At 53.3% G+C, this 70,078-nt stretch overlaps 2 protein-coding genes across 2 annotated transcripts; both read right to left on the bottom strand.

The window, feature by feature from the left end:
- Window positions 1–35,482: 35,482 nt before the first annotated feature.
- On the bottom strand, window positions 35,483–36,412 carry LOC148595473 (olfactory receptor 14J1-like). The gene has a single exon (XM_088520627.1). The coding sequence runs from the start codon at window positions 36,410–36,412 to the stop codon at window positions 35,483–35,485; it is 930 nt and encodes a 309-aa protein (XP_088376753.1).
- Window positions 36,413–58,307: 21,895 nt separating this feature from the next.
- LOC148595472 (uncharacterized) lies at window positions 58,308–62,145 on the bottom strand. Its single transcript, XM_088520626.1, has 5 exons — window positions 61,450–62,145; window positions 60,508–60,789; window positions 59,651–60,343; window positions 59,021–59,090; window positions 58,308–58,330 (listed from the first exon to the last, which is right to left on the bottom strand). The coding sequence occupies exons 1-5, from the start codon at window positions 62,143–62,145 to the stop codon at window positions 58,308–58,310; spliced, it is 1,764 nt and encodes a 587-aa protein (XP_088376752.1).
- Between the last annotated feature and the right edge of the window lie 7,933 nt (window positions 62,146–70,078).

Genomic DNA, 70,078 nt, shown 5'->3' with positions numbered 1-70,078 from the left:
GGTGGCAGGTGAAGTTGTCTGAGGTGTGAAACACAGGAATAACACCAGAGGAGAAACTGCCACTTGTGCGCTTTGAGATGTGATCGTGACACATGCAGTGGTGCAGTGTGACAAACAGAGGAGTAGTAAAGGGGAGCAAGCTAACCATCAGGAGGCATGAAAGCAGTGCGAGATGCAGTGTCATAAATGCAGCATTCCAGTGTGAGCCCCTTTTTGCATCTATCAGGCGGTGCTCAGAGAGTCTCTGATGTGTGAAGGTTGCTTGCCAAGGGCCAGAGGTCCAAGCAGTGTAACTGGAGGGACTTGATTTCTCCAGTTCATGGAGCTCTGTCAGATGTGGACACTGAACAGTGCAAGAGAGTTCCCTCAGAGCCCATGGTTTTGTGGGTGTCCGGTTTGCTGAAGTGAGCGCTACTCAGATCTTCCTCCAGCAAAGGAAAGTCTTCCTTTCTCCATTTCTCCATGGTCTCCAGGCCCTAGGATTCCTGAGGGTCACTCTTAGCACTAAAGCCTGAGGCAAAAGTGGCCTTTTCTGTGTCCTCTCTCACAAGGACTCTTGGCCCATTTAGCAGCAGGCCCGTATTTTCCCTAGTCAGCCTTTTGTTCCTGCTGTATTGTTGTATTGTATTTTAAATAATTATTTATTATTTTTTTTGTCAGGAAGGTAAGAGTAAACATTGAGAAAGAAATAAATGAAGAGCACATGTTTCATGCCAAGTACATGGGAATGACAAGTGACTGCACACAGAACAGTTTTTGGCACTGACATTGTACCCATTGAGGAAGTTTCCTCAGTGCCTCCTTGAGCTCCTTGTTCCTCATGCTGTAGACAAGGGGGTTCGTTGCTGCAGGCACCACTGAATGGCCAGTACAGAGAGATCCAGAGCTGGGAAGGATATGGAGGGGGGAGAGGGAGGAATAAAGTGACTAAGGGTGTCATTTCACTGCTCCTGTGACCGGGGTAGGAGTCAGACCCAACCAAATGGGTATCACAACCTCTAATCCCTCTGGGGGACTGCAGATGACTGCACAGTCCAGGGCACCTGGACTGCAGAGAATTTCCAAGGGCGCTCATTGTGTCCATTGTGCCTATACATCCTGCCCCTGGTATTTGATAGATGGTGACGCAGAGGGCTCTCCGTTCTCCCTTCTTCCTGACAGTTGAGTCCTCACTGCCTCTCCTGAGACTGCAGAGTCCTCTTTTGCCTGCGAATACCCAGTGCTTTACCTCTAAGAAACTCCATCTTTGAGGACCTCTCCCTTTATGAGGCTCTACTCAGAGGCCATCCCAGGCATATGCTGTCCCAGGAGGATCTCTGTGCTCTCCTGACACCTCCAGTTTCCCCTCCATGAGAACAGCCATCTGACACTGTGCCTTAATATGCAGGAGAGCTGTGCATGTGTAAATCCATGACCATTCAGCCTCTCCACTATCCTTGGACTCTGATAGATGAATTCCCAAACCAGCCCTTGGTCTCTGAAAGATCATTACATGATTCTGAGTTCTGTGTTGCTGAACCCATGGAGAATCCTGTGCAGCAGGCCCTTGAGGGGTGCAAGTCCTTGGGCCTATTCTTGACACCAGCTTTAGGGCAAAAGCCCAGCTTTCACACACTGTACTGATAGAAATAACTTTATTACAGAGATACTGTTAGGGAGCCAGTCCTTGTCCAGCATTCAACACAATTGAGGGTACCAGGTGAGACAGAGCAGACACCGTAAAAAGGGGAATGAATACAAGTAGTTGTATAGTAACACGATAACAATTATTATCACTACTAAAAGTCATAATAAAAATAACATGAAGAAAAAATGCTCAATCTAGTTACGGGATACAGAAAGAGTCATTTGTGCAGAGATGTGGAAAAATTACCACTGCTTAAAAAGGTCCATGAAATCACTTTCCTAATGGCATCCTTGAGCTCCTTGTTCCTCATGCTGTAGATGAGAGGGTTCACTGTTGGAGGCACCACCGAGTACAAAACAGCCAGCACCAGATCCAGAAATGGGGAGGAGATGGAGGGGGGCTTCAGGTAGGCAAATATTGCTGTGCTGAGAAACAGGGAGACCACGGCCAGGTGTGGGAGGCACATGGAAAAGGCTTTGTGCCGGCCCTGCTCAGAGGGGATCCTCAGCACAGCAGCCAAGATCTGCACGTAGGACACCACAATGAAAATGAAACACCCAAAGACTAAACAGGTACTAACAACTAGAAACCCAACTTCCCTGAGGTAGGAATCTGAGCAGGAGAGCTTGAGGATCTGGGGGATCTCACAAAAGAACTGCTCCACCACATTGCCTTGGCAGCGGGGTAGGGAAAATGTGTTCCCAGTGTGCAGGAGAGCATAGAGAAAATTAGATGCCCACGCACCTGCTGCCATTTTGACACAAGCTCTGCTGTCCATGAGGACACCATAGTGCAGGGGTCTGCAGATGGCAACGTAGCGGTCATAGGCCATGACTGTGAGGAGAGAATACTCTGCTGACATGAAAAATGTAAAAGTTAAGACCTGTGCAGCACATCCCCAGTAGGAAATGGCCCTGGTGTCCCAGAAGGAATTGGCCGTGGATTTGGGGACAGTGGTGGAGATGCAGCCAAGGTCGAGGAGGGAGAGGTTGAGGAGGAAGAAGTACATGGGGGTGTGGAGGCGGTGGTCGCAGGTTACGGCTGTGATGATGAGGCCATTGGCCAGGAGGGCAGCCAGGTAGATGGCCAGGAAGAGCGAGAAGTGCAAGGGCTGCAGCTCCTGTGTGTCTGAGAATGGCAGGAGGAGGAACTCGTTGAGGGAGCTGCTGTTGGACATTTGTTCCTTTGCAGCATAGGGGCAATATCTGAGGAAGAAAAGACATGGACAATTTATAGAAAACTTCTCTGAGCAAAACTTTCTCATATCCTTGCCCAAACACACACTCATTGCCTCCCCCCCCCGCCCCGCCCCCATTTTACAGGATCATCCTTGAGCTCTATGGCTTCAGCTCTTGGCCTTGATGCTAGGGGAGCAGCACTGGCCTCTCCATCTTCCTTGGTCCCAATTGCCCTGTGCTCTCACCTTGGAGGTATAGAACGCTTGCACTCATGTTACCCCTCAATTAAATGACCCCATGGAGAGCAGAGGATTCCTTTACATCACGTCCACCAGCACTCTTTTGGAGGGGATGTCAGTCAGGTTTCCGCCCTCCCCTTGGAGCCAGCAACACCTTGGGCTCCTGCCAGCTGCCCACATCCACCTCCCTGCAGCGATTCTGTGACCTCAGATTCCAGGAGGCTTCTCCCTGGGGCACCCAGACAGCACCTGCTGTAACGGGGGAGCTGAGCTCTTCCGGAGGGCAGCTTGCAGCCCAGACAGGCACCCAGGGAGATGGCAGGACGTCCTGAGGATGGGGTGTCCTGATGAGAGAGGTGGCTGATTCTAAGCTCCTCCAACCGCACTGCCCTGAGCCCCACAGCTTAGAGGGCACTCGGGCACCTCACAGTCCAGGACCCATCTGCATGGCAGGACCCACAGGGCCAGTGTCTGACCTGCATCAGAAACCCCCTGCCCAGAGAGTCCAAGGGAAGGAGAAGGGCAGCGTGGGCAGGTGGGATCGTGGAGTAACACCATGATAGCTGTGCCGAGGGAGGCAGGGCCTGGCAGGGACAGAGGGGCACTCAGATGTGTCTCCTCTCCTGGACATCTGGCTGCTCTGGGACAAGTCCTGCCCTGGCCCCCATGGCCTGGAGTGCAGAGGGCTGTGCTGGTGGGAAGGGGCGCTGCAGGAGGCACTTTCCTCTCACCATGATTCCATTGCCTGGAGCCATCCCTGCAGGAGCTGCTTCTCCCCACATCTCTGCCCTGTCCATATTCATAGACCCCATGGCACCCGCTGGGTGCTCAGCTCTGCCCTGTAGACACCTGCCAGGGGCAGGACCCTGCCCAGGGCACCTCTGTGTTTGCAGGTGCAAAAGAGCAGGTGAGACAAACCTTTCTGAGGCCGGGGAGGGGATGTTGGCTGTGTCTGCAGGCAGAGGGGTGGGCGAAGGCAGCCGTGATCCCTCTGGATGTGTGGCTGGGAGTCCCTGCTCTAAAGCACGACCAGCTCCAAACAGGAGAAGCTGGGAGAGCCACCCTGACAAATTCAATCAGCTGCTGAAGGCGCCAGGTTCAGAAGGTCCCTCCAGGAACCGCAGCAGTGTAGCCCTGCAGCCAGAGACTTACCGTGTCAAGGGCTGGGGAGGTTTCTGCCTGCAGTGAGCTCAGCTGCCCTCCCATTCCCAACTGTCTTTCACTTATGAGCGACTCATCCCAGCCTGGTGCCTGCGGGCAGTGCCCTGAGTCTTGGTGCTCCTTTATGAGGAGCTGCTCCTGGGCAGAGCTGTCTCTCTGCAGCGCCTGCCAGGTTGCCATGGGCTCCCGCAGTCCCAGGAGCCAGGCCCAGCTCAGGAGCAGGGACCCAGCTGCAGAGGGGACATTTTCTGTCCCCTGTGCAGCCTCCAGGCATTTCTGGGGCTCCAGGGCTGACAGTTCCTGCAAGGCAGCAAGGTCATCCCTGGCAAGGGTCCACTGATGTAAAGAGAGAGAGTCCATGGAACGAATCCAGCATGCAGCTGGCCTCATCAGAGGATGGTTGTCTAGGAGAGTGGACATGTCCTGCTGTTGAAGCCTCTGCTTCCATCCCATAGGAACTCAGAACACTTGCACAGGGGCAAGAAGGGAGTTAACACCCTCATGCTTCAGGAGGTGGTTTAGAGCAGTTCAGCAGTACAGCTAATGCCCATTGAGAAGGTCCAGGAGCACAGGAGGATTCAGTTTGCTCTTGTGCACTCCACAAACTCAGAGGAGGATTCCCTTTGTCCAGCTGCTGGGGTGCACAAAACGGCTGCCTGTATGGGAGCTGGTTTTCTGAGCTCCCACTGCAGTCACTGGGAGAAGTGAATCAGCTGTGCACACGCACTCGCCCCTTTGGACTTTTTCCAAGGGGGAGGCAGTCCACGTTGGACAGAGCTGCTCCAAGACAGGTGCAAATGTCCACTTGTTCTGACAGAGCAATGAGGAGATCCATGTCCATTGCAAAGAGCTTGCATGATTCTGTGCAGACACTTGATTTCATGCAAGGAAAACAGGTCTACTCGGCCGTGTCCGATGCCTGAGGTGTCCAGCAAAATCGCCACATTCGTAGCATATTTAAGAGGGAACCAACAGGAAAATCGGGTCTTTCTAATTAGTTGGCAACCACCTAGGACACCTGGGTTTCATACATGCTCCCCCAAAGTTGAGTGCCACCACTGCCTTCAGGAAAAGTCCCCCTTGGAGACAGATAACAGCTCCCCTCCTCTGGTTAGCCATGCTACTACTAATGCAGCCCCACAGGCATCTGGCATTATTCACATGACCATGCACCACTGCCTCCTATGGCATCCCTCATAGCACCAAGGCCCTTCCCCTCAGCCCTGTCCTCAGTTCCTCAAGTTTCTATCTGTCCTGACAGACAAGGTTATATTCTTCCCCACACTGTGGTACTGCCAGGAGCTTTACTTGGTAGTGGGTGGCAGTATGAATAGCCAAAACAACCAAAAAAATCCCCAGTTTAGAGAATTTCAGACTGGACATAAGGATGAAGAAATGACACCTGAAGGCTGGTGCTGTGATGGAACAGGACACCCAGGAGGAGCCAAGGATCATCCCATGGCTTTGGGAAGGAACAGCCAGTGGGGATGCAGAGACAACAGTGAAGGGAAGGAGATCCCGTGTGAGAGCAAAGTGGGGAAGCAGGGTGGGTGTCTACAGGCTGCATGGACACAGCTGCTGGCATGAGACAGCATAGGACAGGCTCTGCTGGAGACAGACAAAGGCACTGCCAAGGCCCAAAGACACCAGAACAGGTCAGCATCTTCTTGGCTATGGCTGTTGTCTCTGCCACCAAGGCCTGTCAGGAGACACTGGGCCTCAGTGTCCCTCTTGCTGACACCTTGAAAGGTGTCATATCATTGTCCTGCACTGAGCACTGCACACCCCCACCCACACACTGTCCCCAAGAGGACCTGGAAAACATGTGGGAGAAAGGATCTCCTTTCCCAGAAGCTCAGTGGCCGAGCTGGGACATTTTGCCTGATAAAACACCTCAAGGGTTAATGTGGCATCAGAGCCACCCGCACGTTTCCTCTGCCTATCTGCTATCAGTGATGACAATTTTCCACTCTAATCAGCCCCTGGAGACACTTTACTGCTAACAACTATCAGTGGGACCCATTAAAACTCAACAAAATGTTGGGGGTTGATCTTGACTTTGAATTCTCCTCTCAGTAGCTGAGGTTCATGGATTCAGCATGAAATATACCATGGGACTCATTAAAATGCAAAAAGCTCTCACAAACCATGTCCCTCCCTGCAATTTTTGTCTAGGCTTGTATGACTCATTGGAGAGGTTTGGGGACTGTAGCTGAAAGGTGGAGACATTAATAATATACAAGTATTTCTTATTTTACAGGTTTTTATTGTTACTATTAACATCCAGCTTTCAGAGTAATCAACAGCAATATTCTGGAATTGGAATCAATCCAGAATGACTCCCAGTGAAGTCTGGACATCTAGGAGAACCACTGTCCCAGACCTCAAGCACTGTATGGACACTCTTCTTTCCCTCCCCAACCTGCCATTTCTCACATCAGCCACCTGGGACTTCCATCACTCTTGTTAGAAGCTTCTCTGTTCTGCTGAAATGAGCAACTGAAAGTTAGAGCTCATGTGCTGCAACTCCCAACTGCTTTCCTTAGAGAGTTCCGTAGAGAACCAGCTGCAAATAAACACAGGATTTTTCTTAACTGCAAAGAAACAGAAATAAAGCATGAAATAATTTCATAAATAATAATTGTGCTCTTTGAGTGTAGGTTAAGTCTCACATGTGAACAATGAGGTTCCCTTGCCACAAGGGACAGCCTTCCTGAAAGACAGAGCAACCTTTAAACTCCTGAAGTGCAAACCAGCAGATGGGTCCCGGAGTGAACAAAGAGTAACACGGGGAGTCACAATACTGCGGTTCTACAATGGCCAACTCGTGGCCTGTAAAGATGGTGTTAGAAATTGTCAATTTAATCAGGACATGTGCAAATGGGAGAGCCACACAGCTCCTGGGTGCCCTGGGTCATGATGTGGGCCATGCTGCTTTTGGAGATCCCAGACCTGCCTCAGCTTCTCTACAAAAGCAGGGAAAAGGCCCTGATGCAAGACCCTAGAGAAGAGGGATTTTCCTGGCTGCTCAGAGCAACCCAAAGAAGGACTTGGGGATGTCAAAGGAAACTCAATCCCCCAACACCAAAAGCACTGGACCCTCCTGGACCCTTAAGATGGGAGCAGGAGGGGGCAGGGGAAACAGCCACGTCCCAGACTTCCTCCATCAGGCCTTCAGCTCTGCAGCTTCTCATGGCTTCAGGGGAGCTCCCTAAACCAATACTTCCCACGACCCTAGTGCATCGAGCAGACTGAGCAGACACAGAGGAGACAGGAGAGAGAATGGGGAAAGACCCCAGGGCGCAGAGTGCACCTTCCTGTGCCAAAGTCAGGATGCTAGAGGCTGAATAGGCAACCCAAAGAAAGGAGGAAAGGCGTGCTTTGCTTTTCAGTGTCTGGAATGCCACATATCTGAAAGCTTCAAGAGGGATGCAGTCTCCCTTCTGCAAGATTTACTCCAGGACTGTGCAAACACTATGGAAAGAGGAATGTTGGTTGTTGGAAGCTTCAGCAGTAGGGGAGTGGGGAGATGGTCATCTCACCAACTTGTGAACAAGTCAAAATTCAGCTCCTGAGGTACAGCAGTGCCTTACAGGCTCCATACAGGAGCCTGGGCAGCAGTGATGCAGTGTGTGGGCCTGTCCTGAGACACCCAGGGTCAAAAGTGTGGGAGATGCAGGGTGCCAGGACTCTACAGATCCCAAAGAGAGAGAGGTGCCAGGAACTATACCCAGGGGAGAAACACTACTTGGAGGTGTAACGGAAAACCCCAAAGCATAAGTAAGGTGCAAAACAGAAATGGCTTTCCTCAGGGTCAGATGAAAGAAAGCTGGGCATAATTCATAGGATTTGAAGAAACTTCCTCAGATTTTCTACCTGGCCTGACACGTGGTTTTGGAATGTAGTTGGAACCAATGTCCCGTCTCAAGCCCTCTGGAGGGAAGACGTGTTAAGAATGTGTTTGCTCTTTTCTGACATATCATCTCTATCTTATCACAGATCAAGAAACCTTCCTGAGGACTTTCAAAAGCAAAGAGCCTGTAGAGCCTTTCTCAGAAGAGTAGATTCCTTGAGGTTGCAGCAGGGGACCCTGCTGAAGGCAGGTCCCAGCAGGCAGGTCCTTAGGGCCTTTTCCAGTGAACTTTGGGTTATCTCTGAGGAAGGAGATCTGAGAATCTCTTTGGATCCTGTGCCAGAGTTTGGTCATGCTCATAGACAAAAAGATTGGTTCTTAGTATCTAAGAAGCATTTCCCATTGTTCATTTCTTTTTCTCTCACTGTTGCCTAACATGCCATTTGTGTGACCCTCCAAGAAAATCCAACTGCTCTGTGCCCTCCACAAGGGAGTTGTGCACAGCATGAAGATCCCCCTTGGACTTCTCTGGTCTACGCTGAACAAACCTTGCTCTCCCAGCATCTCCTTTTCTGCCCCACACTCCAGCCGCTGACCATCTTCTTGTCCCTGTGCTGGACTCCCTCTCACTTGTTAGTGCCTGTGCACTGGAGAACTGGAGAGACCAAATGGGATCTGGTAAGCAGACATGGTCCCCACTGTGCCAAAAACAGAGGTAGAATGTGTCAGTGGCCCTCCTGGTTGTGTTCTCCCAAATACAAATCCAGGATCGTGGGCAAAATATGGCACAAGGACCCGGAGAGGTTCTCAGATATCCTCCTATCCTCAGAGATAATGTAAATATCACTGGAAAAGGCCTAAAGACAACACCTCTATTGGGAAGTGTCTTCAGCAGGGTGTTGGATCCCTACCTCCAGATGGCTCCCTAAAAGCAGGCTCAAGGAATCTGCTATTCTGAGACTCTTTCCAAAGGGACCTGTGGATTTCAAGCTGCTGCCTCCACCACTGACCAAGAACAGGTATCACAGAGCCATCCATCACCCTGAGAGGCCTGATTCTTGTGAGGGGGCATCTCTCTGTCTGCAAGTGTCTGCATATCCACAAAGTGCAGAAATGGCTCCGACTGCTTTGTTTAACTACCAGTTTGTATGAGGGATCACAATGGATTAGAGTCTGCGATGGGAAGATGTAATGAGGGTCCAGCTTCAATAGAAAGCGTTTAAAGGAGTGAGAAGATAACTTACTCCATTAGAGTGACTCAAATCCCCAAGACTCAGTTAATCATCAAGACGATCAGAAACTGCAAACCTGAACATCAGCTGACAGAAACCACCAAACTGTGAGAACCCCTGGGTCACACCAGGATGCTCCAAGGAGAGAACAGGCAAACCAACAGTCCTCCCTCTGGTCTCCCAGCAGGACCCTGGGGTGGCAGGCTGGGCTCTGGAGCAGAGCACTGCAGCACGCCACTACCTGCACACCTAAACAGAGGGTCCTCAGCCTATACCTGCCTCTGCATCAAGGACACACTGGGCTAAGCACCACAGTTCTGGCACCATCCTTGTTTTTCCCAGTGCACAAGGCCCAGGTCCGGCCTCAGGCAAGCAGTGGCCATGCTCTGGAATTGCCTGGTGGGGAACACCAGCATCTCACTTGGCTTTTTGAAGGGCAGGCAAATCAAAGACATGGACTCTTCCAGTCTCTTCCCGCACTCCAGAGACATCACAGCACCCCCAGCAGCCCCCGAAGCTTCCCTGGCAGCAGCTTCCCTGCAAGTTATTGCCACTGTCTCTAATCCCTCCATCACCACGTCCACCAGTCCAGCCACATCTTCCGTATCGATGGCATTGGTCCTGCACCTGGCAGAGACTCTACAAGGCTTTTGTGGAGCAGGCAGCTTCTTTTTCCCTGTAGATCCTGGTGTTTTACATGCAGGAGCCTCCAGGCCTCCATGTGCCTGGCTGGCTGCCCTGGCAGTGCGCGGTGGTTTGGGAGGGAGATGTGGCACCTCCGCTCTTAGCCCAGCTCTGCTGGGCAGGGTCTCCCTGAGCCTCACAGGAGTCGTCTTGAGAAGGGCAGCGGTCAGGCAGGGCCTTTGCCGGCCTCACTGCTCAGCTCTGTACCTTTGCGATGGCCTGATCAGCATCTTCAAAGCCCTGGGGGTCAGACAGCAAAGGCCACCTGTCCTTTTGTGGGGACATGATGGAGAGGGTTGTGTTGCTACAAGCAGCCCCTGAGACACAGGAAGCCCCAGCCCCATGTCATAGGGAAGCTCATGGTCGAGCACAGCGCAGCTACACATGGTCCAAAGAGGATCTCTGACTCTCTGCACAGGGCTCCCAGGATCCATATGGGCCTTGGAGCATCCCAGTCATGCTTTGTGTTCGAGAAAATCCCCACAGCCAGCAAGAGCAGCCCCTGGCCAGAGAAGGTCACACCTGGCTGGCTTGAACACCCATGCTTGTGCTCTCCATGCAGCTCCCATCCCTGCTGCCGGCCTCCCCCTCCAGCCCCAGCACTCACCTTCCTTGTGCACTTGCTCCTGGCAGGACGCCCATTGCTGGGCTGGGAGCAGGCGTTCGCCTGCCTCTCCTTCTCCATCTCCAGGGCACTTGCTGCACCCGGGGACTTGCTGTTCTGGGGACCAACGCGAGCTGCTCCTTCTGCTGGAGCTGCTCTCCTCAGAGTGTGACCCTGAGGGTGGTGCTCTGGCCCAACACAGCCTTGGTTGCCATGGGCATCGCCCCATCACAATGGCCTTGGGGACATGATGCCACCCCGATCACAAAGCCCTGGCCATTGCCATAGAGACTCCCAGGAGTATGTCCTGGTGGTGGCCAAGGGCACCCACATCTCATCTCAGTGCCTTAGTGGTCAGCAAGGGGAGGCCTTTTGGGTCCCTGTGCCATAGTTTGGCCACCCTCACGGATTTTTATTTGAGAGAGCACACCCAGTGGGGCCTATCGCTCTTTTCTTATCACTCAGTGTTCTATCGCTCTTTTTGGCACAGTGGACACCATGCCTCTATACCAGATCCCATTTGGGCTCTCCAGTTCTGCAAGGAAACGAACAAATGGGAGGGAGTTCAGCACAGGGACAAGAAGTTGGTCAGGGGCTGGAGCATGGGGCAGGTAAGGAGAGGCTGGAAGAGGGATGTTTGTTCAGCCTAGATCAGAAAACGCCAGGAGAGATCTTCATGCTGTGCACAAATACCTTGTGGAGGGCACAGAGCAGCCTGGATTTTCTTGGAAGGCCACAGGAATTGCATGGGAGGCAGCAGCGAAAAGATGGACAATGGGAAATTTGCAGAGTATGAAGGATTCACAGACTTTGGTGCTGTGAAACCGAAAATCTTTATACACAACTTATAGAGCTCCTGACCCCAGAGACAGTGGCCGCTCTGCCCAGCAGGACACGAAGCTCCCCACAGGATCGAGGGGGGAAGTTCTGTGTGGGAAGATCATCCTCTACCAGGATAGGCTCCTTCTCCTGCTGGGAGGGTGCTACAAGGCTCAGATCTGCTCACAGGTCTAACTATGAGTGCATTTCAGAAGGCACTTTTCAAAAGGAAAGGCAGGGCAGGCATTTCCTGAAAGAGTAGTTTGACACATTCGTTTACACCTGCAGCACAGCAGAAAAAACTGCTTTGGAGCCATGGGCAGGGGTCCCTGCTGCACATGGCACATTCAACCAGGGCAGAGCAGAGTCACAGAAAAGGGAGGTGAAATAAGGGAGAGAGAGGAAATATGGGTGTTTCCTTGAGAAACGGAAAGGATTTCTCTCCCCAAATCCATGGCCAATTCTGTGTGGAACAGCAGAGCTATTTCCTACTCAAGATGTGCCGCCCAGGTTTTCCTGGTAGCATTTTTGTTTTCAGCAGAGTTTTCTCTCCTCACAGTCATGGCCTATGACCGCTACGTTGCCATCTGCAGACCCCTGCACTACAGGACCCTCATGGGCAGCAGAGCTTGTGTCAAAATGGCAGCAGCTGCCTGGGGCAGTGGCTTTCTCAATGCTCTCCTGCACACTGGGAACACATTTTCCCTACCCCTCTGCCAAGGCAATGTGGTGGAGCAGTTCTTCTGTGAGATCCCTCAGATGCTCAAACCCTGCTGCTCAGTCTCCTACCTCAGGGAAATTGGGCTCATTGGGGTTACTGTCTCTTTGGGCTTTGGGTGTTTCATTTTCATTGTTGTGCCCTTCGTGCAGATCTTCACTGCTGTGGTGAGGATCCCCTCTGAGCAGGGCTGGCAGAAAACCTTTTCCATGTGTCTCCCGCACCTGGTTTCTCTCTTGACCAGCACCACAGTTTTTGCATACCTGAAGCCCCCCTCCATCTCCTCCCCAGCTCTGGATCTGGTGCTCTCTGTTCTGTACTCAGTGGTGCCTCCAATGATCAACCCCCTCATCTATAGCATGAGGTACAAGAGTCTCAAGAATGCATTGAAGCAATTAGTACAGTCGGTGCTAGAAATAAGCTCCCCATCCTTCCTAACAAGGGGTTTCTAATGCGTTTCAGAGAGTTCTATGCTTTGGGAATTCTCTCTGGGTTTATATATATATTTTTTAACATAAGGTTTTTAATTCATGCTACTTTGCCAGAGGGGTGAACCCATTCAGTCTAATTGCCATATATGCTGTAAATCATAGAATCATAGAATCATAGAATGCTTAGGGTTGGAAGGGACCTCTAGAGATCATCTAGTCCAACCCCCCTGCATACGCAGGGACACCTAAAGCACGTGGCACAGGACTGCATCCAAGCGGGTTTTGAAGATCTCCAGAGAAGGAGACTCCACGACCTCTCTGGGCAGCTTGTTCCAGTGCTCTGTCACCCTCACTGTTAAGAAATTTTTCCTTAAGTTCCTATGGAATTTTTGATGTTTCAGTTTCCGGCCATTTCCTCTAGTCCTATCAGTGGCCACCACTGAAAAGAGACCATGACCGTCCTCTGCACTCCCTCCCTTGAGGTATTTATATACACTGATTAGATCCCCTCTCAGCCTTCTCTTCTCCAGGCTGAACAGGCCCAGCTCCCTCAGCCTCTCCTCATAGGGCAGATGTTCCAGGCCCCTGATCATCCTTGTAGCCCTGCGCTGGACTCTCTCCAGCAGCTCCACATCCCTCTTGTACTGTGGAGCCCAGAACTGGACACAGTACTCCAGATGCGGCCTCACCAGGGCTGAGTAGAGGGGCAGGATCACCTCCCTCGACCTGCTGGAGACGCTCTTCTTAATGCAGCCCAGGATCCCATTGGCCTTTTTGGCCACGAGGGCACACTGCTGCCTCATGGTCAACTTGTCGTCCACCATGACACCCAGGTCTTTCTCCGCAGAGCTGCTCTCCACAAGCTCGGTCCCCAGCCTGTACTGGTGTCTGGGGTTATTCCTCCCCAGGTGCAGGACCTTGCACTTGGCCTTGTTGAATTGCATGAGGTTTTTCACCGCCCAGTTGTCCAGTCTGTCCAGGTCCCTCTGGATGGCAGCACAGCCCTCTGGGGTATCGGCTACTCCTCCCAGTTTGGTATCATCAGCAAACTTGCTGAGGGAGCACTCTGTGCCTTCATCCAGGTCATTGATGAATAAATTGAACAGGACTGGACCAAGGACTGACCCCTGGGGGACCCCACTAGCCACAGGCCTCCAACTAGACTCTGCACCGCTGATCACCACTCTCTGGGCCCTGCCATCCAGCCAGTTCCTAATCCATCTCACTGTGCACTCATCTATCCCACACTTCCGGAGCTTGCCCAGGAGGATGTTGTGAGGGACGGTGTCAAAAGCCTTGGTGAAGTCGAGATAGACGACATCCACCGCTCTCCCCTCGTCTATCCAGCCGGTCATTTCATCATAGAAGGCTATCAGGTTAGTCAGGCAAGATTTTCCCTTGGTGAATCCATGCTGACTACTCTTGAGCACCTTCTTGTCCTCCATGTGCCTGGAGACAACAGCCAGTATGAGCCGTTCCATCACTTTTTTAAATATGTCTGTCCTTGTGTCTCTGTGTCAGTCGTGGCTTCACTCAAATAAAAATGGATTTCCTCAGGACGGTGCTTAAAGGTTGGCCTCTCCTTCCAAAGCTGGAGTCCATAATGTGCTCAAGGACTTTAACCTTCACAGAGTCTGTTGCTCTTCTGGGACTCTCCAGGGCCTCCTGGCAATGGTGTGTTAGGTAATGTGGGTTGGATTCAGTTTCCAGCTGTGGGTGCTCAGAGCTCCTGCAGGTGGTGAATGGTCAAGCCGTTATCTGTCATATGACAGGGCTGGAGATGGATCTGGTGCTTCCAGGAGAGCACAGGGCATCCTCAAGGGCACTGTGTTCCTGGGAGTGAATGGAGCTTCAGGAACTCAAGGGGAGCCACTCAAATGGAAGGGGCTAAAGCAATGAATGTGCAGGCTAGGGAGAGCTCTGCACTCCCACAAGAGGCACTGGGGACCCAGGAGGCCCAGGGAAGGGAGCCTGGAGAGTCACTGAGGTCACCTTCAGTGTCAGTGTTTGGCTGCCTGGGCAGCTCCTTCCTGCCGGCCTCGGTGCCTGTAGCCAGAGGACCAGCCGGCCCTGCCCAGCCTCCCTCCCAGCTCAGAGGCCAAGGACGGCTCTGCACCAACCCCAACGTGGTACAAGGCTGGGGCCAGCAGGGTTTGTGGGGGGACAGGGCAGTGCGGGCTGTCATGGGGACCATGTCAGAGGGACATTTCCCCAGGCCTGAGCACCCTGCCCTGGGTGCTGTCTGCACAGTGGAGCCAGGGAGCCGTGTGCGGGTGCAGGGATGGGCACACATGGAAGCCCCCATGTTCCACTTGGGAGAAGGGAACCTGCCAGGAGCTCTCCCACCTCTGCCCCACCAGCACCAGTGATGACCAGCCCTGCTGCTGCACCCACACTTTCTTGGTGCTGAACTCAACCACGTCCCCAGGCAGCTCCCTACAGCTGGTGCAGGGACAGCCATGGGGTCTGGCCATTCCTGCTCCTCACAAGACGCTTGTTCAAGGCAATGCTGGAAGAACAGGCCTGGCACCATCCTCTTGGCCCTGCACTGCCTGTGACTGTGACAAGTGAACAGTCCCCTCCAGAGAACGATTCTTGGGACAGGCACTTGGGAACAAGCAGCGGGCAGTGTTGATGGGAGTCCATTCGGGACACGTCCTCTGGGTGGACAAGGAGGCCTCAGGCTCCCTCAGCCTGTTGGGGAGGAGTTGTCCGCTGGGAGGAGTGCGGGGAGGAAGGACGTGAGTCCTCCAGTGGTTTGCGAGGTGAAGATGCTGACATGTGGCAGAGACCAGGGCACTGCTCCCTCCTCGGCCCTCTCCCAGCACCTGGGAGCTCATTGCAGGAGCCAGCCAGTCCCCAAGGACAACTATTCCCACAGCTTTGCAGCCAGTGCTGGCAGGCTGTGTGCACATGGGGTGCCCTTTGAGCAGCACTCTTGTTCATATTGCTTAAAGGAGACTGTACCCACCTCCTCACCCTGCCTGGCTGCTTGGTCACTCCCACTGTGATCTCACCCTTGTCACCTACAAGCTTGAACTCAGGCCCTAGCCCTCATGTTCAAAGAGCTCCACACAGCTGAGCTGCCCCTTCACACTAAGGGCAGCCCTCTTGCTCATCTTCCTCTGCTCACTCCTGAAGATCTCCTACCCTGCTACTGTATGAGATGTAGAATCCTGTGTGAGATTCCAGCACACCTCAGCAATATTTCTCAGTCGGATGGGCACCTCCATCTGCTCCTTTCTCTGCCCCAAGCTTTATGCACTTGTGCATGTTTTCATTGCAGAGCCTCAGCTGTGGCGCCGAGAACAGGTTGGTGACGGTAAGACTTGTTCTACAGCAAGGGCCAGGACACAGCATTTCTGGTGCCTGTCCTTCAGAGCATGCTGTCATGGAGAGCAGGTGGCAGTGTGATGGTGAGAGAGGGGTCCCACTAAGAGAGCAAAGCCTGCAGAGCCCAGGGCCGGGGGAAACAGAGCTGGGTTCCCCAGCCTTGGCAGGAGGGGGTTTTGCTGCCTGAGCTCCCTCTGCAGCACCTTGGGGCCTGCGACAGAGCTGAACTGATCTCCCTGAAGGACAACACACCAGTGAAGAAGGTCCTGGCTTGGACTGCCATCCAGTCACCCAGTGAACATCACTAACACTGCCCTTGCTCCTGTCATCCAATGGTGGAAAGAGGTCTCTGCTCTAGTAGCCTCACTCTTAAAATCTTGTAGCTCTCCTTCTCCGGAAACTCTTCACACCCTTACATGAGGGAAATGGGCTAACGATGACCTCCGTGTGGTAAATCACAGCCAGCCCAGGTCCAGGGGCTTCTTCAGTGGCACCTTGTCCTTCTTGGAGAGAGGTTCACCCAAGTTGCCCAAGTTGCCATTAATCACCCCTAGGAGCCAAATCCCTCTGCTGCTTCCCCCTGGCCTTGGGCATTCCAGAGTTTGCTCTCTTTCTGGGAACCTCCTTTCAACATAGCCCTGACAACTGCTCTCTACATGAGCAAGTCACTGTTATCAAGCGGGACCGTTGCACACACGGTGTCCTTGGCTCTTGGCAACAGGTTTATCCATTGCAGATCTCTTCTTTGTGCCACAGCTGAGGCTCTCCAACCCCAATATCGCACACAAGTGCATGCAGCCTGGGCCACAGAGGAGGGCAGATGGAGAGGCACAAACTGTCACTGTGCTGAAACACAGCTGGAATAATGGAGATGCTTTGAGACCACTCACATGACCAGAGGGTTGTGATGGCAGAGGACAAGCTCCACAGGAAGAAAGGTGATGGGATGGATGTCCTTGATCTGAAGGGACAACTCAGATGGGAGGAGCTCTTGCATGGGATGGATTAAGGTCTGGGTGAGAGCTTGCATAGGCTCCCTCCCCTTGGGGGAATCCGGCAATCTGAAGGGTGGTGGAGCTTAGGAAAGCCAGCAGGTCTTTAAGGAGCACAGCCACCCAGCACAAGGATGGTCTATCCCGATGCTCATTAAAACTAGAATACGCCTTGGGAGATCAGCTTGGCTACACAGGATAGTATTGTCTACTTTGTAGGAATGGTGTTCAAATAAGGACAAAAACCAGGTCCTGCTCCTGGGACAGACCAGCCCTTGCAGTGATATGGACTGGGCAATATCCGGCTGGGCAGCAGCTCTTTGGAGAAGGACCTTTGTGGGCAGCAAGCTGCATGTGAGCCAGCAACATGCTCTGGAGGCCACGGTGTCCTGGACTGCATGAACACAAGTCCCCCTAATCTGTACTCATTAGAGTACCTCTAGCTACTGCATCCGGTTGGGGCCTTCAGTAGAAAAACTCTGCTCATCACATGAAGTGAGTTCAATGTCAGGTCTCCAAAGTGGCTGGGGGCTGGACTACCACTTACCCCCTTGTGGGGAGAGGGTTTGGGTTTGTTCAGTTCAGAGAAGTTAAGGCTTCTCCTGACCCTTTTTTTTTTTTTTTTTTTTTTGCCTCTGGGTCTGTACCTGAACTGGCTGCCCCAGAGTCAGGCCCTTCTGCTGGGGTGAGGTTGCTTTTTCAGGCCTGGTCAGCACATGAGCTGCATGGAGAAGCTGAGGACCATGACCTTCTTTAGCCTGCTCAAGTGTTACAGCTAATGAGAAGAGAGCAGGATCCTGTGACTGCCTGCAGGGTGGTTTCAGGGATGATGGAAGTTGTTCTGGTAGTGGGAAAGAAACAGAGAAGGAGAAAAAGTCACAAACTGAAGCTTGAGGTACAGACTTGACTTGAAGAAAAATGTCACTTAAGAGCAGTGCTGTGGTGCAAGAGGTCCCCTGGAGGGGACCTGAGATCAAGCCATGCCTTATTGTTTCAAAGAAGAGTTGCCAAGGACAGAGAGACATGGGAAAGGATGGAGAGATGCTGGGGCGAGAACAAGGTGGGGAAGCAGCCTGGGTGTCTAGAAGCTGCAGGGAAACAGGCACAGGCATGGGAAAATGTGGGAGAGCCCAAAGGAGAGAGAGCTGAGGGCAGGGCCACAACCAAAAACCTCCTCAAGAACTAGGTCTGTGTCCTCTTGGCCATGGCTGGTGTCTCTGCCATTGAGGCCTAGAAGAAGAAACTTCTTCCTTCTGGCAACAGGGTCTCCTTGCCTGCTTTCCTTCAGGCACACAAGGTGTCCTGGATCAGTGTCCTGCCCTAGGCATTGAACACTCCCACCCACACACTGCTCCAACCAAAAGCCTTGGGCACAGCATGGTGGAAAGGATGTCCGTACTCAGGGACTGGGCACCTCTATTTGGTCATTCTGCTTGTTAACACACATGAAGGGTTGACCTGGCATCAGAGGAACCTGCACGTTGCCTTTTCCTATCTGCAATCACAACTTCCAGCTCTCTGTTCTAATCAGCCCCTGGGGAGTCTTTGCTTGGTAATGAACCACAGTGGGACTCATTAACCCTCCAAGAAACTTGGGGATGTGCTTCTGACTTGAACTTGGAGAAGTTTCTTCAGTCTCTTCTCAGCATCAGAGGTTCATGGACTCAGCTCCAACTACTCCCATGGGATCAGTGAAATGCAAAATCCCTCAGGAGCCATGATTCTTGCCATAATTTTCTTCAATTTTCAAATCTTCTCTAGCTAATTGGAAAGGAGTGTCTTAACATTAGACTGATTACAATGAGCACCTGGAAAAGAAAGATAGATATATTTTTTTGAGCTTTCTTTATTGTTCCATGTTCTGAATCAGCCATACGCACTTTCTCCACTTCCTAGAGTGTCTCCCAGTGAAGTCTGGACATGTGTGAAAAGCAGTGTTTTTGAGGGGAGACCTGTATGAAGAATCTTCTTGCTCAGCTCCCCAGCCCTGCCACTTCTCTCATCAACCACTGGGACCTTGGATCACTCTGGCTAAAATCAAACTGTTTTTCTCACTCCAGTAGCTGAATGTTACAGCTCATGTGCACCAATTCCCACCTGAACTACCTGCAAACATGTAAAAGTATGAAGTATGATAAAACAAAATAACCTGGATCCTATGTCAACAGGAAACAAAATCCAAACCTCAACTGTTGGTTGAATCCCGAGTTGCCTCCAAGGAGCTCCACAGCCTACAAGGAATAACCTTCCTTGAACCTCTTTTCACAAACAGTTAGTAAAGGCTGGATAGACACACAGTGAAGGAGCTGGTTAAGAGACAACAAGAGTCTCCTGAAAGACTCCCTGAACGTCAAAATAGCAAGGGAAGAGTTGAGAGGTGTCTGAACGATAAAGAGCAAGGAGAGAAGGAATACTCAAACCATGAAAAGTGCAGATGTGCACTTTCAAAGTGATAAGTGTCAGACCCCATCCATGCAGTTGCCTCTGTCAAATGCGGTTGTCTGGAATTCCCTTTCTAGTCAATGGAGGGGAATAAGTGGTCTTAACAGACACTTGATTTCGGCACCACAGGGGAACACAACCGCCCCAGGGAATCTCCAGCAGCACCAGCCTCTCTGTGTGATCAAATTGAATCCAACCCCAACAGCAGATTTTAGTCATAAGTCAGAACATTCTCATAGAATAACAAAAATTATCCCTTCCAAAACTTTGGGCCATTTTTAACATTATGAAATACATTTTCATTCTTCTTTTTTGGCAGCACTATGTTGGTGCAAAACATTGACCATGGCAATGAAGTAAGGCAGGAAGCAGATTCCTAGATAAAGTTCTCAGGAGGATTTGTGCTAAGGGCACCTTTGCTCTTTTCTGGACTATCATCTCTCTCTTAAGTAGCACAGTGCATGAAAACCTGCTGACGAAGTGAAGAACAGCGAGCCTGCTTTGGTGCGTCTAGGAAGAAGACTGTCTTCTGCCACAGACTGTCCTCCATCCCACTTCTACCCAAAGAGCAGCCCACAGCAGTTCTCATGGAGCTGAGGCTCACCCTCATCTCAGCCTGTGCTCAGACTTTGTGCTCTTTCATCCCACAGGCCTTTGATCCTGTCTTACCAAACGCCAAACCCTCAAACCAAGCCCCAACCCCAGGCAATCCCACAGGTCTGCCAAGGGCCCACACTTGCCAGGGCAGGGAGAGAGAAGTGACCTCTCTAGTTGCCCCTTTCAGACATTTCTCAGGCTTCACCTTGTTGGTGAAGGCTGACTGAAGCCAAGCAGGGCTGCACGTGCTAGAATCCCAGTCCCATTCAGCCATTAGCCCACATTTTCCTGCTTCATTCTTTTACTCTCACTGAAGCAGGAGCAGGGAGATTTGGCTTTCCCCAACCATCCTTACTTTACCGGACAATATTTCTGACTTCCTTCTTTGCAGCCTCTCCCTTCTTCCCCTTTCCACATGCTGCCTTACTGACTTGAAGGCCACATGCCAGTTCCCGGTTTAGTCAAGCTGGGCTCCAGCGATGTTTCCTAATTTTACCAACTGTTTGTATGGAGCATTCTTCTTCTTGACAGATGCTTACTTAATGGCTGCCTTTCCTGAGGTCCTCCACCCTTCAGAGCTGCTTGGAGCTGCTCTCCTCAGAGTGGGGAACCTGGGGCCTTAGCCCCCAACAAGAACATGGTCACCATGGGGACCACCCGCTCACAATGGCCTTATGGGCAGGCTACCACTGCCATCACAAAGCCCTGGTGGTTTCCATGGGGACCCTATCATCATGCCCTGCTGGACACCATGGCAGACCCCATCATGATGCCTTTGTGGGGAATATGGAGGTCCCATCATGATTCCTTGGTGGAGACCATGGAGAAAGACGCCATCACAATGTCTTGCTGAAAACCACGGGGATACCATCAGAACACCTTTCTAGAGATCCATAGCAGAGATCTACACAAGGCCAGCTCTGTTGCTCTGCCCACTAATCCTCATCCCTACAATCCTGACAGGCTCTCTGTCCGTCCCTAAGCAGAGCTCCCTGCATCCCACTGCTCTCTCCAGGGTTTCCTTTGTCTACACCTCCTGCACATTTCCCTGCCATCCCAGGTCATCAGTTCCTCACTCTTGCTGGAGTCTTCTTCTCCCCTGAGTCACTCCCAGTTTAAGGCTCTCCTCACCAGCTTGGCTACCTGGTTGATGACCATCAGGCCAGCAGATGGGAAGAGTCTCCATCCAAAGGATATGTGACAACCTGCAGTCTTGGTGCCCTGCTGTGGGCTCAGCTCCAGGTCCTCCTCCAACTCCTACTGAAAATATAAACTGAAAAAGAAGAGAAAAAAAAAGGGGGAGGGAGCAGGAAAGACCCATGCTATTTATCCTCTCCAATTTCATCTTGTAATAAACTGGTATGAGGGTACATGAAAGCAATATGAATTAGGGTATCTGAAATGCAGAATTAAACCATGAATCCTTAGGACATGTTTCTCCTTCTTGCATCAGTGCATGCCCAGATGTGCAGGGATGCTGCTGCTGGAGGCATGTTCTGTGCATCACTGCGCCAGAGAAAAGGGCACTCCAAGGACACTGAGTGAAGACTCCAATGACTGAAGACTCCAAAGCCCATGGAGAGATCAGCAGGTTGTGAGGAAGCTCCAGAAGTGCCTTTGCCCACTCTGGCCCATGTACAGCACCAGCAGCCCTCTGAGTCCACAAAGCAGTGTTAAGGAGATAACGAAGGGATCCTAGGCACCCAAGGGCCATGCTGGTGCCATAGGGACCATGGGTGTGCGTGTGCAGGGGTTGTAGGTGGGCACAGGGGCCACTTGTGACTATCACAGCTGCCTAGCCTGTGGGACAGGGCAGGATGGCAGATTTCTTGAAGCAATCTCTGGGAAAGCAAAGTTGCTACTGCAGAAGTCCTTAGGCCTGGGTAGCCAGCGGTCCATCCACACTGAGGCCCTCATTAGCCCAGGCCTTGTTCATATCATCTGGCGGAGTGAGCAGAAATTCAAGGGAGGAGAGCTAGAAGGGTGTGAGAGTTCAGAGACCAGAGCACAGAGCTCAGTGTGATGTGTCTCCTATTTTTGCAGCACGCTGCATGCAGGCGGGATGGATTTTCCCTACAGTCAGTGTTGGAATTCATTTATTAGTGTAGAGGTAGGAAACCCAGCACAACCTGGGGCACTTGCCCAGCAAGCACTGCAGTGGGACATGGTTTCCTACAGGTGCCCTCCTGTATCTGTTCCTGTCCCCACTGCTAACGCTTTCCTGTTTTCTTTCTGTAGAGAGAACTCTGTGGACAGTTCTTGTGTGAAATCCTTCAGACCCTCAAGCTCTCCTGCTCACACTCCTACCTCAGCCATGTTAGGCATCTTATTATTAGTGCCAGTTTGATGTTTGATTGTTTCATTTTCACAGTGTTACCCTACGAGCAGATCTTTGCTGTTGTGCTGAGAGCAGGGCCAGCACGAAGCCTTTTCCATGTGCCTCCCGCACCTGCCCATTGTCTGTTTTTCTCTTAGCACTGGCATGTTTGCCTACCTGAGGTCCCCTATGTCTCCTCCCCTGCTCTGGATCTGGTAGTGGCTGTTCTGTACATGGTGGTGCCTGCAACAGGGAATCCCCCTCATCTACAGCACGAGGAACAAGGCGCTCAAGGAAGATGAGGAAAATAATTTCACTGATATTTTTCAGCCTGGGGAAACTGTCATTGCTCTCTAAAAAATGACTCCCTCAGCATCCCATACCAATGCTGAACATTGTTTCTTCACTATTTTTCCTAATATTTATATTACATTTTTAATAGATTTTCACTTCATTTTTATTAACAGTAGTAGTATTTTATATCCTGTTGCTACCCAAACTGTTGCATATCTTCCACCTTCACTGAGACTTCTCTGTTGCATCTGGTGTCCACACTCCAGAAACCTCACGGCCTGTTTACATCCTGTTCTTTGCCTTTCCAGTGAATGTTAGGGGGATTCAAGAGCCTTCCAACCTGTTCTGCCAGTAAGAACCATGGCCTATGATCCACAGACTTTGTCATGTTGCTTAAAGATGTCATCCACGCCATCAGCCTGACTGCATGGTCTGTAGCTCCCAGCATGATGTCACCCTTCATCTGATGCTCACCCACAAGCACATACCCAAACCTTGTCCATGCCATGGAAGCACTTTGTCCATCCGAGCTGCCTCTCCACACAAAGGACCTGCCCCCTCCTCCTCTTCCCTCACAGCCTCCCCTGAAGAGCTTTTACCCCAGCAGCGCAGGCCTCCAGTTGTGTGAGCGGTGATAATGCATCTCAGTTATTGCAATGGTGTTGAGGTCCTGTGACAGCTTGTGCTTCTGTCTCCATGCCAGGCTACAGGCATTTGCATATATTTGGGCTGCAAAACATCAGGATGTGGCACAGAAGACAGATTGGTCCTGGTGAAACCTGTTACCAAGAGCAAAAGACACTGTGTGCAATGGCCCCACTTGAGAGTAGAGCCATGCTGGCGTGGAGAGCAGGGGTCAATGCAATGGTGAGAGGAGGTTCCCACTAAGAGAGCCAAGGCTGCAGTGCCCAAGACCAGGGAGAAACAGAGCTGGGCTGTGAGGGAACGACAGGAGAGGGGTTTGTTGCTGGAGCTGATTTGTAGCACCCTGGGGCCTGGGACAGAGGTGAGCCCATGTCCAGGCAGGAGAAGGTGCCCCTGAAGATGTCCTTGGGCTTGAGCCAACTGTGATCCACCAATCCTGGGGCCATCATTAGCCCCATCATGTTTTCCAGGGTGCAAAGAGGTTGTGTGGGAACAAAGCGAGAAACTTTTAGGAGAGCAGAGACCAGTGCAGACCCCTTGGTGTGAGGTGCCTCTCCCACTTATGAAGCATGCTCAGCTGCAGGAGGGATTGGACATGGTTTAGCATAGATCCCAGGCTGTGCCTCCTAGAGGAGACATCTGGTTATGCTGGACAAGCCAGACATCTGTCTCGGCCCTGCAACCTATTTCTATGTCACTGAATTAAATGTCTGCACTGAATTGTATGAACTTTTTGCACTGTAATGATCCGCCAGGGTCTCTACATTATACTGCACTGTATTATGGTGCTCGCATAATTCCCCCTTCTTGCCCCTTTCTGGGTGTCCTGCCTATTAGGGGCTTCATAACTAGGGCCTTCCAGAGTGGGACACTTCCAGCTTTTGTAGATAGTCATCCTCTGATGAAACAGACGGCTCAAAAAAAGTGTGATTCTTTTAGGTTACTTCATACATATTTCCCAGAAGGAGGGGACACAAGGGACAGAGAAATTGGTGAGTTCAGCTGTTCCTCTGCTCCTGAGCGGGGCCAGGCTCCTGGGACGGAGGCAGCTCGTGGCAGCCTGGCAGCACTGCCCAGAGACAGCCGAGTGCAGGAGCAGCTCCTGTGCCAAGAGCAGCAGGGCTGCGGGCACTGCCTGCTGCTGCGGACAGCAGAGGAGAGAAGGCAGCGAGAGGTGAACGGCAGTGTGGAGCGGGAGCAGAGCTCATTGTGGGGGAATCTTCACAGCCCTTGAAACAGTGAGTCTCTGTCTGCAGGGCAATGCTGCTGAGGTTCCTGGAGGGGGTGTCTGCATCCCAGCCAAACCATGGCTCATAGGATTTTTAATGGTCTCTCTCCTGGAGTAAGCAGGACATAGCAGGAGGAGGAGATGCTTCAGGGCAGGGATTCCCTGACACATGGTCAGAGGATCAGGGTTTGTTTCTCTTGGGTATGCCACCTGAACACAGGGCTGTAGGGCTGTGAAGGCAGGGAGTGCACCAAGGTCTGCCTGGGGCTGTGATTCAGAGCAGTGTCCCTGTACCTCATGGTGCTGTTTGCCCAGGGCAGTGACTCTGCCACCTGTGAGGGTCAGCACACAGCTTCTCCAGGGAGCTCCCTGTGGTGCTGTGGGGAGAAGCTTTGGGTGGGAAGAGATCCCTGGCAGGGCAGGTTCTTTCTGCCTTTGAGAGGTGCTGCAGGGGTCAGGTTCTGCTCACAGCTCCAGCACATGCACAGGACATGTCTGAGGGGTCCTTTCAAGAGGAAAAGCAAGAGAAGAGCTGCTGGAAGGAGAAGGAGCTTTCCTCCAGGTCTCTACACTTTCACTTTCCTCATTTGGACAGGGAGAATGAAGGAACAAGTTTTCTGTTTTGACAATGAGCTGGGAGTTGTAAACCTTCCCTCTGAGAGATCAATAGGTCTGTGATAAACATCAGTGAGCTGCTTCATCGCCACTTTAGCCTAAAGGCAGCATCAGCATCTTCTTTGCAGCATCCCAGGACTTTGTGTGACCTGCTCCATTCCAACCTGCAACCACAGAGCTGGCCCTGGACATTGCCAGAGGTTTCTGTAGGGCAGAACTGAGCACCCAGAGGGTGACATGGGATCTTTGAGCAGTGACAGGGACAAGACACTGGGACAGAGAAAGAGCTGCCAGCAGGGCCAGCTCCAGGCAGCAGAGATGGGCAGGGAAGGAGAAGGAACTGCAGGGCATGGGACTCTGGCTGAACTCTGCAGCCAGAGCTGTGGCAGAGGAGAGGGGCATCTCTTTGGTGCCTCCCCACCAAGGGGCTGAGAGGGGCAGTGCTGCAATGTCCCCCTCTGCAAGGTGCCATACCCTGTGGGTAAAGCAAAGGTTTTCCAGAATGCCTCTCTGTCCCTCTCCTTGCCTCCCTTGGCAACAGGGTCATGGTGTTGCTCCTTAATCCTTCTCCTGTCCATGCTGCTCCTGTTCTTGCTCTCTGCTTCCTGTAGTTGGGAGGATTCAGCTGCAGTTCAGGGACCAAAGCTACAAGTAGTGGAAAAGAGGGATTTCCAAGGGAGTGAGGTCTCCACTGCCCCATTCTGTCCTGTGGAGCTCCAGGAAATGCAGTACAGGGAAATGAGTTGACTCTCCCTTAAGGAAAGTCCATCTTAAATCTTGACAATCATTTGGCTGTTACCCTGTGGTGTCCTGCAGGCTGTCACCTGCCCTCCAGAAGGCCTTTGCTGTCTCATGGCATACCTGTGGTATCTCTGCGACCCATGAAGAACTAATGGAAATACTGATAGTATGGAAGTGATGGTGGGAGGCTGTAAATGGGCAGCAGAAAAGGGTTGTATGTGTTGTTTGCTAGAAGGGGAGTGTGAAGACATCCCTCATGTGCATGTAGAACGGGTCAGAGATGGGCACTCTGAAGCCAGACTCTGTTCTCAGCAGGGGATTCTCTCTTTTTAGAGTAACATTTTCTAGTTAGAAAAGGAGTGAGCCTCAGAGATCTGGGAATGAGACAAATAGATAAGAAAAGTTCATTAATTTCTTTATTTTCCCTTTAAGAGTGTCTCCTAACTTGTTTCTGGCTGTTTTTCTCCTTGGTGAATTCCCCATATGTATGGGGAGGAAATGTCCAACAGCAGCTCCCTCAAAGAATTCCTGCTCCTGCCATTCTCATGCACACGGGAGCTGCAGCTCTTGCACTTCTCGCTCTTCCTGGCCATCTACCTGGCTGCCCTCCTGGCCAACGGCCTCATCATCACAGCTGTAGCCTGCGACCACCACCTCCACACCCCCATGTACTTCTTCCTCCTCAACCTCTCCCTCCTTGACCTTGGCTGCATCTCCACCACTGTTCTCAAATCCATGCACAATTCTCTGTGGAACATCGGGGACATTTCGTACTTGGAATGTGCTGGGCAGGTCTTTTTCTTCTTTTTTTTCGTATCAGCGGACTATTATCTCCTCACAGTCATGGCCTATGACCGCTACGTTGCCATCTGCAGACCCCTGCACTATGGGACTCTCCTGGACAGCAGAGCCTGTTTCAAAATGGCAGCAGCTGCCTGGGCCAGTGGTTTCCTCAATGCTCTCCTGCACACTGGGAACACATTTTCCCTTCCACTCTGCCAAGGCAATGTGGTGGAACAGTTCTTCTGTGAGATCCCCCAGATCCTCAAGCTCTCCTGCTCACACTCCTACCTCAGGGAAGTTGGGCTTCTGGTGGTTAGTCTCTCTTTAGGCTTTGGGTGTTTCACTTTCATTGTGGTGTCCTATGTGCAGATCTTCAGAGCTGTGCTGAGGATCCCCTCTGAGCAGGGCCGGCACAAAGCCTTTTCCATGTGCCTCCCGCACCTGGCCGTGGTCTCCCTGTTTCTCATCACTGTAGTGTTTGCCTACCTGAAGCCCCCCTTCATCTCCTCCCCATCTCTGGATCTGGTGCTGGCTGTTCTGTACTCGGTGGTACCTCCAGCAGTGAACCCCCTCATCTACAGCATGAGGAACAAGGAGCTCAAGGATGCCATTAGGAAAGTGATTTCATGGACCTTTTTAAGCAGTGGTAATTCTTCCACATCTCTCCACAAATGATGCTTTCTCTATCCCGTAACTGGATTGAGCATTGTTTTTCATGTTAATTTTATTATGGCTTTTATTAGTGATAATAATTTTTAATCGTGTTGTTACACAACTGCTTGTATTCATTCCCCTTTTTACGGTATCTGCTCTGTCTCACCTGATACCCTCAATTGTGTTGAATGCTGGACAAGGACTGGATCCTTAACAGTATCTCTGTAATAAAGTAATTTCTATCAGTACAGTGCGTGAAATCTGGGCTTTTCCTCCAAAGCTGGTGTCAAGAATAGGCCCAAGGACTTCCACCCCTCAAGGGCCTGCTGCACAGGATTCTCCATGGGTTCAGCAACACAGAGCTCAGGATCATGTAATGATCTTTCAGAGACCAAGGGCTGGTTTGAGAATTCACCTATCAGAGTTCAAGGATAGTGGAGACGCTGAATGGTCATGGATTTACACATGCACAGCTCTCCTACGTATTCAGGCACAGTGTCAGACGGCTGTTCTCATGGAGGGGAAGCTGGCGGTGTCAGGAGAGCACAGAGATCTTCCTGGGACAGCATATGCCTGGGATGGCCTGTGAGTAGAGCCTCATAAAGGGAGAGGTCCTCAAAGACGGAGTTTCTTAGAGGTAAAGCACTGGGTATTCGCAGGCAAAAGAGGACTCTGCAGTCTCAGGAGAGGCAGTGAGGACTCAACTGTCAGGAAGAAGGGAGAACGGAGAGCCCTCTGGGTCACCATCTATCAAATACCAGGGGCAGGATGTATAGGCACAACTGGACACAACGAGCACCCTTGGAAATGCTCTGTAGTCCAGGTGCCCTGGACTGTGCAGTCATCTGCAGTCCCCCGGAGGGATTAGAGGTCGTGATACCCATTTGGTTGGGTCTGACTCCCACCTCCGGTCACAGGGGCAGTGAAATGTCACCCTTAGCCACTTTATTCCCCTCTCTCCCTGCTCCATACCCTTCCAAGCTCTGGATCTCTCTGTACTGGCCATTCTGTACTCAGTGGTGCCTCCAGCACTGAACCCCCTTGTCTACAGCATGAGGAACAAGGAGCTCAAGGGGGCACTGAGGAAACTTCCTCAATGGGTACAATGTCAGTGCCAAAACCTGTTCTGCGTGCAGTCACTTGTCATATCCATGTACTTGGCATGAAACATGTGCTCTTCATTTATTTCTTTATGAATTTTTATTCTTACATTCCTGATAAAATAATAATAAATAATTATTTAAAATACAATACAACAATACAGCAGGAACAAAAGGCTGACTAGGGAAAATACGGGTCTGCTGCTAAATGGGCCAAGAGTCCTGGTGAGAGAGGACACAGAAAAGGCCACCTTTGCTGCAGGCTTTAGTGCTAAGAGTGTCCTTCAGGAATCCTAGGCCCTGGAAACCATGGGGAAATGGAGAAAGGAAGACTTTCCCTTGCTGGAGGAGGATCTGAGTAGCGCTCACTTCAGCAAACTGGACACCCACAAAACCATGGGCTCTGATTGGACTCTCTTGCACTGTTCAGTGCCCACGTCTGACAGAGCTCCATGAACTGGAAGAAATCAAGTCCCTCCAGTTACACTGCTTGTACCTCTGGCCCTTGGCAAGCGACCTTCACACATCAGACACTCTCTGAGCACCGCCTGATAGATGCAAAAAGGGGCTCACATTGGAATGCTGCATTTATGACACTGCATCTCACACTGCTTTCATGCCTCCTGATGTTAGCTTGCTTCCCTTTATCCCTTCTCTGTTTGTCACACTGCACCATTGCATGTGTCACGATCACATCTCAAAGTGCACAAGTGGCAATTTCTCCTCTGGCGTTATTCCTGTGTTTCACACCTCAGACAACTTCACCTGCCACCTGCATGGTCAAAGTGACAACTGGGAATAGAAGAAGCTGAGCGCAAGGAAGGACCTTGCTCTACCTTGCTTGGTCTTGTTACAGGCATTGCCTGGTTCAGGGTGGGCTGCTTTTTCTTGGAGAGCAGCAAGAGAAGAGGCATCTTTCCCTTCTTTTAAAAGTCATCAGGCAATAATTTGCATCCTGCTTGTAACACACACTTGCTACTCATGGCCATAAGGGCAGGGGGCTTGGGGCATGCAAAGGAGCACGGTGAGAAAGAAGAGCACTGGCACGGCTCAGCACTGGAACTGAGCTCTTTTTCTCCTTGGAAGGTGGTCGGAAGGGGGGATTAGCGGGTGGTGTCACAGTCACCCACGGGATGGAAAGCCATGCTGTCACACACAGCATGTGGCCCTTCCTTTACAGTCCTGCACTCCTGCCTTTCACAGGATGGGGAGGTGTGTGCTGAGAGGGATTTCTGGCTGAAAATGAGCCCCAGCAGGATGAAGAGGGTCACAGGGGAGGAGGACTGCTGCTTCCAGGGCTTGTCTGAACCTACAGCAGCTTGTGGACGTTACCAGAGCACAGTTGAGTCACGAGACACTGAACAATCTTGACCTGCAATCAGAACAAAACCACTAGGACTGATCCTGCTCTTTGTCCTCCTTGACCCCGGCAAAAAGGAAAGACAGTTTCAGTTGCCGCCAATGCCCACTGCATTTTAAGTGAATAGGCTCTAAGGCAGGTGACAAGATCCACACCTCCAGGCCATCTGCTGACTGCTATGCAGAGTCCAGAAATCAGGTTTGGACAAAAGAAAGGACAGAAAGCATGGAGCTCTGGAGAGTTGTCCTTCTTTCTTTACACCACAGGATCCAGGAAGGAGGAATTTGTGACCTGACCAAGAAACATCACATGAAAACCAGGACACCCATTTACCAAATGAAGAGTACACTAACACTTGCCTGCTCACTACCCTGGAACAGGCAACTGCTGCCTGAGAGAACTCCAGGTGCAACTTGTGTCCTTGGTACCTCTTCAGAGCTGGCTGGAAACACTTGTGGCCCCCTCCAACTGGTCTTGATTTGAGGGTGACCACCTGCAGGAAGCAGCACCAGACCAGAAGTACAGCTGCCTTCAGAAATACTGTGGCCTGCAAGACTGAAAATCAGAGGCCAACCTTGCATCCTGAGAGCTGCAATGGGCATCTGCAAAGAACATGGTGTTTTGCCAATTGACTGGGGCAGACAGGGCGATGGAAAGAACCAGCCACCACTGGAAAAAATTGTCTTATTTCACTATTAATATTAAGGCAGTACAGAATGATACATTTAACAAAATAAGTTTATTACACACTCAGGTTTAGCAACAGATAAAATAGGTAATGCACCTAACCATTACTATATGAGAAAGAGAATAGTGGTTAAAAGATACATCACCAATTGCCTAAATATGCCATCATATGTCATCATCATCCAGATCCCCAGTCGCTGGGGAGTCCCTGTTGTGGCGAGGATTTGGAGAACCTTCCCAGCAACTGGGAGGTCTTACGTGGTGCATCCACCCATGAGGTCTCCAAAATCGCGGCAAGAGTGTCCATCTTTTATAGAGCCAAATCAGCAAATCATGATAACTTACATTTTGTTTGTGAGCGGTGACATCTGATGTGGCATACTTTCCCTATCATGTGGGATGGGGACCTGTTCAGAGCCCAGGCCTCGGATGGGTGGGCTCCCTTCAAGGTCAAAAACAGCCGCACGAGAGCTTAAAAATCTACAGTTTAATGAGCCTCCGCGCAAGCTGGCATGAGCAGTTCTACAGGCGAGTGTTGTGCACTGCAAAGGCAGTGCCGTATTCATCTCTAAGTCAACCCCGACTCGGGCCTGTCGTTCAGGCCCTGCCACTTCAGTTCCTCACGTTCCACTCTGTCGTGACACACAAGGTTATATTTGTCCCCACATTGTGGGGCTGCCAAGAGATTTCCTTGGTAGTGGGAAGCAGCATGAAAAGAGGAAACAGGACCAAAATACAGCTTGGGAAGCTCAGATTGGGCAATAGGATGAAGAAACATCACTTGAAGGGTAGAGCAGTGGTGCTACAGGGCACCCAGAGCGAGTTTGTCACCGCCAGCGGTTTTGTGTTTCAAGAAACAGCCACTGAGGATGGAAAAGCCATCAAGGAAGGGAAGAACCTCTTGTGAGAACTTGCTGGGGAAGCAGATTGGGTGTCTATAGTCTGCAGGAGAAGGTCTAGGATGACCTGTGGTAGAGATGGCCAAGGGCGCTGCCAAGGCCCCAACACAATGGAGGTCTTTATCCTCTTGATTATGGCTGTTGTGTCTGTCACTGAGGCCTACCCCGAATCATCAGGACTTCTTTGCCCTCTTTATCCTTCTGGGGACCCTGGGAGGTGTCGTGTGTTTGTCCTGCACTCAGCACTGCACACCCTCACCCAAACAATGATGCCAGGGAGGACGTGGGCAACACATGGAGGAAAGGATCTCCCTTCCCAGGGTTTCTGTGCCTGTGCTCTGTCATTTTCCTTGATAAAACACATCATGCATGTATTCAGCATCAGAGCCACATGAGTATTTTCTCTACCTAACTATTACCAATGATTATACTTTTTAGCTTTAATCAGCCCCTGGTGAGTTGTTGTAGTTAATGGCCTCAGTGGGATCCATTAATGCTCTACAAAACTTTAGGGTTTCCTTCTGACTTTGACTTCTTCAGTGATTTCTTCAATCTCCTTTCAAAGCTGCAATTCATGGACTCAGCTCCAAGTATTGCATGGAGCTCATTTAAAAGCAAAAAGCCCTGATAAACCAGGACTCTCTTTGCAATTTCCTTCAAGTGTCCATGGCTAATTGGAGAGTTTTCAGGAGTGTAGCTTAAAGATGAAGACAACAATCATATATAAGTATTTCATCTTTTTATGGTTTTGCATTATTATTCCAAAAAACAGGTGATAGCACACTGTCAATTCGCAGCCATCCAGAGTGACTCCTAGTAAAGCCAGGAAATACAGGAAAAGCATTGTCCCAGAAATAAGGCACTGTATGCACAATCTTCCTCCCCATCTCCCCAGCCCTGCCATTTCAGCCTCTTGGGAATATAAATCACTCATGTTGAAAGCCAGCCTTAGTCCACCAAGGTCTGCATTGAATGTTAGAGCTCACCTGCCCCAATTCCCACCTGCTTTATTTAGACAACTGGCTGCAAACAGACATAGGAGGATCTTGTTTTAGTTACAAGGAAACAAAAAAGAGCAAAGTATAGTTTCATGGAAAATAATGACACGCTTTGAATGTGTGCTAAGTCAATACAACCCATACATACAGTTAGGACTTGGCTAATGGGGCAGACTACAGAAAGACAGAGCAAGCTTCAACCTCTCTAAAGGGCAAACGAGCAGTTGGGTCTCTGAGTGAACAGAGTATCGGGAGGAGTCACAATGTGTCCACATGGTGTCCTAAGGGGTTGTTAGAAATTGCCAATTTAAATAGGACATGTGGGAATGGGAGACTTAGGTGGACGCCCAGGAGACAGGGGAAAGAACGTACCAAGAGCCCCGGCATGAAGAGCTGCCACAGACTGAATAAGCAATCCAAAGAAGTCCTTCCTTTGGCAGTGACTTGGAAAGCCACATCCCTGACAGGGTTCCAGGGAGATGGGGTTTCTCTTCGCTAAGATGGTCCCCAGGACTCTGCAGATGCCTGTGGATCCCAGGCTGTGGCAGCAGCTGCTCAGGGCTGGAGGCTGCCACAGGAGTCCTGCCTGAGGGTCCCACCTTGCTCAGGGCACAATGTGGCAGACAGGACCCCTGGGGCTGGGGCTTCCCTGAGCCCCAAGGCTCCCGTGGGGCAGCTCCAACCCTTGTGTGGGTGCTGGGGGCAGAAGGAGAGAATCCAGGGCAGGTTTCCCTGGCACTGGCTGCCCCTCTTCTCCCCCACGCCGGGGTGGGCAGTGCTGGCTGAGCCCAACACAGCAGCTCACACAGCCCCCCAGGCCCCCACACCAGCACCCCCAGCACCCGCAGCCCCGAGCTGGGCTCCCCTCCCTGCCCCGGCCCCGCACAGCCCCCAGCACAGCCAGGAGCCCCGCGGGGCCTCACAGCCAATGGCTGCGCTGGGCACGAGGAGGTCACTGCTGCCGCAGCCCCTGATAGGCCAGCTGCAGGGAGAGGGCGTGGCTGCTGCTTGGGAGGTCCCCGCTGCGGGCAGAGCTGATTGGGCAGCAGCAGGGCTGGCTCTGCCTGGTGACTGTGAGGTCACCGCTCCCGCAGCGCCTCATTGGGCAGCAGCCGGGCCCTGCGGGGCTCTGCGCTGCTGAGATCATCTCCGCGGAGCAGCTGCTGAGCCCGGGCTGGGCTCCTGGCGGGGAAGGGCTGGGGAGGCCATTGCTGCCCTGGAGGGCAGGGCCAGAGAGCTGGGCGGGACGGCGCTGTGACGTCATGTCTTTGTGAGTGCCTGATTGGCCGGCAGCAGGCAGGCAGGCGTGGGCGGTGGGTGGGGGGTCTCTGTGGTGAGAGGAGCTGAGAGGGCAGCAGTGGTTCCTGTGTGGGGAAGGGGGTTGAGGAAGCTGCTGTCTCTGAAGGCCACAGGCAGCAGCAGGGATGTGGTGGGTTTGCACCTGTCAGGTCACCTCCATGTGAGCAGCTGGGTTTGGGGTTTAGGCTTTAGGGTTGTGATCAGTGGCACAGAGCCTAGTTGGAGACCTGCATCTGTTGGTATCAGGAGTCAGTCAAAGCCTGTTCGGTTTATTAATCAGTGACCTGAAGGGACAGAGTGCACCCTCAGCAAGTTTGCTGAGGATAGAAAGGTGGGAGGAATGACTGATAGCCCAGAGGTCTGTGCAGGCTGTAAGAGGGACCTGGACAGCCTGGAGAGCTGGGCATAGAGGAACCTCATGAAGTTCAGCATGGGCAAGTGCAGGGTCTTGCAGCTAGGGAGGAAATACCCCATGCCCCAGGACAGGCTGGGGGTTGACCGTTTGGAGAGCAGCTCCACAAAAAGGGACGTGGGAATCGTGTTTGGCAACAAATTGACCATGAGCCATCAGTGTGCCCTTGTGGCCACTGATACTGGTGGCTGAGGTCTGATGGTACTCAGAGTGCCCCCACAATATTGCAATGGCAGGAGATGTCTTTGGGTGGCCACTAGCTCCAGGCTGTGGTGTTTCACTGCGGGTGCAGGAATCGCCCTCCACTGCCCCTTCTCTGGGCCTCTGGGTCCTCACACCCTCTCTGGGGATTGCAGAGCCCTCCTTTCCCCATGTGCACCTGGGTTTAGTGCTGTACCTTCTGCTCCCTGCACTGTGAGTCATCCCTGTTTCATTAAAGCTGCACTCAGTGCCCACTCCCAGGCAAACCCTGTGCCTGGAGATCCCCTGGGGGTTCTCTCATCAGCACAGTCACGTGTGGGGCAGCCTGGCACAGGCAATGCAGAGACCGTTGCCTGTCTGCAGTGGTCACTGAGAGATGACCCCTAGATTGAGGCTTAACAGATCACCCTGGAATGCTGAGGTCATCCCCTGGATCTCATGGAGTTCACAAGCAGAAGAGCAGGCCCATTTGTGGTTGCACACTCTTGGGCATATTTTTTGATTCCAGTTTCTAAAGAGAGGCCAGATTCAGGACCATCATAGGGAAGACCCCCTTTTATTATGGAAATGTTATTCTGGAATCCAGCTGTGGCTTAAGGGAGCCCAAGGACTGGTCCTGCTTGTTCTTCCAGGGTATGAGGAAAAACAAGCCTCTCTCTACCAGGTTATGAGATTTCCTGGGCCATATCTGCAGAATAAAGTGTGGAAGGACAGCACGGAAATGAGGAGGATAACTAAATAGAGAAAGTCTTGCTGCCCTCCTGGAATGTGTCTTCAGGAAAGATGAACTGCCATGGAAAGGCTGCCTCTAGACTTTCCTTCAATTCACTCATGTTTATTTTTGTGTGTTGGAGCTTTGAATGGAACCATGGAAAGCTGCGGTGACACTTGGTTGCCATTTCTGTCATATTAGAGAGATTTGAGATCACACTCTAACCATAGCCACGAGAGCTGAGATCTCCTAAACAACACTGGACCCCTGGTCTCGCCCCACCTGCCCTTGTCCCGCCGTGACTCTGTACCCCAGAGGTCCCTTGGTGTCAGTGCTGGAAAAGACCCTGCAGAGGGAAACTCTCCTCCCTGCACTGGGCACATCCAAGGGAGCTCAAAGAAGAGGCTCAGAGAATCCCCCCTCTCTGCTAGTGAAGGGGGAAGCCTGGCTTCCTGCTTTATCATGGTCTATGTTTAAGAGCTAAAGGAGAGATCCCTGCACAGACTTGACAAAAATTAGGTATCTTTATTTTAGTATTTATTAGTTTAAGATGGATGTAAAAGAGAGAATTTAAAAAGAAAATGCATGAGTGAGTGTATGAAACAGTTGTTTATGAAACAGTTGTTATCATTGACCTTGTACCCACTGGATGAGTTTCCTCAGTGCCTCCTTGAGCTCCTTGTTCCTCATGCTGTAAATGAGGGGATTCAGGGCTGGAGGCACCACCGAGTACAGAATGGACACAACCATATCTAGAAGTGGGGAGGAGATGGAGGGAGGCTTCAGGTAGGCAAACAATACAGTAATGACAAACAAGGAGACCACAGCCAGGTGCGGGAGGCAAATGGAAAAGGCTTTGTGCCGGCCCTGCTCAGAGGGGATCCTCAGCACAGCTCTGAAGATCTGCACATAGGACACCACAGTGAAAATCAAACATCCAAAGAAAAAATAGGCACTAACCCCAAGAAGCCCAACTTCGCTGAGATAGGAGTGTGAGCAGGAGAGCTTGAGGATCTGGGGGATCTCACAGAAGAACTGCTCCACCACATTACCTTGGCAGAGTGGCAGGGAAAATGTGTTCCCAGTGTGCAGGAGAGCATTGAGGAAACCACTGGCCCAGGCTGCAGCTGCCATTGTGAGACAAGAGCTGATGCCCATGAGGGTCCCATAGTGCAGGGGTCTGCAGATGGCAACGTAGCGGTCGTAGGCCATGACTGTGAGGAGAGAAAACTCTCCTCCAATCAAGAAGACAAAGAAAAATATCTGGGCAGCACATTCCAAATAGGAAATGGCCCTGGTGTTCCACAGGGAATTGGCCATGGTTTTGGGAACAGTGGTGGAGATGGAGCCCAGGTCGAGGAGCGAGAGGTTGAGGAGGAAGAAGTACATGGGGGTGTGGAGGCGGTGGTCGCAGGCTACGGCTGTGATGATGAGGCCGTTGGCCAGGAGGGCAGCCAGGTAGATGGCCAGAAAGAGCGAGAAGTGCAAGAGCTGCAGCTCCCGCGTGTCTGAGAATGGCAGGAGGAGGAACTCGTTGAGGGAGCTGCTGTTGGACATCTGTTCTTTTGGGCTCAGGAAAACTGTGTAGGGAAGAAAAGACAATAATAGCTTAGAAGAATTTTCTCTAAAATAAACCTTCTATTTTTTCATAGAAATGCTTCTGGACCCCATCCCAGCTCTCAGTAATTTCTTCTTCTCACTGTCACCTTCAGTCAGCTCCTCAGTCTCTGCTCTACCTGAGTGTTCTGGCAGGAGCCAGAGCCTGAGTTACTCTAAGCCAATGTGTATAAAGGACTGGTTCTTGATATCTCTCCTTTTTGGAGTTTATGTCACAGGACATCCACCTTTAAGATAAAGGGTCTTTTCATATTCCCACACACACTTCCAAGGAGTTTGGGGTGCAGTAGGGGGTTTTAGAATTTTGTTTTAGAATTACTTATTTTGAAAATTTTTACATTCTGTCACCATATCTGGTCAGGTTCTTCGCATGTCTTTATTGACATGCAAATAAAGACAGATGTCTCTATTTCTGAAAATGTGAACATAAAGCAGACTGGAGAAGGAAATGAGCTCTCTGCTGCTTAGGGAGCAGTGAGGAGTGCTGTTGAGTCCATCTGCCTTGTTCCTTCAGACAAACCTGGTCTCTGTTGAGATCATAGAAGGCTGGATTCTAAGCACTCATTTAACTCCGCTGTTCCTCTAAAATCAAGGTGGATACGTGATGGAAAGAATAGGACACTGCTCCTTACATGACAAAGACTCTGTGCACTGAATTCTCTTCTGGAGGGCACCTCACAACCCCAGGAGGACAACAGAGACAGTCACGTGTCCTGACAGTCACCGGGTCTCCTAAAGGGAGAGTCAACCCCTTTGCAGCCCCTCCAATGACGCTGCCCAGCACCCTGGGCACATTGTCCCTCTTCAGACACCTCCATGGCAGGACCTCAGGGTGAGTATCTGAATTTGTAGCTGAAGCCCCAGCTGACTGCCAGGACAAGAGCAGAAAGGAGAGGCAGGGAAACGAGGAGAAACACTGTGACTGCTGCCAAGGGAGGACAGAGAGACAGAGCAGCACCGTCCCCAGGTTGCACCTCCCAGACAGTGTGGACTCCCAGGGCAGTGGTTCTCAGCCCCTGTGCCTTGCAATGGGACATGGGCACATGGCAGGAGAGAGGCAGCTCTGCTGTTCTGGAAATCTGACTGCAGAGGAGGTCAGAAATGCCCTTGAGCCCTTCCCCTTGAGAGCAGAGTGAGACTAAGCACAATGAGAAGGAGGAGAGCTGCAAAGGGGATATTGCTGCTGCCCACAGGTGAAAAGGCAGTTGAAGGAATATTCTGGGGTCCTCGCAGACCTACTGATCCCTCAGAGCAGCACTGCAGAACTCTCCTTCAGGCATCTAAAGCTAAAATGTCCCATTCATTTGCTGCCTTGTCAAAGATACCAAACAAAATCCTAGCCTCTGGATATTCCCTTCCCTTTCATAGAAGCTTCCCAAGAGTGTCCTCTTGAAAAGCCCCTTCCAGATATGTGGTGTGTGTGAGGCTGAGCTGTGAGCATCCCTGACCCCACACAGCAGCCTCTCAGCAGGAGAATGAACCTGCCCAGGGGGGATCTCTCCTCCCACCCAGAGCTTCTCCCTGCAGCGCCCTGGCAGGCTGAGTGCTGATCCTCACAGAATCACTGCCCCGGGCACACAGCACCCTGGGGCGCATGGACACTGCTCTGAAGAACAGAGCTCTGAAGAACCTGTGTGCCCACATTGCCTTCACTGTCCTGCACCAGCTCCAGAAGAAGTAGCCATGATACCCTGACCTTGTGATGCTGGGACAGGGAATTTCTGTTATGAAGCATCTCCTTGTATGCAAAGTAGAAGCAGGGAGAACAATCCTCAAAAAAAAAAAAAAAAAAAAAAAAAAGTCATCAGCTGGAGGGATGCTGCAGACCCCTCCAGAAACCTCAGTAGCATTACCCTGCAGCCAGAGACTTACCGTGTCACAGATTGCTCCCACCATGAGCTCTGCTCTGTGCTCCCACTCCACGCTGCCTTTCACCTCTCTGTCCTCTCTCCTCTCCTGTCCGCAGCAGCAGGCAGTGCCCGCAGCCCTGCTGCTCTTGGCACAGGAGCTGCTCCTGCACTCGGCTGTCTCTGGGCAGTGCTGACAGGTTGACACGAGCTGCAGTCCAGCTCAATCCATGAATTACTCTGTCCCTTGGGATTCCTCTCTCTGGGATATATTCCCTCAAGTAGAGTAACCTGTTTTCCTTCAGAGTACAGGGATACAGATTCCAACGTTGCAATTTATTTCATGAGATAATGATTATCTACCAAAGTTAGAAATGTCCCACGGGAAGTCCTGATTCACATCTCTTAACTAGGCAGGACACCCAGACAGGGATAAGAAGGGAGCTTGTTGATACATGGTGCATATATGATTCAGATGACTTATTCAGATGGCTTATTTGGGCTCCACATGTCTGTTCAGAAGCGCCAGGTTTGGAGACGGATTCAGCTAACTCACGAATTCCACAAATACATGGCAGGTGGGATTCCCCCTTACCAGGCTAAGCATGCACATGGTCTGCTTGCAAGTTCCTGGCCTAAAGGTCCTAATGGAATCACTGGAGATAGTGCTTCAGTGGGAGGCCAGGTCAGGCATTTCCTTGGTCATCTCTAATGACCCTGGATGCCTTCTATCCTACTAGAGCAGCACTCACAATAAAGCTGAGGGACAGGCAGATCCCTACAGCTCAAAAAGCTGATCTATTCCAGTGGAGACCATTTATAGCATCACAGAATGGTTGAGGTTGGAAGGAGCTTTGCAGATGATCTAGTTCAATCCCCTTGATCAAGCAGTGTCACCTACAGCACGATGCACAGGATCCTGTCCAGGCAGGTCTGGAATATCTGCAGGGAAGATGACTCCACAACCTTTATGGACAATCCATGACAGTGCTCTATCACCTTCACAGTCAAGATGCTCTTTCTCAAATTCCGGCAGAACTTCCTGTGCTTCAATTTGTGTCTGTTGCCTCTTGTGCCATCACTAGTCACCACTAAAAAGAGTCTGGGCCATCCTCTTCTGCTCTTGGCATTTGCACACCCTGATAAGATCTCCCCTCAGCCTTCTCTTCTCCAGGCTAAAACAGGCCCAGTTCTCTCACCTTCTCCTCATAAGAGAGATGCTCCAGCTCCCTGATCAACTTTAGACATAGATAGACATATGCTGGGCTCTCTCCAGTAGCTTCATGTCCCTCTTGTACTGCGGAGCCCAGCACTGGACACAGGACTCAAGGGGTGGCTTCCCCAGGACTTAGTAGAGAGGCAGGATGACCTCCCTTGTCCTCCTGGCAACAGTCTTCCTAATACACGCCAGAAGACCATTGGTCTTCTTGGCAGCAAGGGGACATTGCTGGCTCATAAGAAAGCTTCAAGGGGGCTTGAGTGAGAGAAGGCACCTTCCTCTGGTTGCAAGGGATGTTTGGAGATCATCTAGTCAAATGCTGGTCAAGTCAATGTTTACAAGCACCTGGGAGGCCAGCAGCAGGCACATGGCACTGCTACTGCTTGGGAGGGGGGTCACGTTGTCTGTGCTCCTGACTGGACAGCACCAGGCATTAGCAGGTCCATCCATGTCTGTGAGGGTGACCGTGAGCTCTGCTCTTTGCTGAGTCCCGGGCAGGCCAGCAAGAGGCTCCTGGCTGGGCAGTTCCTTGGGAGGTCCCTGCTGGCAGAGCAGCTGCGAGGCCAGCGCTGGCCCATGGCTGGGGACGGGCTCTGAGGCCGCTCCTGTCCCAGCAGCAGCGCGGCCGGCAGCGGGGTCTGGTGCAGACACGCGGGGATGTCCCTTGTGTGCGCGGAGCTGCCGGGGCAGCAGCAGGCGCTGCCTGTGAGGCCAGGGTGTCTCAGCAGCGGGCAGGGACACCGGGGCCATTGCGGGGATGCTGCCGGGAGCCCCCTGCTCTCTGCAGGGCTGGCTCTGTGCTGACGCGTGGGCGTCGGCTGGTGACGTCACTGCTGCCGCAGCCCCTGATAGGCCAGGCCGCACGGCTGGTTGTGACGTCAGCAGCCCCTTCCTGGCCGGGGCGGCTCTGCCGAGGAACCTGGTGTCCCTGCAGCCCGCGGCGGCAGCAGCCCACGCTGGGCTGTGCGCGAGCGAGGTCCCCCTGCCCGAGGAGCTGCTGGGCCAGCAGGAGGCTCACGGCGGGTGCTGGCGCTGAGGTCGCTGCTGCCAGAGCAGTGAGGGGCCGGCAGCAGCGGCGGGGACGAGAGGGTTTGCTGAGGGTGCCCCGTGGAGGGGCTGACACCTGCGGAGCTCTGCAGCCCTGGAGAAAGGCAGCTCCTTAATCAAGTGGAGGGAGATGGAGCACTCAGCACCATGAATTTGTGCTGCTGTGAGCGTGATCTTCTCTGGCAAACATGGACAAGGAGCAGAGACTTGCGGCCAGCTGCCATTGGACCAGGGAGTCCAGCAAGATCTTTTAGGCTGCTAAATGAATCCAGTGCCTGAGTGAGCATGGTGTAACGAGAGCAGCACCATTAATAACCTGTGATTACCAGGCTCTTTGTCTGTAGTAATTCCCATCCCTGTCCAACAGGAGGGATCTTACAGGGATCCTACAGGGTCTGAACTGGGTCTCTGTCCTTCATGGGTCCACCTGCTTTTATGGTCTAGGTAGGACTGAAAGACATTAGAGGTCTGTGACTCTCTATCCAAGCAAGTTCTCCTTGGAGAACAGGTACAAATGTTTTAGCAGGAGACAGAAGGAATGTCCCCCCCAACAAAAGGGAGCTTGGAGCCTGCTGCCTGATGGACACTGAGGTTCAGGCCTGAAGCTTCCTCAGTTCTTGCCAGGATCTGCATCCAGGTATCCCAAGTGGCCTGTGCAATACATACAGATATGTATCTTGGAGTACATGGAGTAGAAGAGGCAATCTCTCAGGTGGAACTAAGAACTGGTTGGAACTAAGAACTGGTGTGGAATGCGGTCATGGAGTCCTGGACAGCTGGTGCCATTGCAGGTGCCCTTGTCCTCTCTGCTCAGCCTCCCTCTGCAGCTCTGATGGCCTCTGGTCTCCCGAGGTTTCTGTGACAGCTGCCAGGCCCAGGCAGCTCCCTCAGAGACCCCAGGGCCTCTCCAAGGGCTAATTTTAATTCCAATATTTTCCTGTCACCTGTTACAAAGACTGAGAGTATGAAAAAATTGTTTGGAAAGTGCCTATGGGTAGCTAAAAAGAGCCCTGCATGTTCTTGGCTAGAAGTGGAGCTTGGAGACCTCCCTCAAGTGCCCTGAGAAAGGGAGAGAAGTTGGAGATCGGAGGTTTTGAAACTGGACTGGTCTGCTCTTAGGAAGGGCTGGATTCTTTTTAGGGGAACTTATTTAGGGTGATGGTCATGCAGTTCAAAGAGATGTGGGCACATGACGCTGGAATCAAGGCTAACAGGCAGATGAGCTGTCCTCACTCTGCACAAGGTGACTATGAATCCATTTTTCTCAAGATTCCCAGTAGAAATGCTGAAAATTTCTGCCTCTGAGGGACACTCCCCGAGTGGTATTTCACGTAATCTGCTGCTATTGCAAGAGCCCTGGGGTCACTCTGAGAGCCAGTCAAGAGCACAGACGCGTGCCAGCAGTAAGCATTCTATGATTCTATGATTCTATGATCAGTGACGGGGAGCCCCATTTCGCTGGGTCTGCTGCCCACCCCAACCACCAAGACCAATGTGGAGTTAGGAGTCACCCCATGGCCTTATGGCCCCACAGCCTCACTTGTCTCCCTGGAGATTTTCTGACACCAATTGACACGGGGAGAAAAAGCTTCCAAGAGGTTTATTTGAAGCAGGCAATGGCTGCTGGTGATGTTGGCGAGTCTGGCTTCTCTGGGCACATGGGTTTTGTCTCCCGGCTCTGCTCCAGCCCCCATCTCAGGGAACCTGTCTGGCACGTGCGTCCGCTCACTGCTCCTCTCACTGCCCCGCGATGCAGCGGCAGCAGAACGCTCTGCGCAGAGCCCGAAGCGCCGTCCTGAGCCGTGAGCGCCATCGCCGGGGAGCTGCGATGTCCGGAAGGGCAGCGATGCCTGCGGTGGGAAGCAGAGCTGTGGGCAATGGGCTGCATGGGCACAGGGCTGCACCTGCCTGTCCCTGCCGCCAAGGGCTTCCCGAGGGGTTCTGTCCTCGGCACAGGAACTCCCGAGCGCTTCCTGCTGCCGGCCTTGGTGCCACCCCCTGTGCCAGGACAGGCCACTGTCCCCAGCAGGGCTCTGCACTCGGGTACGTACCTGGTTCAACGTCGGGTGTGGGGCTGCAGGAGGAGGGCTTCTGCTCCTCCTCTTGGGGCTCCAAGGCCACCTGCATGGGCAGAGCAAGAACACGCACCCGTCAGCCATCAGCTGGCCCTGCTGAGGGTCCCAGTGCCCCAGGCTGCACAATGGCAAAGGGTTTGGATCAGAGGAGGCTGCCCATGGCTGCATGTCCCAAGGGAAGGGACCTGCGGCCGGCACGGCCATGGGACAAGGCTCGTTGTGGGGCCGTAGCAGCAGGGCTGGGCAGGGGGAACGGAGGCAGCCGGGGGTGTGTGTGGCACAAGGGGGCTCGTGCCCTGGTGTGGAGGGGGCTGCTGCTGGGGCTGCCCCTTCCCTCCTCGCTCGGCATCCAGACCCCAGGGCTGAATGTGACGTGGGCTGGAGCAGACTTCATCGCTGTGCCTTTGGAAACAGAGAGGAGCCGGCATCTCCCCATGGAGACATGGCAGAGGGCAAATGCCTGGGGTGACAGTGGGATGCCATGGGCAGAGGGGTCCCAAGGGATTGGGCAGCTCTGGGCACCCCCTCTGCTCCCCCCAGACCCAGCTCACAGGGCAGCTCCCTGGGATGGTGGGTGCAGGTGAGGCGCTGCTTGCTCACCTGGGGAGCAGGGCCTGCAGCCAGGGGAGGAGCCGCTGGTGCCGTGTCCTCAGGCAGTGGTTGCTCTGGAGTGGGGCTGTCACTCACAGGGGGCAACTTCTGGTCAGACATCTCCCTGTTCACGAGCTGGCTCCGGAGGCTGGGTCTGACCCATGGCAAGGAGATGCTTCCCTCCACCTCCTGGCCTTGCAAAACCTCTTCACCATCTTCCTCTTCCTCATCAGTCTGGTCCGCGTGCTCATCCTGCTCTGCTCCCAGGTCCTTCTTCCCACTTCTCACCTGCCACTCCTTCTTGGGAGCATGGACATAGAGCCGCTCCAGCACCTCCCACTTGCACCTTGCATCTTTGAGGAGCTCCACTTGCGTGACCTTCGGGTTCCACAAGTCATAGAAGGAGTTTCTGGCGAGGAGCTAGAGGAGAGAGGGAGGTTTGTGAACAGAGCTTCATTTCCCACCTAGAATGGCCTCCTGGGCGCAGGGACAACTGGGATGTCACAATGCAGAGCAGCAGCTTGTCCCAGCACTGGTGGGGTTATGGCTGCCCCAGCCCTCCCTTGTGCTCACTTGTTTGGGTCGGACATTGAGCGATCCCGAGGCTGTCAGGGAGAAACGTGTCCCCTCGCCCTCCTCTTCCTCGTCCTCGCTCTCCTCCAGGCTCTGCTGCTTCCTCAGGAAGGTGCCTTCTCGCAGCTGGGCCAAGCTCTGCCCGGTGCGCGCCAGGCAGCTGCTCTGGAGCTCCTCCAGCGGCTCCGTGCGGATGCTGAGCACGGACAGGCAGCGCGCGGTGTTGTCCGGGTGCACACGCAGCGGCTCTGCTCCCAGGTGGCAGACGATGCCCACAGGCTGCTGCTTTGGGCCCTGTCCTGTCCCTGCTCGGCGTGGTGGGGCAGCCTTCCGGCTCTCTGCCCTCAGCTCCACTGCAATCTCCGCAAAGATGCTGTCCACGAAGCCAGCAGTCTCGAGCAGGGATGAGCACATGGCCTCCAGTGAGGCCATTTCACCGGGTGAGCCGGCAGCGGCTGTGTCTTCTGCAGAGCCGGGTGGTGACTCTGTGAAGGGGAGGCTGGGGAGTTCAGCCTCCCGGGATCCCTCCTTGGCTGGCAGCACGCACTGCTGGGCATCCTGCGGGGCAGAAGAGGCTCTCTCTTCCTGGGACACCTTGGCGGGTGGCCCTTCCACTTGAGGAAGCTGCAGCTCTCCCCCTTGGCACCCTGAGGATGTGCTTAGCACCAAGTCCTGGTTCAGCACCGTTGCCTCCGGGCGCTGGTCCTTGGGCTGCTGGCCCACCTGCGGGGAGAAGGAGGCCCGTGATGGAGGTGGCTGCATGGATACAAGTGGCCTCTGAAGCACAAGAAATCTCAGCCCTGTGTCCAAGGGAGGCTCGTGGCTGCACACAGCCTGGCTGAGCTCAGTCTAGAGCTGCTCCCTGAGCCTCAGCACAGAGCTCACAGGTTTGGGTGGCTCTGGGAGGACCCCGGCTGGCGTCTTTTGTCCGAGAAAAAGTGCCCAGGGCTGAGAATAAATGAGCTCTCCCCAGAAGAGCTCGTGCCTGGCTACCTCACCCCAGCTCCCCTTTCAAACCATCCCAGTGCTCTCCATGTCAGTCCCATCCCTGCTGCCTGCCTCTCCCTTCAGCCCCACTGCCCACCTCGCTCCCGCTCTCCTGCAAGCCTGAGAGCCCGTCTGTGGGCTGGGAGCAGGCGTTCGCCTGCCGCTCCTTGTCCATGTTCAGGATCCTCTCGTGGGAACCTGACACTGGCACCAAGGGGAGCTGCTCTCTCCTGATCGAGCTGCTCTCCTCAGAGTGGGGAGCCTGGGGTCTTTGCCCCCAATAAAGGCATGGTCACGATGGGGACTGCCCCCTCACAATGGTCTTGTGAGCATGATGCCACTGCCATCACAAAGCCCTGGTGAGTGCCATGAGGACCCCATCATGATGGCTTGGTGGAGACCATGGGGACCCCATCACGATGCCTTGGTGGAGACCATAGGGACTCCATCATGATGTCCTGACGATCTCCATGGGGATGCCCATCACCATGTTGCTACCTCCAAGTCCTGATTCCAGCTTCTGAGCCTGCCTGGGAGCTGCTATCTGGGGAGCAGGATGAATGTTCCTCCCTCCAGCTCTGCACTCCTCAGGCCTTGCAGAGGCTGCACTTCTTCAGGCGCTGCATAGCAGAGATCCACACAAGGCCATCCCTGTCGGCCTGCCCATTAATCCTCACCCCTACAATCCTGACTGACTCTCTGTCTGTCCCTAGGCAGAGTTCCTTGGATCTTGCTGTGCTCTCCAGGGTTTCCTTTGTCACCTGCACCTTTCCCTGCCATCCCAGCCCATCACTCCCTCACTCTTGCTCTAGTCGTCTTCTTCTCTGACTCATTCTCAATTTAAGGCTCTCCTCACCAGCTTGGCCAACTGGTTGATGACCATCAGGTGAGCAGATGGGAACAGTCTCCTTCCAGATGAAATGTGACAACATGCAGTCTTGCTGCCTTGCTCTAGGCTCAGCTCCAGGTTCTCCTCCAGCTCCTGCTGAAAACAAAAAAAAGACAAAAAGAGAAGGAAAAAAAAAAGGAAAAGAGACTCTTTGCTCTTCATCCTCTCCATTTCTTGCTTGTCTTAAGCTGGTATGAGGGTACATGAAAGCAATGTGAATTATGGCACCTGAAATGCAGAATTAAAACCGGAATCCTTCGGACATGTTTCTCCTTCTTGTATCAGTGCATGCCCAAATGTGCAGGGCTGCTCCTGCTGGAGGACAGTTCTGTGCATTGGTGTGCCAGAGCAAAGGCCACTCCAAGGGCACTCACTGAAGACTCCAAGGCCAACAGGGAAATGGGCAGGTTGTGAGGAAGCTCCAAAAGTGCCTTCGCCCACTCTGCCCATTGACAGCACCAGCAGCACCTTTGCTGGCCCCAGTAGACCACCAAGCATGGGAAAGGGGATAACCAGGGGTTATCCCAGGCACCCAAAGGCCATGCCAGTTCCATAGGGACCATGGGTGTGCATGTGCAGGTGCTCTAGGTGAGCACACTTGTGTCTGTCACACTGGACTAACCTGAGGGACAGGGCAGGATGGCTCCCAGAAGCACACTGCTGTGTTCTCCTGTGCTTCCCTGGCACAGTTAACCGCGGGTGACATTCCTCCTCTCCTGGGAACTTTCTAGGCCAGCCCAGCTGGGTCAGGCAGCCCCAACAGGAGATGGGGTTGCTGCCCCAGGGGACTCTAAAGTACCTGGGAGCATGTGACAGAGGTAAAGAGGATGTCCAGGAAGGGCAAGTTGCTGCTGAGGAAATTCCTGTTCCTTCTGGATGAGGACAGTCTTTCATGTGGCCACATTCAGGACATCAGTAGCTCACTGTCAGGATCACCATGGATAGGAAGGTTCAGGAAGAGGAGACCCATCACCCCTTAAGAACATAGGTTTATGAAAAGAGACCCCAGTGTCATGTGTCTCCCATTACTGATTCCTCCTTTCATGTGTTGGTGCTCAGTTGCTGGTCCATAGGCCCTGGACCACCTTGAGAGGCCTCAGAGTTCCTGCCCTCTGCACCCATTCCAGGAGGTTGTGTCTTTCCTGGAGGTGCTGTATTTGCCAGCCATGGCTGGCTGTAATGGGCACACCAGGCACCTGGCACAGCTCTAGAGACCTTGGACTGAACTTGGGTGCCTGTCATGCAGGGATGTGTGTGTGTGTCACTTTGCTTTGCTCTGATTTGAGCTCACATGCCCTAAATGCACATGTCTGGTTCCATTTCAGGTGGTCAAGCATACCCTCCTTGCCCCTATATGCATCAGCTGGTGCTTGGGAAGGATGTCCATCTCTCAGGATGGTTCCAAGAGAATTTGCAGACCCTTGCATTTGCCTTGGACCACCCCAGCCCCTCAGGCATTACAAGGTGTTATTACTGACTCCTACCATCTCTCTCTAGTGATTAGAGACACCAGGGCCATTTCCTACCTGGGATGTGCTGCACAGGTCTCTGTCTTCTTGAGTTCAAGAGAATGTTTTCTTCACACAGTCATGGCTCAGACCACTTTGAGGCCATCTGCAGACCCCTGTACTACGGGATCCTCCTGAGCAGCAGAACTTGTGTTGAAACGGCAGCAGCTGCCTGGGCCTCTGGGTTTCTCAATGCCCTGGTCCATACTGCTAACACTTTCATGCTTTCTTTCTGTAGAGACAGCTCTATGGACAGTAGTTTTGTGAAATCCCCCAAATCCTCAAGCTCTCCTGCCAGGCTACAGGCATTTCCATATATTTGTGATGCAAAACATCAGGATGTGGCACAGAAGACAGATTGGTCATGGTAGACCCTACTACCAAGAGCCAAGGACACCGTGTGTCCAATGGCCCCACTTGAGAGCAGAGAAATGCTGGCATGGAGAGAAGATGTCAATGCAATGGTGAAAGAGGGTTCCCACTAAGAGAGCAAAGCCTGCAGTGCCCAAAGCCAGGGAGAAACATAGTGTGACTGTGAGGAAATGGCAGGAGAGGGCTTTGTTGCCTGAGCTGTTTTGTAGCACCTTGGGGCGTGTGAGAGAGTTGGGCCAATCTCCAGGCAGGAGAAGGCATCATTGAAGGTGTTCTTGGGCTGGAGCCGTCTAAGATCCAGCCATCCTGAGGCTATCATTAGCCCAGTCATATCATCCAGGGTGAAAGGAGGTTCTGTTTGATAAAAGCGAGAAGCTGTTAAGAGAACAGAGACCAGAGCAGACACCTTGGTGTGATGTGCCTCTCCCATTTAGGGAGCACGCTTGGCTGTAGGAGGGATGGACTTGGCCTAAAGGCAGTGGTGGGATCCAGTTGTTTCAGCACTGGTAGCGAACCCGAGAGGTCCGGGGGCGCTTGCCCAGCTCCAGCTCCAAAGGGACATGGCTTCTCATAGATCCCATGCTAGAGGAGGCATTTGGTTATGCTGGACAACGCAGGCATCTGTCTTGGCCCAGCCAGCCTATTCCGATGTCACTGAATGATATGCCTGCCCTGAATTATATTAACTTTTTGCACTGTGATGATCTGCCTGGGTCTCTGCTTTATACTGCATGGTGCTCACACAGTAGTGAAAGGCACCTGGAGTCATTTGAGATGGCCAAGGACATTCCCCACCTGGTCTTGTCCTGGAGCTCCATGAGAATGTGCGTCTGAGATTTGCCTCTTAAGAGCAAACAGACATGGGCAGGTTTTTGGTACCTCCTCTGCCTCTTCAACTGTCCCCAGCTGTTTGTGTGTTGCCAGCTGACTCCCACCCTCCATCAGCAGTGATTACAAGGGGTGCTTAGAGAAGGAGCTCCCATGGAGATGTCAGTGCTGTGCACACTTCAGCATGGGCAAGCAGAATCCCAGCTTCTGTGTATTCAGGGGAGCAATGTGAAACCCATCCCAGATCAGTGACTTCTGAACCAGCATGTGATGCCCACATTGACTCATCTGAATCCATGAGCCTCCTTCTTGCCCCTGTCTCAGTGTCCTGCCTATTAGGGTCTTACTAACTAGGGACTTCCAGAGTGGAACCTTTTTAACTTGCATAGATAGTCATCCTCTGATGAAATAGATGGCAAGCTGGGAATCATTCTTTCTCCACTCAATTGGAAAGGACAACAAGTGATTATTTTAGTTTACTTAACAATCATTTCCCAGGAGGAGGGAGCACGAGGGACAGAGAAATTGGTGAGTTCAGCTGGGCCTCTGCTCCTGAGCAGGGCCAGGCTCCTGGGACGGAGGCAGCTCGTGGCAACCAGGCAGCACTGCCCAGAGACAGCCGAGTGCAGGAGCAGCTCCTGTGCCAAGAGCAGCAGGGCTGCGGGCACTGCCTGCTGCTGCGGACAGGGGAGGAGAGAAGGCAGCGAGAGGGGAACGGCAGTGTGGAGCGGGAGCACAGAGCAGAGCTCACTGAAGGAAGAAATCTTCACAAACCCTTGCGTGGTAAGTCTCTGGCTGCAGGGCAATGCTGCTGAGGTTCCTGGAGGGATCTTCTGAACCCATCCCACAGCATGACTGATAGCACTTGTCTCTCCTGGAGTATCCAGGGCATGGCAGGAGAAGGAGCTGATTCAGCTCAGGGATTCCCTGATGCACCTTCACAGGGCAGGGCACGCTGCTCCTTTCTTCCAGGTATCGCTGCAGGGGTGTCAAGTGCTGGGTGTGCACATAGGTCTCTCCAGGTTTATGAATCAGAGCAGCATCCCTGCACCCGAGGGAGCACCCTGGGCAGTGACTCTGCTGCCTGCAAGGGTCAGTGCTGCACAGAGAAGCCCTGACAGGGCTGGTCCCAGTTAGCCAGGATCATCTTCCTGTTGAGACTGTGCTGCCTCGGTCAAGTCTGCTCACCTTGTTCATGTACAGGACATGTCTGAAGAGTCTTTTCATGAGGAAGATCAAGAGAAGGGCTACTTCCAAGGGCAGGAACTTTCCTCTTCCTGTCTGCACTTTCCGTTATCTCCCTAACTGCTGCAGGGAGAAAAGAGGAGTGTATTCTGGTTTGCCAAAGTAGTGGACTCGAGCCTTCCCTCTCAGAGATCTGTGAGAAACTTTATAGAGCCTCTTAAACACACCTTAGTCTGCAGACATCATCAGCATCACCTTTGTGCAATTTATTTCACTTGCTCCGTAAAGTGCCTGCACAGCGATGCCCCTGGACAGTGCCCTGTCCCCAGACGCTTGTGTAGGGCAGAACTGAGCACACAAAGGTGATGTGCTCTGTGAGCACAGACTGACAGAAATTGTTGGGACAGAGTAAGGTGCCATCAGGGACTGCTGTGGGCAGCAGAGATGGTCAGGGAAGGAGAGGGAAGTGCCCACCATGATGGGAGGATGGATCTCGGGAAGTCATGCTCAGTCCTTCCAATGCAGACACCTTCCTCTGAGCAAGCCCTGCCACGTCTCCTCTGCCACCCAGCAGCCTCTCTGCCCTGACAGCCTTGGGGTCCAGGGTATCAGCCCACTCCACTGCAGCCAGATCCCTGGCAAAGGACAGGGGCATCCCTCCTGCTATGGGCACATTTCCTGCTGCCCAATATACGGGCTTCAGATGCATGGCATGCACTGTCACCATCTGTGAGGTAGCATGCCCACACAGGTGAGGTAAGGGTGTTCCTGAGTGCCCCTCTGCCTGTCTTCCCTTTCTCCCCTTGGCAGAAGGATCGCAGGATTGCTCCTTGTTTCCCCTCCTGTTCTTCTCTTGGGCTCCCTGGGGTTGCAGAGTTTTCAGACGCAGTTCACACACCTACCCTGCAAGCTGTGGAAGAGAGGAATATGGATGGGAGTGAGGCACCTCCAGTGCCCTCTAACCTGTGCAACTGCAGGAAATGCAGCCCATGGGTTTAGGAACTGAGCTAACTCTCCCTTAAGCAGAGTCCATCTTCAATGCAACTTCATTTGACCCTTTTGCCTGTAATGTCTTAACAGACTTGGAGGTGCCCTCAGGAGGGACATTGCTGCCTCCTGCCATCTCTGTGATGTCCACGAGACCTCTGAAGAATCTGTTACAGAAACTGAGAGCAGCATGAAAAAATGATTTGGAAACTGCATATGGGCAGCTGAAAAGAGCCCTGCATGTTCTTGGCTAGAAGTGGAGCTTGGAGACCTCCCTCAGGTGCTCTGAAAAAGGGAGAGAAGTTGGGTCTGAGGTTTTGAAACTGGACTTGTCTGCTCTTAGGAGGGGCTGGGTTCTTTCTAGGGCAACTGATTAGGGTGATCATCATGCACCTCAATGAGGTTTGGGCACAGAACAGGTGCAATCAAGGCTAATAGGCAGAGGAGCTTCCTCACTCTGCATAACATGACTATAAGTCCATTTTCTCACGATTCCCAGTAGAAACGCTGAAAAATTCTGCCTCTGAGGAACACTCTGCAGAGGTGAGAGGGGCATCCCAAAGAAAATACGTGTCAAAATAAATATCAAAAATCCCACTCTCAATACACATTCATTAGAAGGGGTGCTGTAGATACTGAAAAGCCCTTATACAAATCAGGGGGATTTCACTTGAAAATTGTGAATCTCAGAGCTCATCACCCCTCTTGTCTCCTTCCCACTACTGAAGGGCTGGACAGACTTCTCTGGAGCCCATGTGGAGATGCCCCTGCTCCTCACAGCACATTCAGCCAACCCACAGTGAGGCCCAAGGAAGGGAGCTGCACAAAGATCTCCATGAAGAGAGGCAATATGGGCAGTGTATTAGAACTGGAACAAGTTGGGAGATATTTAACTTTAAAAATCTGGAATAACTGCTCAATATTTTTTCTTTTCTGAACTATCCACAAAGCCTGGAGAGAGTGAAATGTCCAACAGCAGCTCCCTCAACGAGTTCCTGCTCCTGCCATTCTCAGACACGCGGGAGCTGCAGCTCTTGCACTTCTCGCTCTTCCTGGCCATCTACCTGGCTGCCCTCCTGGCCAAGGGCCTCATCATCACAGCCGTAGCCTGCGACCGCCGCCTCCACACCCCCATGTACTTCTTCCTCCTCAACCTTTCCTTCCTCGACCTGGGCTCCATCTCCACCACTGTTCCCAAAACCATGGCCAATTCCCTGATGGACACCAGATCCATTTCATACTTGGGATGTGTTGGGCAGGTCTTAAGTTTTACTATTTTCATTTCAGCAGAGTTTTCTCTCCTCACAGTCATGGCCTATGACCGCTACGTTGCCATCTGCAGACCTCTGCACTACAGGACCCTGCTGGGCAGCAGAGCTTGTGTCAAAATGGCAGCAGCTGCCTGGACCAGTGGCTTTCTCAATGCTCTCCTGCACACTGGGAACACATTTTCCCTACCCCTCTGCCAAGGCAATGTGGTGGAGCAGTTCTTCTGTGAGATCCCCCAGATCCTCAAGCTCTCCTGCTCCAATTCCTACCTCAGGGAAGTTGGGCTTCTTGGAGTTAGTGTCTCTTTAGCCTTTGGGTGTTTCGTTTTCATTGTGGTGTCCTACGTGCAGATCTTCAGAGCTGTGCTGAGGATCCCCTCCGAGCAGGGCTGGCACAAAGCCTTTTCCATGTGCCTCCCACACCTGGCCGTGGTCTCCCTGTTTCTCAGCACTACACTTTTTGCCTACCTGAAGCCCCCCTCCATCTCCTCCCCAGCTCTGGATCTGGTGCTGGCTGTTCTGTACTCTGTGGTGAGTCCAGCAGTGAACCCCCTCATCTACAGCATGAGGAACAAGGAGCTCAAGGATGCCCTAAGGAAACTCATCCAATTGTTCTAACATCAGCAATATCTGTACTGGGAGATTTGGGATCCAGGATATGTGTTGTTTTTTGATTTACTTTTTACTTTTGTTCTGTTACATTCCTGCAAAGGAAAATAAATTTTCTGTTTTGTGCCATTTGTCCTGAAGAATCTCTCATGTAAATCTGACTCTTAGCCATGTTCAATTCCAACTGAGTCTGTCTCCCACCGTGACAAGCAGTAGCTGCTGGAGGGGCTGCAGGGCCGGTCTCATGCAGTGCTGGGCAGCACGGTGGGTATGGAGGGACTGCAGGCAGACAGGGAGGGGACCTGCTGGGCACAAGAGCTAGGGAGACAGGGAGTCACTGACCTCATTATGGGGCCTCCTGCCCCTTGTCCTTGCGCTTGCCCTGACTGATGCTGTGGACATGGCTGAGCTGGGTCCTGACCTGGTCTTGTCACATTTCTGCAGAGATGACTTCCCATCTCCAGCTCGACTCGGCCCTCCTAATAGTTTGGAAAGTCTTGGCAAGGGAAGCTGGAACTGAGCAGGTCCCAGAGAGGGCTCTAGATACCAAAGCTGTCTGTATGTACACGGCAGAAAATTTCCTGACAAGACAAATTAAAAGCATGAGAAGAACTTCAGATTCAGGCCGCCTACCCAGGAACGCTGCATGCAGAGTCTTATGTGCATGAAGAAACAACATCAGACACTCGGGTCTGAGCTTACAATGTCCAGGGTGCAAGCAGGGCAGGAATCTATGGACAGAAGATGCCATCCTCCAGTGCTCAAACAAGATAAGCAGGGCAGGTTTGTGGATGGTAACGGGGGTCAGGCAGAGTCCAGCAGTGGCCAGGTAACACTGGAGGGCTCCAAACAGCCCTGCTCTGTGTAGGAGGTTGGACTGGAAAACTCCAGGGGTCCCTTCCCACAGCAACTTCTCTGTAACTCCGTGATTTCTTACTCCTTAGCCACAGATCCAGAAGCACTGGAAGCTCACTCTGCATTGGAAGCCCAAGAAGGTCCTGCTGCTCCTACCTTGAGCAGGTATCCACCTAACACATAGGGTCCATCTGGCCACAGAGGCATCACCCGTCCAGTGCCCTGGCCAACATAGGCAATTGCAGGGTCTGTTCCTCTCATCACCGCTGCTGCTGTGCCCATGTCAAATCCTCCTGCTGGCAGATGATCTCAAGGCCCAAGGCAGCTCCAGCTCCTCCAGGGCTGTGCTGGAGCCATTCAGGATTGGGCTGAGGTGGGTCTGGCACCACCAGGTGGGTGGGAGAGGGCAGCCCCCTCTGCCACGCTGGTGCTGGTGCTGGGCACAGCTTTTCCCTGGGAGCTCCCTGCGGAGCCGCTCCAGGGGATCCTCCACCTCTGCCCTGGCAGCAGTACCAGCGCCCAGGGTGCCCGGGTGGGAGTGCACAGAGGGCAGGAGGGGACGGGCTGCCCCGGGGGAGCATCGAGACCTGCTCTGTGCAAGCAGGGATGGAGAGAGGAAATGCAGAGCTCGGCTGGAGCTGGAAAGAGCGAGGAGAGGGGAGGGCAACGCGGAGGCCTCCTGCCAGCACATCCAGTGCACAAGGAAGGAGGGAGGGAAATGGGGGCTGCTGCTCAGCGGGGTCAGGTCTGGGGCAACCCAGGAGCCGGTCCCTGCCCACCCCAGGCTGTGCCCCACACAGGGCTCCGCAGGCAGCTGGGCTGCAGGACCTGCTGGGCTCTGCTGCACAAGAGGGGTCGTGCAAGCCTGGCCTGTCCCTCTCCTTGGGATATGGGGACCTGCAGGAGGATGGAGCTGGCCAGGGACCGCCCCACAGCTGGATGGGAACTCAGGTGTGGGACAGTACAAATGGGATTCCCATTAACCTGTCTTTACAACACGCTCGTTGCCACCACACTGAGCATCCCCAGCTGCCAGAAAGGAATACCATGAAAACAGCTCCAGATCCCATTTTTATTTCTTTCTTAAATTTTGTTTTTTATAATCTGTGTTGAGCTGAGGCACGTCCACACTCCCCCTACCCAACACACGCTGGTCTGGCTCACTCAGGGAGACATTCACTCTCTTTTGATTAATATGGTCAAAGACATTTGTGCAACCACTTGATCCACTCAGCTGGAATACGGTCAACTACTCCACTGAAGTGGTCTTGCAGCTTATCTAAAACAAGGGCCACCCTACAGTCCCACCCTTTAGCTTTCCTTGCAAGAACTGTGGTCCATCACACCCCATCTTCTTCCCAGAACCTCCTTCCATTGCAGAAATTTATTGGTCACTTGTGAAGGAAATTTATATTACACTCTAGTTTTACAGGAAACAACATGCAAGGCCATGTACCCCGTGAGCAGGACATCTCAGCTGACCTTCCACAGCCCCGCTCTTCTTATAAAATAGAAGTGCTACAAAGAAAGCAGTCTAATCCAGCCAGAGGCACAAAGGTTGTGCAAAGGTTATACTAGAAGTGCAAAATCAGCCCCAATGGCCCATTTCATGTCCACACAGAACTAACTCACACTGTAACACAGCAAAGGGATAGGTAGGATCAAGAATGGTGGATAGATCTGATTCATCATGTAAAATAATGTCTGTGTAAAAATTTACTCCCACTTAAAAGTTAGACAGAAAAATGCTCAGGATCCCTCTTGTGCTCTTAGCCGAGAGGCACCTTCTTCCTACTAATCGTATGTAGCAACTAAGAAACATGATTCCTGCTGCTTAAAAGCTACTCTGGTGCCTAAAGAAGGAAATATCTGACCTGTCCTATATTGTCCTACATCTGACTTGCACAAAAAGAGCAACTCCCAGGAGAAACTCGTACTGAGGTCCATCAAAGCATCTCATGCCATGGCCATGTTTTGTGCTGTTTCATCCCACGCAACTTCAATTCTAGTGTTGAAAAATACCCAGCCTGAAAGCACCCTGAAAGCCTGGTTCCCTCACAAAACACCAAACACCCAAACAGCCCCAAAGTCCTGGCTTCTTGCACAGCTGTGCCCAGTGCAGAGGCCTGTTGGTGCAGGGGAGTAGAAAGGGCTTCTCCAGTGCCCCACTGGAAATACTTCACATCCTTTGGTACCATCTGGAGACATTCCTGAAGGATTTATCAGCAAGTTCTGGATAACAACAGGGCTGAATGGAGGGTACTCTTTTCCAGGACTCTTCTCTGCCTGACTGGGCCATCTCCATGGCAGTGACCTACAGAGCCCCTGATGACACGAGCTGCCCTCCTCCTTTGAACATCCTCTCTTAAGGTATTTATAAACACTGATAAGATCCTCTCTCCAACCAGGACACCATTGGGCTTCTCCGCCACAGGAGCCAGCACATGCCGGCTCATAGAAAACTTCTTGGCCACCAGGATGCCCAGGTCCTTCTCCACACAGCTGAATTCCAGCAGGTCAACCCCCACCTGTCCTGGTGCATGGAGTTATTCCTCCCCACGTGCTTCTCTTGACTGTGTTGAACTTCATGAGGTTCATCTACACCCAGCTCTCCAGCCTCTCCAAGTCCCTCTCAATGGCTGCACAGCCCTACCAAGCATCACCACTCCTCCCAGTTTTATATCCTCAGCAAACCTGCTGCACTCTGTCCCTTCATGCAGGTCATTAATGAATAAACTGAACAGGACTGCACCTCTGGGGGACACTGCTAGCTACAGGCCTCCAACTAGGCTCTGCACCACTGAATCACAACCCTAAAGCCTAGAACCAGCTGCCCAGGTGGAGGTGACCTCACAGGTGCAAACCCACCACATCCCTGCTGCTGCCTGTGGCCTTCAGAGACAGCAGCTTCCTCAAAGCCCTTCCCCACACAGGAACCACTGCTGCCCTCTCAGCTCCTCTCACCACAGAGACCCCCCACCCACCGCCCACGCCTGCCTGCCTGCTGCCGGCCAATCAGGCACTCACAAAGACATGACGTCACAGCGCCGTCCCGCCCAGCTCTCTGGCCCTGCCCTCCAGGGCAGCAATGGCCTCCCCAGCCCTTCCCCGCCAGGAGCCCAGCCCGGGCTCAGCAGCTGCTCCGCGGAGATGATCTCAGCAGCGCAGAGCCCCGCAAGGCCCGGCTGCTGCCCAATGAGGCGCTGCGGGAGCGGTGACCTCACAGTCACCAGGCAGAGCCAGCCCTGCTGCTGCCCAATCAGCTCTGCCTGCAGCAGGGACCTCCCAAGCAGCAGCCACGCCCTCTCCCTGCAGCTGGCCTATCAGGGGCTGCGGCAGCAGTGACCTCCTCGTGCCCAGCGCAGCCATTGGCTGTGAGGCCCCGCGGGGCTCCTGGCTGTGCTGGGGGCTGTGCGGGGCTGGGGCAGGGAGGGGAGCCCAGCTCGGGGCTGCTGGTGCTGGGGGTGCTGGTGTGGGGGCCTGGGGGGCTGTGTGAGCTGCTGTGTTGGGCTCAGCCAGCACTGCCCACCCCGGCGTGGGGGAGAAGAGGGGCAGCCAGTGCCAGGGAAACCTGCCCTGGATTCTCTCCTTCTGCCCCCAGCACTCACACAAGGGTTGGAGCTGCCCCACGGGAGCCTTGGGGCTCGGGGAAGCCCCAGCCCCAGGAGTCCTGGCTGCCACGTTGTCCCCTGAGCAAGGTGGGACCCTCTGGCAGGACTCCTGCAGCAGCCTCCAGCCCTGAGCAGCCACTGCCACAGCCTGGGATCCACAGGGGTCTTTGCAGTGACAGTTTCTGTGTGACACCTCGGGAAGGAGCTCCTGAAGCTGGGAGCCTTGTTGGAGAGCAGCAGGATCCCTGGGAACAAGAACTTAAGTCCAGGTTGTGGGTGTTCATCCAGCAGTCCCCATCTCACTTTCCTCCTTGCTCTTGGGTTACTTCTGCAGCTGGAGAGGAGGGATGTTCTTCCTTTTCCAACATGCCCCTGCTCCTTGTCCTGATGAAAGGGTCTCCCAGTGCAGCCCCGCTGCCTTCTGTCCCCACTCCATGCCATAGAGCTGCTGCAAAGAACAGCCATGGGGTGTGTGGGAGCGGCACTCAGGAGCAACAAGGACCCATCGGAAAACAAAGGTCTGCACCCATGTCACCAGGGAGACTGCCCTGTGGTGGGGCACGTCCCAGTGTGTCCTCTGGGGTCACTGCCATGGGGATGGACGAGGCAGGGGGACAGCAGAGACATTTTCCTCTGTCTCCAGGAAGCAGTCACCTCCTGCCAGTGATGTTATTTTCCAAAACTGCTGTTCCTTATCTTGGACCTTAAGTGCTCCTTGGACTTTTCAGTGTACTTTTCCCTGGGACTTGGGATCCTGTCCTGGGGGGCTGCACAGCCCCGGGACTCTGGATCTCGGTGGACTAGGTGATCTCTAGAGGCCCCTTCCAACCTCAACCATTCTGTGATCTCCTGCATTTTTGACCCTGGACATCTCAGGACATGGCCACACACTGCAGTGCTGCTGTCTGGGCTTGGTGCATAGCCTGTAAGGTGGTGCAATGCTGCAAGATCTGCATTTTGATTCAACCAGCATTTTGTGAGCTCTGCAGCTGATGAAGTTGAAGAACATTCCCACAACTTCCCTTTGTGCTCTTCCTCATCTCTGCAGAATCCTGGAGACAGTCTTACAGAACAGAAGACCCACCCATCTGGAATTCTGTCAGAAATGTGACTTTCCAAGTCACTGCCAAAGGAAGGACTTCTTTGGGTTGCTCATTTAAGTCTGTGGCACCTCATTCATGATGCTGTGGAGCCCAGCTCTGTGTCTTGGGGCCTTGGCCCTTTCTCTCCCATCTCCTGTGTTTCTACCCAAGGTCTTCACCATTCCCGAAGGCCATGGGAAATGTTGATTCAGGGAGTACATGTGAAGCTCTGACACTTTGTGGAGCTGAAGGTGCCATGGAGACTGTCTGGGATGTGGCTTTGTCCCCATGCATACTCCTGCTCACCTGAGGATCCAGGAGATCTCTGGGAAGAGCCAACAGGAGAGTTCAGGTCCCTTGGAGTCAGGTATTTTCAGTCATAGGATCCCTCTATGGACTCCAGTGAATAATGTCACCCACAGAAGTGTGTTTTATGGGAGCTCACAAGGATCCTCAGTGAACGGGGCTCTAGGCCAAAGGACAAAGTGTATTTACCACACGCAAACTAAACAACAGGCATGTGCAGTAGTACTGTTTCAGCTCTCCAAAATATGTCTGCAAGCTTTTATTTGCTCCCATTTTAGATTTCCCCTGGAGTAACAGAGCTGTAGGACATGGTGCGGCCGCGCTGCTGTAGCCACCCGCAGAGCATCCCCGTTGCTCTGGCTCTCTGCTCGGCGCTGGCCCCGTCTCAGGGCAGCTCTCAGTGCCCCGCGGCTCGGCAGCAGCAGAAGGCTCTGCGCAGGGCTCGCAGCGCTGTCCTGAGCCGCCCCAGCCGTCGCGGGGGAGCCGCAGCGGGCGGGAGAGCGCTGGTGCCTGTGGGGGAAGGAGAGCCGTGGGCGAGGGGCTGCGCAGGGCAGGGCGAGCGCCTGCCTGTCCCCCACCCAGGGCTTTCCCGAGGCTCCTGGCCTGGGCATGGCAGCCCCAGGGCGCTGCCTGCTGCCGGCCTCAGCGCCGATCGCTGTCCCAGCACGGGCTCCCCATGCCCAGGAGGGCTCTGCCCTTGGCTCCGTACCTGCCTCTACCTCTGGCGAGTGCCTGAAGGAAGACGGCGGCGTCTCCTGCTCCTGGGGCTCGGGGGCAGCCTGCGTGGGGAGAGGGAGGACACAGAGCTGTGTGATATGAGCTGGCCATGCTCAGGGTGCTGCTGCCCGGGATGGCCGGGGGAAGGGTTTGCTGCGGGGGCTGCTGCGAACGAACGCGAGTCCCCACGGGAGGGAGCGGGGGCTGTTCGGCAAGGGGACAAGGTTGTCTTGGGGCTGTAGCAGCAGGGCCGTAGTGTGGGCTCCGATGGGCGCCGGGAGTGGAGGTGGCTGGCGTGTGGCACAAGGGGGCTGGGCGGGTGGGTGTGGAAGGGGCTGCTGCTGGGGCTGCCCCTTCCCTCCTGGCTCCGCGTCTGTGCCCCAGGATGCAGGGGGCAGAGGGCACGGCAGCCCTGCGCCTTTGGCTCCTGCAAAGGGACAGCAGGCAGTTTCCCCGCGGCAGACAGGCCCATGGGTAAAGGGCTGGGGGTGGCAGCTTCCAACCACATGCAGGGGGACACGTGGCCGGGGGCAGCTCTGCACAGCCCCCCTGCAGCCCCCCAGCACTGCTCGTGTGGCGGCTCCCTTTGGGGTTGGCTGCTGACGACAAGCTCCCCGCTCACCTGCTGAGGAGGCCCTCCGGGCAAGGCAGAGCCGTCTGACCCGGCACCTTCAGGCAGCCGTGTTCTGACAGGGGGGCTGTCGCTCCCAGCACAAGGGCCCGCGGCCAGGGGAGAGGCCTCTGCCTCCTGCTCTGTGGGAAGTGCTGGACTGGCAGCTGCATTTTCCACAGTGTCCTGGGGCTCTTTGAGTGCCAGGGGAGCGTCGGCCGTTGTTCTGCTGGTGTCTGATGGAGCGACCGATGCATTTTCTCCCGCATTCTGCAACTCTCCAGCCAGAGGAAATGCTGCTGCCTCGGCTCCCTGGGGCAGTGCTGGGGTGAGAGGCGAGCTCTGCAGGTCACCGGCTGCCTCCCTGGCAGCATCTTGTTCCTGGATGCTGTTGGAGCCAGACAGCTCCGTGTGGCACATTGGCGGGTCTGCCAAAAGGCTCCTGAGGCTCGGTGTGACCCAGTGCATGCACATGCGGTTGTTACTCTCCGTCTGGTCCCATTGCAAGAGCTCTTCCTCAGCCTCCTCTTCCTCATCGCTCCACTCCACTCGCTCATGCTGCTGTGCTCCCACCTCATGATGGCCCTTGGGGGCATGGGCGCACAGCCGCTCCAGCACCTCCCACTTGGAACTCGCGTCCTTGAGGAGCTCCACTCGCGTCAGCTCCGGTTGCCACAGGTTGTGGAAGGAGTTTCTGGCGCACAGCTGAAGGGAGAGAGGGGGACTGGTGAAGGGAGCTGGTTTTCCACCAGAAAATGCCCCTGTGGCCATGTCAGCCCTGGGACAATGTGGCTGTTGCAGCAGGGCACAGTGGCTGACCTCAGCACAGGGAGTGTTTCCAGGTGCCCCAGCCCATGCCTTGCACTCACCTCCTTAGGTCGAACATTGAGGCATCCTGACACTGTCAGCGAGAAACGTTTCCCCTTGGCCTCCAGTTCCTGGCCCTCGCTCTCCTTTGGGCTCAGCTCCTTCCTTTCAAGGCTGGCCTCTCGCAGCTGCGCCAAGCTCTGTCCAGTGCGTGCCAGGCAGCTCCTCTCGAGCTCCTCCAGCGGCTCCGTTGTGACTGAGAGCACGGACAGGTACTTCGCTGGGTTGTCTCTGTGTATGCGCTGCGGCGCGTCTCGAAGGCAGCAGAGGATTCCCAACGGCTGCTGTTTTGAGGCCCGCCATGCAGGTTGCCCTCGCAGTGGCACCGGCCCATAGCCACTGCCCCAGGAACTTTGTGTACCGGCCACCAGGACCTTCCTTTCTCCACGGCAGACACTGCTCTCACCACGCTCTGCGCTCTCCCTCTGGGCTGCGCTTGCCAGTGCTGCTCGCGCCATGGTGTGCGCCAGTGTCCTCTGCAGCACTGCTCCCCTCAGCTCCCGGCCATGGGCCGCACTTGTGCCCTCAGAAGGCCTCAAGGCTGCAGACACGAGTGCCAGCAGTGCGTCCAGCCATGCTGCGGCAGGGGATACACAGCTGTGCGGGGCAGGGCTGTGTCTCTCGGCGCTCATTTCTGTGCAGACCTCTGCGAGAATGTTGTCAGCCAGGGCAGCGAGCTGAGGCTGGAAAGCTGATGTGGACTCCAATGAGGCCATTGCCTGTTGGGAGCTGACAGCGATGGCTCTGGCAGAGCTGGCTGGTCCCTCTGCAATGTGGGGGCTGCTCATCTTTGGATCTTTCAACGCCTCTGAAACCCCTCTAGCCATTGTCTCCCAGCATAGGAGCTGCTCGAGGCCAGAGGAGGATGTTCCTCCTAGGACATTCTCAGAGGTGGCCACTTGCCATTCAGGAGGCTGCAGGTTTCCAGCATGGGCCACTGATACCTTACTTAAGGGCTGAGGCAGAACCTGTGTTCCCAGCACAGAGGAGGAGTGTCCTGGGAGCTGCTGGCTTTTCATAGGAAGAGTTTTCTTCCTGACACCATCTTCTGGCACCATCCTTGTTTTTCCCAGCACAGAAGACCGAAGTCTGGCCTCAAGCAAGCAGTGGTCATGCTCTGGAACTGTCCGGTGGGGAACACCAGCATCTTGCTTGGCTTTTTGAAGGGCAGGCAAATCAAGAGGCATGGACTCTTCCAGTCTCTTCCCGCACTTCAGAGACATCACAGCACCCCCAACAGCCCCTGAGGTTTCCCTGGCAGCAGTTTCCCTGCAAGTTATTGCCACTGTCTCTAATCCCTCCATCACCACGTCCACCAGTCTCCTGGCCACATCTTCCGTATCGATGGCATTGGTCTTGCACCTGGCAGAAGCTCTGCAAGGCTTTTCTGGAGCAGGCAGCTTCTTTTTCCCTGTAGACCCTGGTGTTTTACATGCAGGAGCCTCCAGGCCTCCATGTGCCTGGCTGGCTGCCCTGGCAGTGCGCGGTGGTTTGGGAGGCAGATGTGGCACCTCCGCTCTTAGCCCAGCTCTGCTGGGCAGGGTCTCCCTGAGACTCACAGGAGTCTTCTTCAGAAGGGCAGCAGAGGGATGAGCAGCTTGCAGGGTGGAAAGAACATCATTGACAGTGTCCTCTGCCATCTGCAATGAAAGCGCACAGGAGAATTCCCGATGGCCTTTGCTCCACTCTCCAGCCTTCCACATGGAACCTTCCTGTGGCCCCTCATGCCCTTCATGACCGCAGTGCTCTCCCATGCACACGGGCAGCTGGAGCCTGTTGCCAAAGGCTGGGAGAGGCCTCTGGAGAGGGCTCGTCACTGTAGGGCAGGCAGAAGATGGGCACATGGAGCAGCACCATGACCCAGCGTGAAGCTTGGCCTTGCAGAGTGCCGTGCAGAGCACGCGCTGCTGCTGCTCTTCCCTCCGCTTCCCGCCTGCTTCCCGGCAGTGCCGCGCAGTCAGGCAGGGCCTTTGCTGGCCTCGCTGCTCAGCTCTGTACCTTTGCAATGGCCTGATCAGCATCTTCAAAAGCCTGGGTGTCAGACAGCAAAGGCCGCCTGTCCTTTTGTGGGGACGAAGTCAGGGTCCGCCTGCGTCGCCTCGCTGCGTGCGGCTCCTGCTTGCCCACCTGCAGGGAGAAGGAGGCACCTGATGGAGAGGGTTGTGTTGCTACAAGCAGCCCCTGCGTCATGGGAAGCCCCCTGTCAAAGGGAAGCTCATGGTCGAGCACAGCCCAGCTACACGTGGTCCAAAGAGGCTCTCTGATCCTTCACACAGGGCTCCCAGGATCCATGTGGGCTTTGGAGCATCCCAGTCATGCTTTGTGTTCGAGAAAATCCCCACAGCCAGCAAGAAGCAGCCCCTGGCCAGAGGAGGTGAGGCCTGGCTGGCTTGGCCCCCCATCCTTGTGCTCTCCATGCAGCTCCCATCCCTGCTGTCAGCCTCCCCCTCCAGCCCCAGCACTCACCTTCCTTGTGCGCTTGCACCTGGCAGGACGCCCATTGCTGGGCTGGGAGCAGGCGTTCGCCTGCCTCTCCTTCTCCATCTCCAGGGCACTCACTGCACCTGGGGACTTGCTGCTCTGGGGACCAACACGAGCTGCTCCTTCTGCTGGAGCTGCTCTCCTCAGAGTGCGACCCCCGAGGGTGGTGCTCTGGCCCAACACAGCCTTGGTTGCCATGGGCATCGCCCCATCACAATGGCCTTGGGGACATGATGCCACCCCCATCACAAAGCCCTGGCCGTTGCCATAGGGACTCCCAGGGGTATGTCCTGGTGGTGGCCAAGGGCACCCACATCTCATCTCAGTGCCTTAGTGGTCAGCAAGGGAGGCCTTTGGGGTCCCTGTGCCATAGTTTGGCCATCCTCACAGATTTTTATTTGGGAGAGCACGGCCAGTGGGGCCACATGCGTGTTCTAGTGCTCTTTTTGTCACAGTGGACACCATGCCTCTATACCAGATCCCACTTGGGCTCTCCAGTTCTGCCAGGAAACAAACAAACCGGAGGGAGTTCAGCACAGGGACAACAACTTGGTCAGGGGCTGGAGCATGGGGCAGGTAAGGAGAGGCTGGAAGAGGGATGTTTGTTCAGCCTAGACCAGAGAAGGACAGGAGAGATCTTCATGCTGTGCACAAATACCTTGTGGAGAGCACAGAGCAGCAGGTTTTTCTTGGAAGGACACGCTAATTGCATGGGAGGCAGCAAGGAAAAGATGGACAATGGGAAATTTGCAGCGTATGAAGGATTCACAGACTTCAGTGATGTGAAACCAAAAACCTTTATTTAAATGCAACTTATAGAGCTCCTGACCCCAGAGACAGCCCCCGCCCTGCCCAGCAGGACACGAAGCTCCCCACAGGATCGAGGGGGGAAATTCTGTGTGGGAAGATCATCCTCTACCAGGACAGGCTCTTTCTCCTGCTGGGAGGGTGCTACAAGGCTCAGATCTGCTCACAGGTCTAACTATGAGTGCATTTCAGAAGGCACTTTTGAAAAGGAAAGGCAGGGCAGGCATTTCCTGAAAGAGTAGTTTGACACATTCGTTTACACCTGCAGCACAGCAGAAAAAACTGCTTTGGAGCCATGGGCAGGGGACCCTGCTGCACATGGCACATTCAACCAGGGCAGAGCAGAGTTGCAGAAAAGGGAGGTGAAATAAGGGAGAGAGAGGAAATATGGGTGTTTCCTTGAGAAATGGAAAGGATTTCTCTCCCCAAATCCACGGCCAATTCCGTGTGGAACAGCAGAGCTATTTCCTACTCAGGATGTGCCGCCCAGATTTTCCTGGTAGCATTTTTGTTTTCAGCAGAGTTTTCTCTCCTCACAGTCATGGCCTATGACCGCTACGTTGCCATCTGCAGACCCCTGCACTACAGGACCCTCATGGGCAGCAGAGCTTGTGTCAAAATGGCAGCAACTGCCTGGGCCAGTGGCTTTCTCAATTCCCTCCTGCACACCGGGAACACATTTTCCCTACCCCTCTGCCAAGGCAATGAGGTAGAGCAGTTCTTCTGTGAGATCCCTCAGATGCTCAAACCCTGCTGCTCAGTCTCCTACCTCAGGGAAATTGGGCTCATTGGGGTTACTGTCTCTTTGGGCTTTGGGTGTTTCATTTTCATTGTTGTGCCCTTCGTGCAGATCTTCACTGCTGTGGTGAGGATCCCCTCTGAGCAGGGCTGGCAGAAAACCTTTTCCATGTGTCTCCCGCACCTGGTTTCTCTCTTGCCCAGCACCACAGTTTTTGCCTACCTGAAGCCCCCCTCCATCTCCTCCCCAGCTCTGGATCTGGTGCTCTCTGTTCTGTACTCAGTGGTGCCTCCAATGATCAACCCCCTCATCTATAGCATGAGGTACAAGAGTCTCAAGAATGCATTGAAGCAATTAGTACAGTCGGTGCTAGAAATAAGCTCCCCATCCTTCCTAACAAGTGGTTTCTAATGTGTTTCAGAGAGTTCTGTGCTTTGGAAATTCTCTCTGTGTTTATAATGTTTTTTTTTTTTTATAACATAAGGTTTTTAATTCATGCTACTTTGCCAGAGGGTGAACCCACTCAGTCTAATTGCCATATATGCTGTAAATATGTCTATCCTTGTGTCTCTGTGTCAGTCATGGCTTCACTCAATTAAAAATGGATTTCCTCAGGACGATGCTTAAAGGTTGGCCTCTCCTTCCAAAGCTGGAGTCCATAATGTGCTCAAGGACTTTAACCTTCACAGAGTCTGTTGCTCTTCTGGGAATCTCCAGGGTCCCCTGGCAATGGTGTGTTAGGTAATGTGGGTTGGATTCAGTTTCCAGCTGTGGGTGCTCAGAGCTCCTGCAGGTGGTGAATGGTCAAGCCGTATCTGTCATATGACAGGACTGAAGATGGATATGGTGCTTCCAGGAGAGCACAGGGCATCTTCAAGGGCACTGTGTTCCTGGGAGTGAATGGAGCTTCAGGAACTCAAGGGGAGCCACCCAAATGGAAAGGGCAAAAGCAATGAATGTCTACGCTAGGGAGAGCTCTGCAGTGCTACAAGAGGCAGTGTGGACCCAGGAGGCCCAGGGAAGGGAGCCTGGAGAGTCACTGAGGTCACCTTCAGTGTCAGTGTTTGGCTGCCTGGGCAGCTCCTTCCTGCCGGCCTCGGTGCCTGTAGCCAGAGGACCAGCCGGTCCTGCCCAGCCTCCCTCCCAGCTCAGAGGCCAAGGACGGCTCTGCACCAACCGCAATGTGGTACAAGGCTGGGGCCAGCAGGGTTTGTGGGGGGACAGGGCAGTGCGGGCTGTCATGGGGACCATGTCAGAGGGACATTTCCCCAGGGCTGAGCACCCTGCCCTGGGTGCTGTCTGCACAGTGGAGCCACGGAGCCGTGTGTGGGTGCAGGGATGGGCACACATGGAAGCCCCCATGTTCCGCTTGAGAGAAGGGAACCTGCCAAGAGCTCTCCCACCTCTGCCCCACCAGCACCAGTGATGACCAGCCCTGCTGCTGCACCCACACTTTCTTGGTGCTGAACTCAACCACGTCCCCAAGCTGCTCCCTACACCTGGCTGTAGGGACACCCATGCGGCCGGGCCATTCCTGCTCCTCACAAGCCGCTTGTCCAAGGGAATGTTGGAAGAACAGGCTGGCACCATCCTCTTGGCCCTGCACTGCCTGTGACTGTCACATGTGAACAGTCTCATCCAGAGAATGACTCCTGGGACAGGCACTTGGGAACAAGCAGCTGGCAGTATTGATGGGAGCCCATCCGGGACATGTCCTCTGGGTGGACAAGGAGGCCTCAGGCTGCCCTCAGCCTTTTGGGGAGGAGTTGGTCACTGGGAGGAGTGCGGGGAGGAAGGACGTGAGTCCTCCTGTGGTTTGCGAGGTGAAGGTGCTGACATGTGGCGGAGACCAGGGCACTGCTGCCTCCTCGGCCCTCTCGCAGCTCCTGGGAGGTCATTGCAGGAGCCAGCCAGTCCCCAAGAACAACTATTCCCACAACTTTGCAGCCAGTGCTGGGAGGATGTGTGCACGTGGGGTGCCCTTTCAGCCACACACTTGCTCACATTGCTTAAAGGGGACTGTACCCACCTCCTCACCCTGCCTGGGTGCTTGGTCACTCCCACTGTGGTCTCACCCTTGTCACCTACAAGCTTGAACTCAGGCCCTAGCCCTCATGTTCAAAGAGCTCCACACATCTGAGCTGCCCCTTCACACTCAGGGCAGCCCCTTTGCTCATCTTCCTCCGCACACTCCTGAAGATCTCGTACCCTGCTACTGTATGAGATGTAGAATCACGTGTGAGATTCCAGCACACCTCAGCAATATTTCTAAGTCAGATGGGCACCTCCATCTGCTCCTTTCTCTGCCCCAAGCTTTATGCACTTGTGCATGTTTTCATTGCAGAGCCTCAGCTGTGGTGCCGAGAACAGGTTGGTGACGGTAAGACTTCTTCTACACCAAGGGCCAGGACACAGCATTTCTGGTGGCTGCCCTTCAGAGCACAGGCATGCTGTCATGGAGAGCAGGTGGCAACGTGATGGTGAGAGGAGATTCCCACTAAGAGAGCAAAGCCTGCAGAGCCCAGGGCCAGGGGGAAACAGAGCTGGGTTGCCCAGCCTTGGCAGGAGAGGGTTTTTGCTGCCTGAGCTCCCTCTCCACCACCTTGGTGCCTGGGACAGAGCTGAATTGATCTCCCTGAAGGTAAACGCACCAGTGAAGAAGGTCCTGGCTTGGACTGCCATCCAGTCACCCTGTGAACGTCACTAACATTGTCCTTGCTCCTGTCATCCAGTGGTGAAAAGGGGTCTCTTCTCTAGTAGCCTCATCCTTAAAATCTTGTAGCTCTCCGTCTCTGGAAACTCTTCACACCCTTACATGAGGGAAATGGGCTAACGATGACCTCCGTGTGGTAAATCACAGCCTGCCCAGGTCCAGGGACTTCTTCAGTGGCACCTTGTCCTTCCTGGAGAGAGGTTCACCTATGTCACAGGCCCAAGTTGCCATTAATTACCCCTAGGAGGCAAATCCCTCTCCTGTTTCTCCCTGGCCTTGGGCATTCCAGACTTTGCTCTCTTTCTGGGAACCTCCTTTCAACATAGCCCTGACAAGTGCTCTCTACACGAGCGAGTCGCTGTTGTCAAGTGAGGCCATTGCACACATGGTGTCCTTGGCTCTTGGTAACAGGTAGCACCATTGCAGATCTCGTCTTTGTGCCACAGTTGAGGTTCTCCACCCCAATATCGTACACAAGTGCATGCAGCCTGGGACAGAGGAGGGCAGATGGAGAGGCACAAGCTGTCACTGCACGGAAACATGGTTGGAATAATGGAGATGCTTTGAGACCACTCACACGACTAGAGGGCTGTGATGGCAGATGCCAAGCTCCGCAGGCAGGAAGGGTAGCGGAGAAGAGGAGGATGGGGTGGATGTCCTTGATGTGAAGAGACAGCTTGGATGGAAGGAGCTCTTGCATGGGATGGATCAAGGTCTGGGTGAGAGCTTGCATAGGCTCCCTCTCCATGGGAGAAACTGACAATGTGAAGAGTGGTGGAGCTTAGGAAAGCCAGCAGGTGTTTAAGGAGCACAGCCACCCAGCCCAAGATGGTCCATCCTGATGCTCATTAAAACTACAAGACACCTTGGGAGATCAGGTTGGTGACAGAGGATAGTATGGTCTATTTTGTAGTGATGGTGTTCCAGTAGGGACAAAAACCAGGTCCTGCCCTTGGCACAGACCGACTCTTCTAGGGATACGGGCTGGGGAATGTCCGGCTGGGCAGCAGTTCTTTGGAGAAGGACCTTTGTGGGCAGAGAGTTGCATGTGAGCCAGAAACGTGCTCTGGAGGCCACCGTGTCCTGGACTGCATGAACTGGAGTCCCCCTACTCTGTACTCGTTAGAGTACCTCTAGAAACAGCATGCATTTAGGACCCTTTGTAGAAGAACTCTGCTCACCACATGAAGTGAGTTCAGTGTCAGGTGTCCAAGGTGGCTGGGGGCTGGAGTACTCCCCTGTGAGGAGAGGGTTTGGGTTTGTTCAGTGCAAAGAAGTTAAGACTTCTACTGATTTTCTTTTTCTTTTTCTTTTTTTTTTTTTTGGCCTATGGGTCAGTACCTGAACTGGCTGCCCCAGAGTCAGGCCCTTCTCCTGGGGTGAGGTTGCTTTTTCAGGCCTGGGCAGCACATGAGCTGCATGGAGAAGCTGAGGACCATGACCTTCTTTAGCCTGCTGAAGTGCTACAGCTAATGGGAAGAGAGCAGGAGCCTGTGACTGCTTGCCGGATGGTTTCAGAAACGATGGATATAGTTCTGGTAGTGGGAAAAAAATTGCGAATGAGAAAGAGCCACAAAGTGCTTATTAAGGTACAGACTTAATTTGTCTGTAGAAGAAGAGAAATGTAAGAAAAGAGAAATGTCACTTAAGAGCAGTGCTGTGGTGCAAGAGGTGACCTGGAGGGGACCTGAGATCAAGCCATGCCTTATTGTTTCAAAGACGAGTCACCAAGGACAGAGAGACATGGGAAAAGATGGAGAGATACTGGGGTTAGAACAAGGTGGGGAAGCAGCCTGGGTGTCTACAAGCTGCAGGGAAACAGGCACAGGCATGGGAAAATGTGGGACAGCCCAAAGAGGAGACAGCTGAGGGCAGTGCCACAACCAAAAACCTCCTCGAGAACTAGGTCTATGTCCTCTTGGCCATGGCTGGTGTGTCTGCCATTGAGACTTAGGAGAAGAAACTTCTTCCTTCTGGCAATAGGGCCTCCTTGCCTGCTTTCCCCCAGGCACACAAGGTGTCCTGGATCAGTGTCCTGCCCTAGGCCTTGAACACCCCCACTCACACACTGCTCCAACCAAAAGACTTGAGCAAAGCATGGTTGAAAGGATGTCCGTACTCAGGGACTGGGAACCTCTATTTGGTCATTCTGCTTGTTAACATGCATGAAGGGTTGACCTGGCATCAGAGGAACCTGCACGTTGCCTTTTCCTATCTGCAATCACGACTTCCAACTCTCTTCTCTAATCAGCCCCTGGGGAGGCTTTGCTTGGTAATGAACCACAGTGGGACCCATTAACCCTCCAAGAAACTTGGGGATGTGCCTCTGACTTGAACTTCTGGAGAAGTTTCTTCAGTCTCCTCTCAGCATCAGAGGTTCATGAGCTCAGCACCAACTACTCCCAAGAGGTCAGTCAAATGCAAAACCCCTCAGGAGCCATGATTCTTGCCATAATTTTCTTCAATTTTCAAATCTTCTATAGCTAATTGGAAAGGAGTGTCTTAACATTAGACTGATTACAATGAGCACCTGGAAAAGAAAGATAGATATTTTTTTTGAGCTTTCTTTATTGTTCCATGTTCTGAATCAGCCATACGCACTTTCTCCACTTCCTAGAGTGTCTCCCAGTGAAGTCTGGACATGTGTGAAAAGTAATGTTTTTGAGGAGAGATCTGTATGAAGAACCTTCTTGTTCAGCTCCCCAGCCCTGCCACTTCTCTCATCAGCCACTGGGGACTTGGATCACTCTGGCTAAAATCAAACTGTTTTTCTCACTCCAGTAGCTGAATGTTATAGCTCATGTGCACCAATTCCCACCTGAACTAGCTGCAA

This window comes from Tinamus guttatus, unplaced genomic scaffold, assembly GCF_059628265.1.
Source record: "Tinamus guttatus ecotype Peru unplaced genomic scaffold, ASM5962826v1 Tinamus_guttatus_pri_ptg000095l, whole genome shotgun sequence".
Taxonomy (NCBI): domain Eukaryota; kingdom Metazoa; phylum Chordata; class Aves; order Tinamiformes; family Tinamidae; genus Tinamus; species Tinamus guttatus.
The sequence above is the reverse complement of the archived record's forward strand: the minus strand, read 5'-3'. Positions and strand labels throughout refer to the sequence as shown.

Excerpts from the sequence above, each read along its gene's own strand:
- LOC148595473 (XM_088520627.1), bottom strand. The coding sequence starts at position 36,412 with ATGTCCAACAGCAGCTCCCTCAACGAGTTCCTCCTCCTGCCATTCTCA.
- LOC148595472 (XM_088520626.1), bottom strand. The coding sequence starts at position 62,145 with ATGGCAGAGGACACTGTCAATGATGTTCTTTCCACCCTGCAAGCTGCT. Across the intron at positions 60,790-61,449 it reads TGCCTCAGCCCTTAAGTAAG|CAGCCGTTGGGAATCCTCTG; the intron begins GTATCAGTGGCC and ends GCCTCAAAACAG. Across the intron at positions 58,331-59,020 it reads CTCGCCAGAGGTAGAGGCAG|AGATCTCCTGGATCCTCAGG; the intron begins GTACGGAGCCAA and ends GGCTCTTCCCAG.